We start from the raw sequence: 50,613 nt of genomic DNA on the forward strand, positions 1-50,613 counted from the left end.
ACTCCGAAGAAAACAATTCAAACTTTTTTCCCTCTCAAGTTTGAAAACATAAAGTAACTATGAAGTCTGTCTCTCTGTCTCCCCCCCCCCTCCTCCCCTTACTTCTTCCTCTCTTCCCTGTAGGCGAATCATTCAATATTTATACTCATCCCTCCTTTCGATGTGTCACTTTCACTTTTAACAAGCTTTGAAGTCTGAGAGTCTGACACTACGCCATGTTTTAAAAAGTGGTATAGAGCACAACAACCTGCCTGCCCTTCCACTGAATGACTGAATGAGCTGATAGTGTCTAGGCCTGGTCAGATGGAGGGGTAGACAGGAGTCATTACAGAGGGATCAGCTGACAGGCTGAGCAACATGAAACACACTGACCACAGCAGACCCAGAGCTACACAGACAACAAACTGGGACTTATCTACTTTCAAGACTAGTTTAATACCAAAAAATATGTAAAATCAATTCTACACAGGAAACCAGTCTTGGTTGTTACAATTGAGAACTGAACAATCCATATTTCACAGATATAACTAGGATTCACTACTGGACAAAGTCTTGTTCTCTCACTCACCTCTAAAACACAGTTTGAACTTTGTACTTTGCACTTTAATTGTGTGCTATACTTCCTATATGCACTGTTGTATGATCTTCCATTTGTAAAATGAATCAAATGTTATGTAATATACCATTAAATTATCTCAAACATGTTACTATATTTTTTACACAGGACATATGGTATTGATGACAAAGGTACAATAAAAACCCTTCAAGTCTATCAGGTGAGGCAAGAGAATCTCATCATATTTTCTGTCTCCCTGACGCCTTTGGTGAGCGATTGAGCAAACGGTTTTTGAAGGTGTGTCAATTTCGCTGACTGTCAGACTCTTATATTTACTGCCACTGTCAGACAAACGGACAGACAGTCAGACGGCGTGTTTGTGAAAGCAGGGTGAGGCGGTCTTTGCTTGTTCGGCACGTGTCCACTCGTCTGTCCATTTGCCTGTCAGCTCGTCTGTCTGATAATCCATTAACTTTCATGCCATAGAGAGAAGACTGACAAATGATAAAGGTTCCAGTTGTTTGAGAGGCATGGAAACTTGCAAAGTTGGCAGTAGGTCACTTGTACGTCCGTCTCACACACTCCTTGCCCCACTCTTAATCCTTTCTGGTGGCGCCGGATTTTTAGATCTGTTTTCCTTTTACTGGAAAAGTGTAAGTGTTGGCCTTCCCTCGGGAAGGAGTCATTCCTTTTGTGTCATTTTGTGTCATTCTATAGTCGGAGAGTATTAGCAACACAGTTCTACAAAGTTTTAGTTAGGCTGCCACTTCAGTACAAGTAAAGTTAACGCCAGAATTCTTTTTTGGGGGGGTTCCATGTTAAAATGAGGGGGCCACTAAAAAGAATATACATACATTTACCAACAATTCCTTAATTCTTGTCATTGAAAGCAATCAGAAATCTGGACATGAGGGGGCCTGAGCCCACCTGGGGCCCCCCGTGGATACGCTACTGGTGTGTGTCAGATCGTGGTAGAAATACAGAACAAGCTGAAATCATTTATCTATCATATCTTACTCATATGTACTTGATCGTTCTTGTCTGGCACAATGGGATCAATGGACTGCTCCTAATTCAAACCACCCCTGACAGACAGTCAGTAAAATGATTTTAAACTGTATTTCGACCCAATTCTATTATGCGCAGGAGTGTGAGGGGGGAAGGGGGGTGTCTTTGAATGGATGGAGTGTGTCTGAGTTGTGAGTGCAACAACTTTGGAAGAATGTCAGCAGCCAATTTTCACCAGTCCAAGTGTTGCACTGTATCATTTGTCCTTTTCCACGTAGAAAATAATTTTCTACCTCCACTACTCAGGTAAAGTCTCACAGGAGAGCTGTGCCATGATACGAGTCAGGATACCACTCATTAATCAGTGTGCACTAAGACCTATTGCACCTTGTCATGTTAAGTGGTAGGACAATAGAAGTACAGATGCTCTTGACCTTTCCTGGCAGCGTATCAGCGGAGCTGTCAAATAGATTAGGAATAAGAGTTGTTTTAAAATCAATAACACCTCCTTATTTTCAAATACCTTTAAATACTGTTTCTTACTTCTTCTAATATTTATTTCACCTCCTCTCTCCTCTCCCTCTGCACTATAATCACTGTCTTCGTTGTTTGGCTCCATCTCCATGCCCAGCATCATTGCCAGCGCCGTTTTAATGACTACATCTGGAGGCGCTGCAAATTAATTCCCGCCTCTCTGGCAAAAGCAGTTCTCCACCTGATTATGCAAAGTAGGCCTACATTCTCCCTCTTTGAAGTGGCGGAGGGCTACTGCGTGACAGAGCGCAAGAGATGGGGAGACCCCCAGGACACTCAGTAATCTGGGAATGAGAAAGACTCAGAGTTCACATGGGGGTCAACAACATGGACGACCTCAGCATAGCCCCCATTCCAACCCCCCTCTCAAAGTTGCTTTGTGCGAAAATGGTGGTCCGTTTGTTCGAGCACGGCGATACGTTTGACATATTTTTTGCGAAGGGAGTCGGAGCATTGCAAGTAAACTAGGGCAGCCAATAAAAATAGCAATATCAGAATAACAGCCAATAATCTGCGAGTACGAGTGTCTGACTGGTGTAGGTGTTTGACACAGGCACAAGGCCATTTGAAGCCATCATTCTCTAGACAGCAATTACATTTATATCCGTGGGCTCTCTACTGAACCAACAGCCTCTTTAACTCATAGAATGCACATGTTCACACATCATTAACCTTACAAGAGCTCTTGTGGATATGACATATTTGAAGAGAGTGGGATTTTCTCGACACTTTCTATCCAAAGCAGTCCTGGGTGTCAAGACTATTCAAATTTGGGGCAACACTTTACATTAAGGTTACATTATGCTACCATGATGTAACTACATAGCAATACCAAGCCTATAGAAAAAGACATTGCAGGTACATAGGAATTGCTATGTAATTAAATGGTATCAAGTGTTTTCAGTTTCACTTGTGTAACAGGTAAATGTACTGTCATGCTAGCCATAATACCTTTTACACAGATAACATAGGCTACAGACTGTCTGCTGGATAGAGTAATCTCAGGGCAAAGCAGAGCCAAACTCCTTCCCCTTATTCACTCATCTACTTTGTTTCCTGCTTTCTCTTTTTTCTGCAGTCCTCTCTTCTCTCGTTTCTCCCCTGCTCCTCCCTCATCCTGTAATGGGCCATCAGGGTCATCCAAAGTGCCTTTCTCCGCCAATGTTGCTCACCTGCCTGTTTGACGGATGAGGCCATTAGGGATGTTCTGTGACATCCAGAAGAATCTGATGTTTGTGGGTGGGACATGGATGCTCTCCAAATCTCAAATCAAGTCCCTGCTTCTCCTCCTCTATATGTAAATCTGACTACGGTGCTATTTGGCTAATGTGGGGGCAAGCTGGAGTGGTTGCCAATCACTTGCACCAGCAAAACTAGAAGACAGACTCAGTAGGACTATCATATGGAGGGCTAGCCTGAGAGGATGGCACTCAGTAAGGTCCAAAAGTCTGAGACCACCTTGATCATTTAATGGGAGAACTGAAGATTGAGAAAGCCAAGCCTTCTGTGACGTCACAAGAAGCTCATTGGAACATCATTCTGGGATAGAATGATGGGGGACCTACCAAATAGTCATGTAAGATATTCTGAAATTCATGTATTTTTTTCATGTAAGTTTCAACTTTTCACTCAATAATAAATAGAAGCATAGCCTGTAGTTCAGTGGAGGTGTTCTTAACCAACGTCAATTAGCCTTTCTGAGGTCATGACACAGTATACATATTGTATAATGCCCACAAACTGCCCAAGGACTAGAAAAAGCTCTCTCTCCCCCAGAAGGCATCGCTGGTAACAGGCTTTGACATTATTAAGCGGCAGAGATGAGAGGGAGGTTCTAAATGTCAACTGTGATGCGAGCGCCGAAGCTGCCAAGGCCATTTCCCAGTCCAGCAGTCATCTAACTCGCGCAGCAATCACTTGAAAAAACCTGTTTTCACATTTGATTCACAATGGTGAAAGAGTCATCCTGCAAGTGGTCTGAATATGACTATTCATTTCCTGGGTGAATGAACTGGGCAGTGATTAAAAAGGGTGTCGTGCATGACTTGACAATTCAACATCCCTTCATTTTCCTTTACAGTGTTTATGGCCTGGTCTAGACTGGTCTGCCTGCTTTAGTTTTGTTTAGTCTCGTCTGGTATACTCATGTATAGTTTAATATGAACCGGTCTGCCTGCTTAGTGCTTTAGCTTAGTTTGGTGAGGTCAGGTAAATCTGCTCTACTTTACTCAGGTGTGATGTGCTGGCACAGACTTTTCTAGACATCCCGAACCCCTCAAATTGTATCATGGTTGCTTTCCACAACTCTTTAATACACACATATTTCCCCCAAATAACCTTGGAGATTGTCTTAACCTTTAAAATAAATGCTTTCACAGATGCATAGAACAATTACAATCGTTGTACATCATGAATAAATATGTATTATGTGTTGGCTGGCTGACACCATTTTCTACCTAGGTTCAGTGTGTCCTCTTGATGCGTGACACAAACATGGGCCCCCAGGTCTTGCCCGGATGAGGGACCACTAGAATCCCACTGGGGGCGTGGCCAGGCGGAGCAAAGGTGAAGTGGTCTGAGAGTGGGAGTACCAGCTCCTCCTCCAGATCATCAAGCTCCGCCCCCGGAACCGACGATAGGACGGCCTCCACCACTTCCTGATTCTCAGCACGGGACAGAGTACAGGTGGAGTACACAACCACACCCCCTGGACGCACTGCTTGAAGAGCTGACCTAAAGTGGTAGGGGCAGGAAGTGAAGTCAATGGGGCTGTTTTTCTGCTGCGCCTCTGCTGTAAACCATCAAGAGGAAACAAGTGAAAGCATGTTCTCCCCTAGCTACAGAAAATCCAGTCCTTTCAGAACAATGGCAAAGGAGAGGGTTTGGGAAAATCCAAAGGTATCTGATTTGGATATCTACCTGAGCAGAGCAGTTTGAAGGTTGGGTAGGTTCCTCCTCTCTCTCAGCCTGGGCGCCCCCTGCTGGCTCAGGGTGGAAAACAGCCAGCTACGGTCATTAGAACACGGAACGTCCACCAACACCTGGGGAGAGGGGAGGGAAAGACAGAGGGAGGGATGACGATAGAAAGATAGCATAGAATCATTATAGGGGTGTTAACCAAGACCGAGGGAGGAACAAAGCGAGAGAGCAGCGTGTGATGGTGGAGGTTTGGGGGAGACACAGACCCCCTTGGAGAGATGAAATGGTGAGAAATCTGGCAACAAAAAGTAATCCTACACCTTTCTTTGTCCTCCCCGCCTTCATTCCTTTATCTCACTCTAGCTACCATTTTCCTCTCTCTCTCTAATCTGCTCTTAGAAAGAGATTTGTTGGGGTTATTCCTGATTTTCTGCTAGTCTCATTATCCATTGGATAATGCTCACTTACTAACAGCCTCTTAGCAGTTTTCTAGTTTCCTCAGATACACACAGCCCCCAACTGCTCAGCAGTTATCTCACTTAGCACCACAGCCCTGACTGCTGTAACTAATGGAAGTTAGCTTTTAGCATTTAATGCATCTGATAAAAACGTCTGTTAAATTAATAAATGTAAATGTAAGGCACACCTGCTTATTGGAAAAATTCATTTGGGGGGGAAGTTTTCTGGCTTCTGTGTAAACTGAGCAAAAGTGATTAATTAAGTAAAATAATCTTAGGTTAATGGCTTGATTCATTTAGGTACAGGAAAGCAAACCGAGTGTGGGTTTGCTACAAATTGATTCAAGGTTGACTTTGTCGTCCCACAAGTGGCTTGGGCTTTTACCACATGCTGCAGCTGTAAAAGACAACCTTTCCACATACAAACGTGAAAACATACAGCAAGGTTCCTAAAAGAACATTTTTACAAACACGTCACCAAGAGCAGAGATCTGCACCAATCCCTTTACATTTAGTCATTTAGCAGACGCTCTTATACAGTGCAACTTACAGGTTAAGTACAGGGACATTCTCCCCGAGGCAAGTACGGGTAAAGTGCCTTGCCCAAGGACACAACGTCATTTTGCACGGCCGGGAATCGAACCAACAACCTTCTGATTAATAGCCCGACTCCCTAACCGCTCAGCCATCTGACCCCCCCTTTAACAAAAACAAAGATCCTCCTGTGTCCATCCTGTCCTCCTCCTTTTCTTATCTACAGATATATAACTGCTTTATTGACACAGGGACAAATACGTTTTTAAATCTATTTTATCTGCAACAGAGGACACTGAATCTCCTCCCGGAGGGCAGTGGCTCATGCTCCGCATGTAGAACATGGGCTTGGTCAGTAACCATACTATTGGCTGGCCTTAGGGTAGCCTTTTCTTAAAGTCAAAGTAGACTACAAGGTTGGACAAAACCAATATGAAAGAGTGCATGTCAAGGTCAAACATTACTTGATGTCTTCATGCACTGTTTAAAATCCCACATCTTTACCTTGATTAAGGATCAACATCACCCCCGTCTGGTCATCTGAATGAACTACAGATGAGGATTTTGGATTAAATGTGGGGTTTGTGTTGTGGAATCTAGCAAAGGACGTACATTTTTTTTAAGTAGCAAAAAGATAGGAAATACTGGTTTGATTAGATTTGTATGTTTGTGTTCATCACCTTGTCATACATTCCAGGCTGACTTTCCCCAAATGTGCGACCATCTAGGTTGCAGACAGTGACTGTGTCGCTTAGCGAGTGAGGAAGAAATGACTCCAGGGTTTTAACAAGCCAATCCCTCCTGTTAGGATCCACCTCATTACAACATAAAAGAGCTGAAACAACACAGGGAAACAGTACTTAGTCTCAGCAGATTAGTACAAGGCAAAAACTAAAGCAAGAGCAAAGTAGCATTTAATTGTTGCCTTAACACTGTGTTGTATTAGGCTGTATTGTACTGCTACTATGATGGGTATAATTAAATCAAGTCTAGAGCCTTGTCGACTTAAACAGGCCTTAAAAAGACATTTAGGCGAAAGAAAAAGAAAAGGTCAAATGTGTAAGCCTATTTTTTTATAGGTATTGTAAGTCAAATAAACAGTAAAAAAAAACCTGGGTGAGCAGTCTGCAGGATGGCCAGTGCTTTTCCTCCAGGGGCTGAGCAAAGATCCAGGACTCTGTCCCCATCTCTCACCTCCAGAGCCAGCACTGGGAGGAGGGAAGCTGCATTTAGAAGGTAGTACTGCTTCAACTGGCCCGGCCTGTGACTCTGGGAGGGGAACCGTACTGGGGAGGTGTGGATCAGGCACTGCAGGGAGGGGACAGGAGGGGGATGGGGAGATGGAGAGGGACGAGGAAAAGGGCCTGGGTCCGCAGAAGGCATAGGGGGAGGATTGTGGTGAGAGCTGGGCTCTGAGTTATGTTTTGGAATGGGGACAGGCAAATTCTGAAAGGGAAGAGACTGATTGGTTGAGAGTATGGATGGAGGGTGGGTGTCTGGTTGTGGTGTGTGGGTATCAACAGGGTCCAGGGTGTAGATAACTGAGCTGGGTAGTATGCTGGTGAAGCCTTGCAACTTGAGGATCCGTGTGATGTCTGCCACTGAAGTAAATCGGTTGAGCATGACGCCGTACTGCCAGCACTGTGGGTTCAGCAACACAACCCTATAGAGAGAGTAATACATGAAACAGGACTTGCCAAGGTACCATGACTGCATAGGCCTTACACCATACACCAAATCTTCAAGCTAATGACAATTCAAGACACAATTCAAATACTTTACTTTGCAGAGAGCCATAATGGGCCCAGTTCCTTGCTGTACTGTTGCTCAAACTGGTCCAATATGAGCTGGCACACCTGTCTCCTTTTTGCAGATTTTGTAATAACCTTTAATCAAATCAAATTTTTTAATTAAAAACGCTGTATTGAACGTGGGTATCCTCAGTTAACAACACGCAAAGTTAATCTCTTACCGGTTGGACTGGGACCGTTGCCTGCTTTTTTGACAGTCTCGCCTTCGAACCGATGATAAATTTGCAAGATAATATTTGTAGATATGCAGTTGTTCGAACAGGAAATACTTTGAAGACCCTCTTACGAACATAGAATTCTCTTGAAATAAAAAATCTTTGCATTCTACATTCAATGAAACATCTTCTGGTCCGTCCTTTAAATATGCTCCAATTTTCTTTTACCGCTTAAACTCAGTTCCTGGTTCCGATGTTTCTTCAAATGCTATTAGGATTCGTTTTTTTTATGTTAAAGCATCACAACAAATATTTGTTTCTATGTCAGTCTTTTGGAATAGGCACAATATGAATTATATGTTTTAAGCAAGGGCTGCCCCAAAATACGTAACATTATACAGTACACGTGCTGGACAAATTATTGACACACGTCTCGACGTTTTCTTTTATTCTTGTAACAAAATTCAAACAAGGTATAAAATAAAACCATACAAATGCAAGAAAACTTGCTATTTAATCAGAGACGGCCTGCTGTAAGTAACTATGAAGCGAAGTAAGGCTAGACAGTAAAATGAGATATTGGTAGACTACATGTATTTGTAGTCTCAATTAAGAACTTGGAATTTATGTAAAAACCGATACAATATTTGACATTGAATGTATTTACTGATAGTAATACAGTAAAATAAAATTTAAATATTCTACAGCAAAATAATAAGAAACAGTTAACTGTGATGGGTTTGCTGGTTTAGTAATAAGCATAAAAATATTATTCAAAAAGTATTTTTCTTTTTTAAATATTCCATATTTTTTACACCTCAGATTTACCATTTACATTGTTTTGCAGCATTAAGGAGTAAATGTTAGAGTTTCTGCATGATCCTATCCCTTTCAGCATACAAGACGGTGTCTCTTTAAATGTAATATTCCTCAAAGAAAATGGGTGGTTGTAGCCCTTAGTGTCTGCAAACAATATTTGCTGCACAGCTTATGAACTGCTATAAGATAAAGCTGGTAATTCAATACTCACTTAGGTGAAGTACGACAGTCTGAACATTGGGGGCTATGAAACCACAGTAGAAAGCACAGTAACAAGCAAACAAGAGTTTAGTAAGAAAGGCCCTCATACTCAGCACAACTCCGTAGCTTTCGTATGATCCTCTTGATAATATATATTGTTTTACATGTATCTAATATTTATTATAGAAAATGTCTTATATGCCAGCAATATCCAGCTTCTGCAAAAATTGTGTGCAAAAAAAAGCACAATACAAAATATATTTAAAGTATCATTCAAAAGCATATATCGTTAGCTTAATAGTAAATGGATGATTTCGACAGTATACACATTTATGCAACAACATACCATTCAACATCTGATGTACACAAACAAAACAAATAAATGTACATTTATAATTGACATTAACATTCTGTGTCTTGGTGTAAACATATGTTATAAAGAGATGGGTTAGAGTTTAGTGTACAATAATACTGATATAAACAGTAAAAAATATTTGAGCAATTTCAGCATTGAAGTCCATGTTCTGAACTGCATTTATCAGTCTGGTAAACTATGTTGTTCGGTTCACATCCTTTGCTTCTCAACTGAACCATCAGCTCCACGTTGATTGGCCGTCGCATCTCAAGCCTTCTTCGGTTGGCGAGCCATTTTCTATACAGCACGCACTTTGAACAGAAACCAAAGAAGAGAGCTGTGATTCGGGGGATATGGGTAGGGTCAGTGAACTGTCAGGTATGGAGGGGGTGCAGGGTTAGGATATGACATCATGAGTGTCACTGTTCGGACGCTGCCTGATCGCGACAGGGGGGAGGGGCTTTCCATAGAAGTCTGCGGAAGGGAAAGAGAGGAGGAAAGGCTGTGACTACACTAGAAAAGCCCAGGGAAACCTGTCTTCTGTAATACAAACAGATGTTGTGTCGTCAATTCTCAACAAAGAGAACTGAAAATAAGATACGAAACCCAATGTTATGCAAGAACAATTTGAGCAGACGTCCAGTTCAAAAAACATGAACGTGTATGTGGATGATGTCCACTGTGTCAACTGTGCCACACACATACACAAACCAACCATGGCCTGGAGGAAGCAGAATGGAGAAGGTGTTACAAGAGGCAAACAGCGGATGTTAGTGAAAGGGACAAGGGCACAGTCATGGATGCAGACAGTGCTGAATGATGAGGAAGTCAGCCCACAAGCAGCCTGGATCAGTGAGGGAGGTAGAGGGGGTTAGATGAGTGGATGAACAGAACAAGTGGATGAACATGATCCACAGACAGCCAAGTTAGGTAGTTGAATGGGTGGGTGAGTGGCTAGGAAGGTAGGTAGTTGAAGTGAGTGAGTGAGTTCACACACTGCCAAGATACTGTATGGACATGCAGGGGAGACCATCAGGACCGCAGTGTGAGAACACATTCATTTACCAGAACGTCTTGTGTCCATCAGTGGCTCCAGTTTAGGCAGCCTAGAAACTTTGGGAGTAGCCCAGCCGACTAAGAGAGAAAACAGTGACAGTAAAAAGGTGTAAGATGTTGCATAATAAATAAGTCAAAAGGCATGATCATGGCACCAAAGATAGTCTGCCATATCGAGCCTAGTTGCCAAGGGATTGAAGGACAAAGATGCCTTTTTATTGACAGTATTGTAACCCTCAGCATTCTCTCCTCCACCCAATCTTCTCCTTGCTAACTTAATTTCCTCTCCCATCCCCATGAAGAGTGAAGCTCCCGGGCCCATACCTGGAGGTGGGGGTGGAGGGGTGGGGCTTTCGGGAGCCCCCTCATCTGCCCTCAGGGGGTCCACCCTGTGCTTCCTCTTCAGACGGAGCTTCCTGGTCTTCTTCTTGGTCTGGTCGCCTGAAGCTGCACGGGGAGGAGGTGGAGGAGAGGGATTGAAGTGGGATCTCAAACGAATCAGATTGTGGCTTCTTTGCTCGCCACCCTCTTTTTTCGAACAACCACACACACACACACACACACACACACACACACACACACAGAACACACCTGTACCAATGCTCTCTGGCGTTTGTCTCTCACTGTCAGGCTCCTCCTCCTCGTCTTCCTCCTCCTCCTCCTCGCCCCTTGGCCGGTTGACACCACCCTCCTGTGTCTCATGCAACCTCTTCTTCTCCATCTTCTGTTTGTCTTCATTCTACACAACATGGCAGAATACACAGGTCTATATCCTCGACTGGCTGACCTCATAACACAGTACCTATGTGTGCAGATTCATCTGACATATGTTTTCTAATACCTGACACTACAGTAAATGAAACAGACAGGTCACTGATTAACATGTATTTCATTGTACTTTGATAACTTAGCAGAATCAAACAGCCCATACACACCTCAGAGATCACGCTGATGATTGGCTGAAATGGGCTGGGCATGTTGCCATCATTAGGCTCCTCCACCTGGATGGGCCTGCCCTCTTGCTCCGCCTCCTCCTTTTCTAGCCTATCCCTGGGAAGGGAAAACAGGATGCCTTGTTTGCAGAGAAACGGAACAGGCACGCTCAGTTTCATCCTCTCTTTTTGTTCTCAGGTCTACTATACTTTCTATAGCTCTCTTTCTTCTAAGGTCCCTTTCTTCATTCCCTTCCTCCGTCACATTCTCCTCCTCACCTCTCCTCTCTTATACGCCGTACTCTCTCTGCCCTCTCTTTTTTCTCCTGTTCCTCCATGGCTCTCTGCTCTGCAGTGTCCTTCTGCACACGCTCAGTGATGGCCTCGTAGTCCTTGGCGATATTGTTGAGCAGCCAATTTAGGCCATTCTTGATGGACTTGTCCACCTTTTTGCCATAGCCTAATACGGCCGAGCAAGGCTCCTGAAACCAAAAACAAATACACAAAGGCTATCAGATTTCAATAAGAGTTCCTGTTAAGGAAAACAGATTTTTTAAATGTAATTTTCTTGCAAACCCAGCTAAAATGCATCATTGACAACATTGAAGTGTAAAGCTGTGGTCTATAATCAAAATTCACATGGGTTCTAACTTTGTTTTCACAAGATTGGTTTTGACTACAGCATGAACACAAAGCATGTAGCCCTTAACCTTAACATAACTTGCCTTGCAAATAACGTAAGACAAGAATGATTTATGGAATGAACAGTTTCCAAGAATTCTTTCAAAACACACAGGACACTCACAATCTGACAGAGACACTTGTTCTCGTTCACAAGCTTCTCCAGTGACAGGTTCTCAATAATGTCCGCCTCGGCCAATGCCCCTTCCCGATCCTGCTTGTTGGCCAGCCTGGGAGCCAATAGATAGAGGGAACGGAGAGATGTCAGAAGTGACTGTGTGGAAACCGGGTGAACTGACAACAACATGTGTTGTTTACAGAGACAGAGACACTTGAGTAATCACCAAATGCTGCCGTTGTAGTGGTTAGTGCTGCACTTTGGATTCTAGAAAAAAGACTTACACCAGGACAGGTTTGCCAGCGATGCGCGGGTGTCTGAGGACCTCAGCCATGGTGTCCCTGGTCTCCTGTATCCTCTGCACGTCGCTCGAGTCCACCACAAACACCACGCCGTACGACTCTGAGTAGTAGTTCTTCCAAATGCCCCGGATCCTCTTGCCTCCGCCCAGATCAAAGATGGTCACTTCGAACTTGCCCTGCTTCAGGTCCACCTTTGAGAAGCCCACAGTGGGAGCTACGTCCTCTGGACTCTCTGAAATAGAGAGCACGCACACACACACACACACACGCACATACACGGTTCTTTGTTTAGCACAGCATGCCTGTTGTCAATGGAGGTACAGACTGGTAAATGGTGAATTGACATTTCGGTCTAATAAGTAAAAAGTGGGACTCAATGACAACATTACAGAATTCTATGACTAAGCAATCTGGGAAAGTCCCTGTCCAGGAGAGGTCTTACCTCCTTGGATCCCTCGGACGGTGGCGGTTTTCCCTGCATTGTCGAGCCCCACCATGACCAGCGTCACTTTCCTGTGAATTCAAAGAGTGATGGAAATTCAACAGAAGTCTTGAATTGGTGAAGCTGGTCTCAATCGACTCAGTGTTTATGTTGTGTTGAAATCATCCATGTTAATTATATGGGGATGCCTGGCTTGCAGTCTGTCGCCAGACATGAACTTGTTGATGCGTTAGTCGGGATATTGTCAGTGACTGGTCTAGGCCTAAATACATGATATACTGATGGCAGAATATGCCATGTTGTAGGATTGCAGAGCAGAGTATGTAGGATTGCAGAGTAGAGAAGAATATCCGCAAGTTGAGTGAGTCAGCATTAAGCTCTTTAAATCTGTCCATCTACGTAACCTAGCCACAAACACACACACTCATAGTGTAATGCAGTCATGCAGCGTTGACAACAGAACATATCACCTCCCCCATTGACGCCACACAGCTTAGTTGAGGCAGTCACTGGGAAGGCTTTAACATATTTTTCCATTCCATTCCAACTCGCTGTGTAGTTTCAAACCTGACAGGTAAAAAAAATAAAAAATATTTGCAACGCAAAGCAGACGCTTTAAAAATGTTGGGCTAGTTTGTTGGCAATTCCAATGTCCTCTTCAATGTGTCTGATAGAAGGCCAATGGAGCCTCAATCGCTGAAGCCCATCTTTAACAATGAGCATGCACAAATGCAGGCACGCGTACAGCGTCTTTCACAAATCAACTCACAGAACAAAACAAGGCTAATCTTTACATTGCTAAATATTGAAAAAGTGACTCATGTCAAGTAAAATAGGCACACACACAAATAGTATGCAGACAAATGCACAGAATATATGGCAAGAGGGGACATACAATCGATGGAAACAAACACACATAGCCTGTAATCAACCTCCATCTTCAAGTACTTAACTACGGCACTTGCGCCGCAGGGACATCAAGCGCACTATCCAGTGGACGGTCCTCTGAAGCCAAGTGGCCTTCATTGGGAAGCCTGTCGACCAGACCTGCAGTGGACGGGCCTTTGAGTATCCCTGTCTGTCCCCTAGAGTCCGGCACCCACCCCTGGGCACACCACGACCCGCACGCCCCACACTACCCGCACGACCCACATACATACAGGCAGAGACAGTCAAACACAACCTCCCCCACGCCTCTTAGGCCAGGTCTTGGATTAGCAGAGGATTACTCCCTGAGCATATGGTTCCTGAAGTGAACCATGTGGTACCACCAGCTTCCAGATACTGGCTCTTAGTATCATACTGTCTCAATGGATCACCCTGTGGTCTGGCTATCAAGGTCTAAGTGGGAGAAGAGTGATGCAATAACAATTTCTTTGGCCCCAAGTGACACGCACCATGAGTGATGTGATTAAGCAAACAGTAGGCTGGTTAGTCCCTGATTGGGGAAACCCCACAGCAAAAGAGCCAGGAAAAGCCCCTCTCTCACCTCACGGCCCCAGTCTCAGCCAAACATTGCAGATAGGCTACTATAAATAAATAACCATATAACGAGTTCCACTATTTTAGCATAATGGTGTATATCTTAAAGTCAGTAAAAAATAAATAACTGTCACCATCTGGGCAGCTTGTAAGGACAGGTCATTGCATTAGACACACTAATAGGTGACACTAGTTGATTCAATACAAATGTAACTACGCTCATCATTAGTAGCTATATTCAATTCAAATTATAGACAAAATATTCACAACTCACCTTGCAGGCTCACGCCAGCGTTTCATCCAGTTGCAACAATTCGCCATCAGACTGAACATTGCAGTCAAAATCCAAATAGTTTGAGGAAACAGATCATATAGCTTTCTTTCCTACGTTGATTTACAATGAAACGCCATCTGTATTTCACCTAGCTAATACACTACTGTACCTAGCTCTAGTTAGTTAAAAACACGAATGCCAAAATATGTAACCAAAACCTTCGTTTGTAATATTGGTAAACTGCAGTAGATTAACTATCTACGTGGCTGTGTTAAACCTAGCCATAATCATCGCCCCATTTTGGTATTTTCTGCAAATAATGGGTTCATGTTAAGCCTATAGCTAGCTAGTACAGTACTGTTACAACTATAGTATGGTAGCTACAGTAACGGCAACGTCAGATAAAGCGAGTTAGCAACGTAGCTCGCTCGCTAGTATGGAACTTAAAGCTAGTGTTAGCTAGCTCAGATACAGTAACGGAGCAATAGCTTATCTGCGTTGCGTGTGCATTAACTAGCTCTAGCAAGCTACACTACTGTATACTAGTACAGCAGCTCTTTATCTGGCTCAAAGCTTGTCGGCTTTACACATATATAGACTAACCACACTACGCTGGAACCAGATTCAAATCAGAAGTGTCAAATAATTGCCAATCAAAAGATCCGTCCAATTAAACCATCCAAATTCGTAGAGAAATGCAGCAAGCTAGCACTCACACTAAACATTTTGCTAGCTTTGTTTATGCTATCGATTTTGCTGCTATGGCTGCAGACTTGCCTTCGTCACTTCCGGTGTTTCCTTCAGTGGTATGACCGAGCAAGTGTGATGAACGCAATTTCCGTATTTCTTCATAAAAAAAACATTGTATTTGAACTCAGACCAGAAAGCGACACATTCCGATTTCGAATGTTTTATTTGCTTACTTCTCCCCCCCAATATACGCCTGTTATATAAACCCGTTTCCAACACCCAAATATAATATGAATAATGATGCATTCAAACTGTTCAAATATTTACATGAGCTAAATATAAAACAAAGCTATAATAAATTAATCCTTGCCCCTGTTCATTGACGAAATAGTTCACAGTTTATTGTGCACTTTGTGACACCAAGATAAACTTGCTTTTCTCCAGCACTTTCCAGCAACCTCAATATTTTGTACATTTTTTTCTTTACATTAAGCCATTAGGCCGACAGAGCATATCACATTAAATTCCTGTGTGCTAAAAGCACTGACAACGCAATGGCAACTAATTGTAGTTGGTTGGAGAAGTAATGTTCACAATGTTTATCGATAATAAATGGAATGAAAAATACAAAGTTCACAGCAAACCATTTTAGGTTCACAAAACCTTGGAACATTATGATTTAAAAACAGAAGTAGACAGCTGATTTCTCAGAAATATCACAGCCATTTAACATTTGGGTCTTTAACTTAAATCTCACCATGTCATTGAGTACTGACATTAGCGTCAAGAAAAGTGTCAACAGAAAAGGCTCTCTGCAAAGTCAGCAAAACACTGAACAATATGGCCTTCAACTGTCACCTTCTCAGTGTGTAATACCATAGTAAAAATCTATATGTATATATCATGATTAAAGAAAATTACTGAAGTGCAAGTGGTTATAAACTGATGGAAATACAACGGAGTGCAAAAAGCAAACAAACCAAAAAGTATTGTCTATTTTGAAGAAAAAAAAAAGATTAATACGATTTATTTTTCTTTCTTTTTTTCCCCTACAGGTGCCTCCCTGCAGTATCAAAACTGTCACTTGAAATCAGCTCAAAGCAAGTCACAACCCCTCTAGGAACTCTGGACCACAAACAATGGAAGTAGCAGGCCAAACCCTGCAGGTTTACTCCAGGCACTTCTTCCGAACATATAATCCACATCAACTGTCCTCATGGCTGCCTAATAGTTATCAGACCTGGCTAATAGACATGCCCCGGGCATTTGTAAACTCTGGTTCTATGTTCTATCGTTGCACCAGGGCCCAGACTTGCCTGATCATCCATGGCCTCCTCCATAGGAATGTGTGTGTGTGTGTATGGGGGGTGTTTAAGTTGAGGAGTCCACAAGGAACCCCCTAGCAGCAAGTCTATAGATGCAGATCTTCTTTCTACATCTTAAGAGATCCATCCACCTTTCCAGAGTCACCTTTATTACCCGTTACCTGAAATACAGAAATACCAATTAGGACATGACTATAGTAGGCAAAAAAAGGGATTCCATGTAGAACATTCATATTAAACAAAAAATGTTTCACAATATCTTCAATTACAGTTAAAGGAAATGTTTGAATCTACTTCAAGAAATCCCAGTAGTAAAAATATACTGCATTCATCCAACATGTAGTTAAAGCAAAATCAAGGTCTTCCATTTGCATACATCTTTAAACTACTTCCCCGGTTTTATACTCACCCTCTTCATCCGAGTCAAAACCGAAGAGGGATGTGCACTTCTTTAGCTCCAAGTGAGCCTGTAATTCCTCTGGTCTGTTGAAAGAGGAGAAACACTTGGCACAGCGTTGTCTTTGGGCTGGTGTGGCTACAGCGACAGCCTCCTGCAAAGCACTACACTCTGGGGAGAAAGGCAATGACCAGGACATCTTCTTCCTGCGTTTGGTCATGGAGGTGTACTTTTCGTCTAAATAGGATGTCGGTGCGGGCCTGATGTATGGCTTCTTCCCTACATAGGGACCTGCAATCTTCCTTTTCATGGCTTCAGAATCGACCTCAGGTTGTGGCTTGTGTTGCTCTGCCTCTGTGCTTGATGTGTCACCTTTCGCCGAGTATTCATTAACTACATGGTAACCCCGACTTGTCACTGTAGAATCTAAAGCTTTAACCACTGGTTTACTCCCTGTACTTGAGCTTGCAACATCCATTACAACCTTGTCAGGCTGCTCATCTGATACTGGAGTCTTCACCTTTTCAGGCTTTGAGGCATCAGAAGGGTCCCCATCATTAGGCTGAACCAAGATATTCAAGAGGTCTTTTGTAGCAGGCTCCCTTGAGTCTTTGACAAGTTTCTTGATGATTTCTTTTTTATTCAATGGATCATTCACCTTTAACTTTATCAAATGTGTGGTTGTGCTAGAAGAAGCAGATGGAGTAGCTTTGTCCAGAGTGGCAAACAGTGGGTCAGTCTGCAGCTTGATCACTTCATCAGTCACCTCCACTGTCTTACTGGGACAAACAGTTGAGGCATCTTTAGTATCATGTAACAGCCCATCTAAAATATCTGATTTCAGTCTAGCACTCATATTTAATTTGTTCGTTTCTTCTGCACTGGCGGGAGTGGGGTCAGTAGTGGTTGAGGTTTCCAGATTAGTAGACTGTGGATTTACAATTTCCTTTGTCTTCAATTCATCACAGTCTTCACGAGAGATCACAGTAGTAATCTGACTACTTCGATTTTTCATCTGTTTCTTTTTCTTAGCAGAAGTTCTCTTTAATCCTTTAGTTAGTGCTCTATTAGTTGTAGACAGTTTGGTGGTGGTAGTTAAGATAGTATTTCTATCCTTCACTGAAAGAGCCTGCATATCCTGCAGTCTGTTTGCCGCTACACCTGTGGTAGATGAGGTGGGTAAAGAAACCGAAGAATCCTTCTCATCTGCCTGAACACTCTTCTTTATAGCCTTTGTTTTCTTGAAGTTGTTTCTAATCTTATGCCTCCGAGTCGATTTAGCTGTGGTTTTGTGAGGACCTTTCGGTTTAGAGTTAGCTTTTGCCCTTTTCAACTTATTATTGACCTTTGAAGTGGGCAACACATCTGTGAGGGAATCCTTTGGTTTACAACCAGATCGTTTCTTAACATCTTTAGTGTTCTTCCGTGTCTGTTTTATTTTCAACCGCTTGGTCTTTTCCACTGTCGAGGTGGGAGAGGTATTTCCGTAATGCTCTCGTTCATGTAGGTTGAGCGCCCAGAGGCAAGCGAACAGTTTGGTACATCCTGAAAAACAGCAGCCTGCCCGAAGGGGGCTATGCCTTCTTGTATGGCGTCTCATTTCTCTTCCGGTTTTAAACCTGGCCCCACAGCCTTGGTGCAGACAGGGGTGCCTGGGGTTAGCTCTGTGCCTCTCAATGTGGTCTTGATAATGCTGAAAGCTCCAGCAGACCCTTAAGCAGGTACTGCAGCACCTGTTTCCCAGGCTAAAGGCTAACTCCAGAGGTTTGGTGTACCCATAGTGAGCCTCCAGAGCATGGTTGAGGAGAGATTGGCGGTTTTTAGGCTGGTTTGATGGCCAAAGACAACCCTCCACAGGGCAACATACATTTTTCTGAGCACCTGCTGTGTTGACTATAGCAGCTGGCTCCCTTTCTTTATCAATGCTCTTCGAGGTAGAAAGACGCCTCGTCTTTGCCTCTACTCCACTGTCCACTGCTAAGGAAGATGAGCTGGCCGTTTCCTTGTCAACAGTCTGTTTAAGAGTAGAATCTCGCCGTAGTTCTCTGGTTACCCTCACTGAAGTTGATAGCTCTTCTGCCTCGTCCCTTGAATCAGAATAATGGTTATTTCTTCCACTACTAGTTTTCCGCTCCCTTTCCTCTGGTGGCGAAACAGCCCTAATCTTCTCCACTTTTCCCCTCAAATGTCCATTTACCCTCTGAACTGCTTGCTTACGAGGCTTTCTATTTCGATCTACTAATTTTGTGTCTGTCTGCTTATGGCTTGACCTTAACCTCCTACTGTCAGAACAGGTTAGCTCGGCAACATTCCTAGTAGACCTCTTATGATTGCCTCTCCTTGGGCTAGACTGTGTAGGGTGTTCAGAAACAACCTTCTTATGGGAAATGTTCTCCTGGAGGTCTCCTTCCAATGGCACTTTGCCCTTCAGTTTCTCTATGTGCTCAGACAAATGCATCATGGCCAGGATGTTATTTTTAAACAACATGCCACAGAACATGCACTGGTCCTGGCTGTAGTGGTACATGGAGTGGGCCACCACCACACGCTTCCCTTTGATCACCTTGTTGCATAGATTGCAGTGGTGCATGAGGTGGGAGTCCTCAGGGTCCTGTGTGGGGCCATTAGAAGGGTTTCCCAGGGTTTCCACCTCCTGGGTGTCCTGTGGTCCACTTCCTGTGGGTGGTTCTGGCTCTTGCTGTGGCTTGTTCTTAGAGACCAGAGAACTATTCGGTTCCACAATTTGGTCATTGGAGTTGCTGGACATTGCACAGTGAGGCACAAAGGTTGTGTGGTCAGGGATTCTGCCTGTATCCACATCTCCTGTTGTGGGTTGTTTGCGAGCATCACAGTCTGTATCAATTGACTCTACCGGATCAATTTGAGCTTCCTCTGTGAGAAGGACTGATGCCTGATCATGTGTGTCTTCAGCAGTCACTGACTTGTTAAAAGCCTGCTCCTCTGAGTCTGTTGACTCTTTTAGAGTAGTGGTGTTCCCGAAAGGAAGTGTCTGGTGAGAAACAACTGTATTCACATCTATGGCTTGTTCCTCTACAACTGTTGCATTAGTTGGTATTGTCTCTAGAACAACTTCATAAGTACTTTCCCTAACCGGTGGTCCTTTAAGAACAGCTAATGTGTCAGTAAGATTGGTCACATTTGGAACACTGGTTATGTCCCTAGTCAACATCTCCACAGTGTATTTATACTCATTATGAACAATTACATTTTGAGGGGGAGAAAAGATTGCCGTGTCATTTGATTGATCATTTCTGTTTGTGGAAGTTTCATCAGTCCAGGGAACACATACAGGAACAACAGTACCCTCATGCAGTTTGGAGGGAACCTCAACCTCAGCTGAGATTTGGGTTTGTGAGGCCACGAGTAAGGGTTTGTCCTTCGGAACCACAGATGCCAGTGGTCTTCTGTGATCTGAAGTGCAAGTTACAGTTGTTGCTAAGTCTGAGGCCGGGTTATCCTTTACTGGTGTACCACATTTCACCTTGGAGCGTCGTGCATAGCTGTGCATCTTCTGTATAAAGGTACATGCATCGTGGGCTCTTATGATCACCTCATTGTTGGGTAGATCCTTTGTCTGCATGGCACTGACGGGAAGCTTTTTACAAGGTGGTTCTGGAGACTTCTGCGTATTGTCCACATCTTCAATAAAAGAGGCTGAAAGGTCATTATCAGGCTGGGAGACCTCCAAAGATTGGTCTGGAGATGAGGTCAAACTTTTTTCCATGATAAACTCCTTCTGGTGCTCTTTTTCTGCTAAACATAAAGGCATCTCTGCAGTCTTTTGTTTGGTATTGTTCCTGACCAGCCCAGGCATGGACTTCCTGGTCACCCCTGCGGTGCGGAGCTGCTTCTGCTGCTGAGGCTTCCTCCCTGGTTTCTTGCCCTTCCGTGGGGCACTGTTCTCAGCCTGAGTGGACTCCCCCTCCAGGAGCCAGCGAGGTTTTCTGATCTTACGTTTGGGGGGTTTCTTTTCTGAGAGGCGGGTCATGTGTTGATGCTGTCGGTCAACAAATGGCCGTGCAAGGTTCTCTGGTGAGGAGTCCAGTTGTCTGAACGATCGTCTCAGGGAGGAGACGCAGGTTACGTCCCTGACAGGCGGCAAACCAGGCTTCTTTCCTCTCCTTTTCACAGCGTGGTTTACCGACAACTCTGTGTCTTCTTTCTTTTCATGACGCGTTTTTACCCGTTTGTTCACATGATTCTTGTCTCCTTTGTGAAGCCGTTTCTTGGACGTCGTCTGGTGATTTGTCGGTGGCTTGGTAGGCAGCTGGTTGGAGGTGGAGGAACTGACCCCGCAGCAGACAGACTCTTTGGTGCAGTAGCTGGGCAACCACTTCTCTTCCTCCATTATCTCCACCAGGGCAGCATTCCCCACTTTCTCACTCATCAGCTTCAGGCAGTTGGTCCGCAGGGCCATGAGGTTCCAGAACTCCGGGTCAAAGTACAGACCCCTTTTCAAGACCTGAGGACAGAAGTAAAGAAAAATAAAAGGGGATATCAGCAACCAAACAGGAAAAATAAATGAGCTAAAAAGGCAAGTCTACTTGTGCAACATTTCTACAACGAATAGCCATGTGTTACGATAATAACAGCATTGAAAACCAAAGTAATATTTTAGAAGCAACTACTATAGCAGGCGCCATATTGCCACTGGATTTCCATTGTATATATGTATAATGACCTGCAGGATCTCAAAGCGCACATGGTTGCCCACTGGGCCGGCCTCTGCATGGTACTCCTGGTCTGGGTGTGTGTAGAGCAGGAAGACAGTCTTGTAGGCATCCAGGCTGCGCTCCAGAAAGAAGACCAGTAGGGCACATGCCCGGCACACCTCCAAGTCGGAGGGTAGAAGGTAGGCGATGGTCTTGTAAATCAGAGACTTTGTGGAAGCGTCAAAGGGGAGTTCAGACTGGAGGACATGGGTGCAGAGCTCCACACAGAACTGCAGGGCCTCCTTGCCCATCTGGGCAAGAAACACAAAAGATTACAACAGTCGTCTCAAAATTAAACATCCAGTGAGTCAATACAACAAGTTAGGCTCTGCCCTCACCTCAGCGACGATCACACCCATGAAAGGGAAAATTGATTTGACATTGGTGGATGACAGCATCAGCTGACGGCTTTGGTCCAGGAGTGCTTGTTTGGACGGGTTAACACGCAGCTGAAGCTTACTCCATATGAACACAAGTTGCCTGTGGGGAGGAGATTAGGAAGAGTGTTCATTACAAATAAACTGTTTTGAAAGGAGTTAGGGTGGTAAATCTATTATTCCTTAGGATGTCCATCAGTATAGTAAAATGTTCTATTCATTGTTCAAGTATGATGAACTCTGGGGTAACCTAGTACTGCGTGTGAGCATGGATACTTTACGTACCACATGTAGTACATGTCTCCTCTCCGTAGCTGTTGGGAGAGGAAGGCTCTGCAGAGGGACAGCACCAGTTCATCATCATCATGCTCAGTTTCCATATAACAGATGATATCCACAGCATCCTTCGCATCAGCTTCAGCTATCTGAGGGGAAACAAGAGCGGTCAGTGTACACTCAAAAAGCGTTGCGTCATTAATGAGAAGCCCCATAAGATCCTACTAGGATGTTTACAGCTAAAGGCAACATTTTCTAAAAAATAGCTTACACAGTCCACTTACCACTTTGTGTAGGTGGTCGTGGTGAGAAGCCTTCCATAGGAAGGTGAGGTAGACCTGAAGGAAAAACAGGTGTCGCCCCAGACTGGAGTGATGAGCACAAGTCTTAGCCAGGGACGTGGCCTCACAGACTTTCTGATTGGCCATCAGGTACCGTATCCTCAATTCCAGAAATACTGGCATCTCAGAGCCAAGGTATCTGTCCACTGTGGTGAGAAAAGGAGGGGCAATGCTGAGTCTAAAACATACATGAATTTAGACCCTGAGGTCTAAACTCTTGTTGTCTATAGACTTAACTCACAACAAAAACAAATCTGAAAACAAGCTCACATTTCCCATGAATCTTCCCAATCACAATGGACTCTACTAAATCCATACAATTCAGTAACACAAAGTACATGCAACGGAACTTTACCCACCTTCATCCCGAGGCAGTTCTTTTTCAGTCAGGATGGCGTGAAGGGTGGGGCTTGCCCAGGATCCACCCTCTCTGATGACCCGCATCACCTGCAGAAGGTGGACATTCTGGTGCCTTACAAACGATGAACAGCATTCCTGAAAGCAAAGTGGAGAGAAGTCCCTCAGTTCCATTGCTAGCATCAAGTGGTGCCATGTTATTATCATGTTAGTCATGTTGTAACACGCGTGCATCCATGTCTACAAGGCTTTTTTCTGATTTCAGAGCTACAGTGTATGCGTAAGAGGGGCTCTACAACTTGGATCGTCAAAATCCTCTTCTCATATCAAGTACAGTGTTTATCAGTGGTCAGCAAATAAACAAGAACTTACCTGAAGAGAGTCCAGAATGTCTTTCAACGGATTCCTCAGGAAGTCACTCTGACCAAAAAACAGCAACAGCTCAAAGGCACTCCTGCAAAAGAACGTGACTGGCAGTTGAAACTATGCATTGACGGAACTGCAGTGCAATGCAACATAACCTACTTGCCATTTACAAACACCAACTATACAAATGCAATCCTAAAGCCTTTCAGCATTAAAACTTACAGTGCCAGGCTACTCAGGGTGCATTGCACATGCTCACAATCTGAGGGGAAGCAGACGGAGGCTTGGACAAGCGAGCAGAGCGCACTCTGAAGGAACCTGAGCTGAGGCAGCGGCTCCTGCCACCGACCAGTACACTCCTCCACCAGCTGAAATAAAGAGGACGAAAGAGGAAGGCGTTGGAAATAGATAAGGAGTGGGGGGAGATCAGGAGGGTCAATGAAAAAGTGGAAGGAGCTGAGTGGTGTGGAAGGCACACAACAGTTTATATCTGAGACTGGGTAACTTTTCAGTAGGGAGAGTTACATTTGGTTACCAGTGGTTGACTTAGTGTGGTTAGTTCTTCAAAAGCTGACTGGTCCATGAGCTTTGAAATGAATTTGACGAAATTATCTGGCTAGTAATACATCTTACACTTTTGCTGGCTCTCGAACCAAGCTAGTAAAACTCAACATGCTAGCCAGTTAGCAGCTTGTCTAGATCTGCAAATGGCTAAAACTACATTTCGCTGACAATACGTTGAGGACTGCCTGCCAGCAGCTGTACTGGCATCTACAGAAAATCAACATACATTGCTATAGCATAACTGGTTATAGTTGCAATTGTGTGTTCAGCAAGAGACAACTGGTTGTTAGCTTCCAAGCTAAATCCAGCCAGGCAATTCTGGGGGAGGGGAATTTGGTTGGCAAGCTCCGACAACTAACGTTAGCTAGCCAACGAAGTGGGCTTAATTTCAGTTCCTATATTCTGATCCAAATACCTCTCAAGTCTTACCTCGCAAAACCTTGCACAATATATGTCGCTTTCGGGTCCGAGTTCCTCTCGTAAAAAACTGTCAAACAAACTCCTCAATTGTTTTTTAAATCCCTCTAACTCAAATTCACTGTCTTCTTCCGCCATACTGCTTGTCCAGCCTAGCGCGTACAACAGCAACTACAACTCGACGGCAGGCGACAATGAAAAAAGCGTGTTGCGTTTAAAAATGTGATTGGATGATATGTACGTCGATATTTATAATAGGCAAAAGAGTTGACTTGTGATTGGTCATTGCCACTGCAAAAGCTTCGTACCCTCCCTAAACTGATGAGAGCTTCTGTTTACAGTGCTACATTGCATTACCTAAACGTTCGCATCCGTTCATGGCCACATTGTCACAATCAAATGACCAATTAATAGAATGGCCAGGCAGTCTCTTATTAAAGCTGCATACACCTGCATATTCTAATGGAATGATAATTGTATTATTAGTCGTCCATTTACTGTAGACTTTGTTCATTTTAAATATATTAATAACAATGTGGGTTAAATAATGCATATCGCCAATATATATATTATATATATATAAATATATATATATATATTATATATATTACTACTATATATATTACTACTGACTAGTTGTGAAGAGTGTAATTCTAGTTACAATATTTAAGCTCCAATGCCAACGTGTGCGTTGCCTTTGAACGATTGGTCATTCTAATTGATCGCTGATTACCAAATTTGTAACACCTGTTGTAGATTGTTCATTTGCTGCTTTCCTAAAATTCCAACCAATATAACATCAGCCAACATGAACATAATGTATACGTTCTTGTCAGGAAAACACACGTTTGAAAACGTAGGGGTTACTCAGTTGCTGGCAACGGGATAATATAAACTGTGATCACGGTGGAATAAAAATTCCGCTGGTGTTTTAGTACACACGTAATGCGTGCAGCTCGAGTTCTGATCAGAGACCACTGGCTGCGGAGGCACGTGTAAATCAGCCAATTTGAAAAGGTAACAAAGCCATTTAAATTAACATTTTTGAAACAAGGGATCCAAAATGACGATGCTGCACTTATCATGTGAATGTTAACTACTGTGTTTACGTATGCGTCACCTTCTAGGCCACTTAAAAATCGTAGTCTCTGCATTTCCAAATCCAGGTTTGATTCTCCATCACCCACACTTCCGGACTTTGAGCATGTCTTTCGGGATCCAGGTTTTGGGCTTGGCCCTGGGGATCCTGGGTTGGCTGGGATCAATTGTGGCCTGTGCCTTGCCACAGTGGAAAGTCACAGCCTTTATTGGCAACAACATTGTTACAGCCCAGATCTACTGGGAAGGCCTGTGGATGACCTGTGTGGTTCAGAGCACGGGACAGATGCAGTGCAAGGTGGGGTTGTCATCATTTGAAAGACTTGATATTGATGTTTTGGTGTCCTTGTGTTGCATCTTACAAATCAGGTGTTGGAATAGCATTGTTACATGACTGTGACTACTGTAATGCTGTTGAACTAGATAAAAAAAATGTTTTTAGTGTAATGTCCAATGATGTAATGTCCAATGATATGCAGTATCACTTTATTGGTCACCTGCAGGACAATTTTGCAATTCCCATCAAACTACAGTAATTTAAATATCCATCACAAAATGCTTCCATAAATTATGTACATGAATAACATTTGTTTGTTCTTTTTGATTCTAAGGTGTATGATTCCATGCTGGCCTTGTCTGTGGACCTTAAGGCATCCAGGGCCATTCTGGTTATTTCTTTATTGGTCGCTATAGTTGCCGGTCTGGCAGGCATCGCTGGGGGGAAGTGCACCAACTGCCTGGAGGAAGGTTCGGGCAAGGCCAGAGTTGCTATCACAGCAGGGGTTCTATTCCTCACTGCAGGTGTTCTGGGGTTGATTCCACCTAGCTGGACCGCCCATCAAGTCATTACCGATTTCTACAACCCTTTTGTACACGAAGCCATGAAGAGGGAGTTGGGGGCAGGAGTCTTCATTGGCTGGGCTTCAGCTGTGTTCATGGTGATTGGAGGGGGGCTCCTTTGTAGCTCCTGTCAACAAAACAAAGCTGAAGAAACCACCAGATACAAAATCGCTCCTGATCACAGAAAGGACGGAACGTCATATCTTTGAGCTATTAAGCTGCAGCCCTGGTTTTAAAAAAAAAGACAAGTTTTACTATTTACATTTGTGCCACTTATTTGTATAAACAATAAACGTATTTACATGATGCAGGCTCTTGGAATGATTTTGTATGTATAATCGAGTTGACTTCAGATTTTGAACTGAGGTCTACCAGTAGCAGTTGCTAGTTTAGCCTCTAAGGGGCACTGTCGATTTGGTCAAGTGCAAAATCAAGATTTTTTTTTTTCATGACATCTCAACAATGGCATGTCTAATTCTACAATACAATTGTATAAAAGATTTATTGAACCCACATGCATAATTAAAATGTAAGATGAATAGCTCAGTTATAGTACTTTCATTACAACAACATTGAATGAATCTGAACTTTTGTTTTAATGCAAGATACATAAGATTATATCAGGGCAAATTGGTCTCAATAGTGAACACATCGCAGAAGTTTCTGGAAAGCCCTTTTGAAGTCCTAGTTAAAAATTGTGTATATAAGGGGGTTGACGAAAGAGTTTAGGTAGCCCAGCCAGGTGAGGAAGTCTGCCAGCGCAGCAGAGGTGCTACAAGACTCGCAGGTGTTAACTACCACCTCTTTGAGAAAGAAAGGCAGCCAGCACACAACAAAGGCCCCCAGGATGAGGCCGAGGGTGGTGGCTGCTCTATGCTCCCTTCCCCAAGGCTGAGCCCTCCTTTGCCTGGCCTTTAGTGGATGGAAGGTGTTGGTGGTGATACGGGCATGGTCCCCCTCTACAGACGACTCGGAGAAGGACTTCTCAGTGGGACTGAGGGTGTCAGGACTAAGGGGCAGCTCTCGGTCTGAATTTTCCGCAGGAAGGATGTGACTGGTGACGGTGTGCTGGCAGGGGGTGCGGCCAGCTTCGCGGCGGTGGCTTAGTGTTGTGGCGGCACGATAGATCTTGTAGTAGAGAATCAAGATGAGAACCAGTGGGACGTAGAACGCCCCGAAGGTAGAGTAGAGAGTAAAGACCACGTGATCATGCTCAATGAGGCATGAGTCGTCCACCATCATCCCTCCATCCTCTACCTCTTGTCCATTTCCCACCTGCTCTATCAACTCAGGCCAGTCAGTGCCCCTCTTCCTCCACACCAGATGGGGCAGTGACACAAACACAGAGATGACCCATACTGCAGCAATGGTAACCAGAGCCCTGTGACTGGTGCGTTTGCGGGCGTACTCCACTGCATCGGTGATGGCCCGGTAGCGGTCAAGAGCAATGGCTGCTAGGTGGAGGATTGAGCAAGTGCAGCAGGTGACGTCTATGCCCAGCCACAGGTGACACACGGCTGGACCAAGGACCCAGGTCTCCTCCACAAAGTAGACGATACTAACAGGCATGACCAAAACAGCCACCAGCAGGTCTGTCACAGCCAGGGAGCAGATGAGGTAGTTGGCTGGCTGGCGGAGTTTGCGGGTCACAGCAATGGCTGTAATGACCAAAGAGTTGATGCAGGTAGTGGCCACCGCTAGTAGTGAAAGGGCCAGGGTGAGCAGGATCTTCCACAGGTTGCTTCTGGAAGCCTGGGGCTCAGTATAAGGTAGGGATAGGCTGGAGAAGTTGGAAAGGTCCATGTTGAGTCTGAACATGGAAAGGGGCTTCATGTGAGATCTAACAAAGGAACATTAAACAGAAAGTCAGTATAAAATGTTCCATTGTTGCATGTAGAATAGTGGAACATGTAGTGACGGTCCACATCATATTGTTCCATAAGAACCCTCTCTACCACATCTTGAATGATCTGCTGTCAACATAGATATCAGTATGGATATCAGAACTAGCTGAACAGACTAGCTATCCCTGGATAATGAGGCAGGTGGCAGGTGTGACGGCAGCAGAGTACACTTGCATCAGTCACAGGTGTCTGCACGAGTTTGACACCTGTGCCATCAAAGCCAAGGTGTGTCTGGTGAGCAGTAGATCCCCCTGACTCACCGTCACTGCCTGCAAAAATCTCTGTTTATGCAAAGGGTAGGATTTCAACATGCCAGCCGAAAATAACACTGGCAGCTACCTGAAGCCAGAATCTAATTGCAGGGGATTCTCTGTGGATATCGGCCTGTTGGTTTTGAAATATACACAGAAATACACTAAAATGGCCGGTGAACGAAATGTTCTGGAAACTTTCTGTAGTTCATGTGGACACCCATCAATGGAATTCTCTGGTTTGTCAGTATTCTCTTCACTTAGTGGCCTGGCAGGAGAGTTTATGGTGTCATCTAGTGTGACATGTTAGCTAGTTTCCCTGGTGTAATTGACGCCTTCCATCACAGAAGCAGGTGGCCTTGTGGCAATCATAGGGCAAGGCCTGCAGGCATATAAACCAGCCTGGTACAACCAGATGGCTTGCCACCGTCACTGCTCTCACAGGTTTTACTGATGGGTGTCAATCGTGCACATCAAGACAAAGAGAGAAATGTCTAAACTCCATGTTTGTCTAATTAATGTGTGTGCATGATTATGCTTTCTGAACTCTGATTATGTAACCAAGGTAGATTTTTGGTACAGAAAATCTCCCAAAGACCTCAAAATGGAATCAGGAAGGGTTGTTTAGGTGATGTTTGATTTAGAAAGTACTCTGACTATCATTGTTATTTATTGAGCCCCAGGAATAGAATTTGAACTAATTACACCATAACAGCTATACACTTTATTATTGAACTAACCTACAAGAGTAGTTATATAAAATATAAAATATATAGTACAAGGACATGTACATTTAGTATGAAGGTGAAACATTTCACACCAATATTTCACTTTAATTGCACCACTGTGTCTGGTTTGCTGCAATTTCTGAGCAGTCAAAACCCAATAATAGTAGACTCTCACTGTAGCTGTATGTTTTACAGTTTTTTGCCATCTCTTTAGGCCTGACCTCCTTAGGGAATTCTGCCTTTCATCACAATGTGATCAAATATGTCTTGTTCAATCTGTCCATAACCTATACACATTTACAATTTATGAGGGTGAGTACATTTCAGCAAGTCTCAGTCACTCAGTTAACCCAGTACGTATGTATGTAGCCTCAAAAAGGGAATGATGTACTGCAGATTCTCCTGTGACATGATGACACAGATGTGTTATTTAAAGTAACTTTATTGATGGGACAAATCCCGACAAGAGACACAACCTTATGTATCTAAAAGTGCATGTGTGTGTCTGACCCCATTATGAGTGAACCGGCAGTCCATCAAGTCCTCTCTTTAGAGGCCACAGAGGGTGAATGGCATAAAAGAACAACTTCAAAGCTCCATCTACTCCCCTCAGAGAAAACCTAGCGAGTCACTACCCATGGACCTCCGAGAGTTGGTCCAGTACAATTTTGAGCTTTCAGATAGACAAGATGAAGATTTTTCCAAACATCTTGTGCACATGGATACAGTATAATGGTCTCGATTCGAGACTTAACATTCAAACTTAACTAGATGCAGGCCACACATGCTAAGTGGTAAGATCATCTGTGGCTGCAACACCCCAGGGGTGAAGAGAACACACTGTGTCCGTTTGACTCATACATTTTCCCTAAGTGTTAAACAAGTATGAATTGGAGCTGGGTTTGATAAACAGTGGCGGTCTGGTCTCACCACTAAGGTTATAGGAGAAGGGTGTCAGAGGGTAATATGCATAAAAGACCTCAATTGTTTTAACAGTTAGCTATAAAGTGAAGTACTGAGGCTCTTCTTATGCGTTCTTAAATTCAAATCTAAACAATTTTAGGGTTGGATGTGGTCTTGGGCTAGACGGGTGATGCGGCACACCTCCCCACAAATGTAAAGGTTGGCTCAAAGTATGCTTATCGTAGTGGCTTATAGGGTAGATTAGCTTCCGTATCGAGAGTGACATTCACCCTGGTAGATATGGAAAATGAGGTGTATCATCACATCACAATGTATCACTTGCATTAGTTTTCTTTTTCTCTCTCTTTCTCTCTCACCCCTTCTGTTAGCTTAATGTAGTGTGAAGCAGATCCCATCATGGTACCATAAGAGACCTTTAATCACCATTGGATCCTCATCCAAAACCCACTGATGAGCTCAAGATCCTGTGGCAGTCTGTTGCGAGCTGTGCTGCGTAGCATGATATGAGCTCACATGGGATTCCTGTTAAGGGACGTTAGCTGCTCCCACGTGAAATTATGGATGCTCCCTGCAAAGACAGTTTAAGATGATCATGATGCATACTTTACAATGGAACTAGTTGCTGTAGCTTGCATACTCTTAAAGAGGGGGCGGTAAGAGGAAATTAAGGAGGATGAGAGATGTCATCTGTAATGCCCTCTTGCCACATGGAAGACATTTCTCTATCACTCAGACCTCAAAAGCCAGAGTCTGTGGGGAGTGAAATAGCAGTTGATTACCAAATAAGGAATTAGCATAGTTATACTTCCACTACTCTACCGGGAAACCGTTTTATCCTACAATTTGCTAAAGATCAAGCTAAAACTATACAACTGCTTGAAGTGCATTTGATCTGCTTAAGGTCTGTCATTAAAACATATGAGTATAGACAAACGGTCTCACAAGGACTAAAACAGGACGTGCGGTATCGTCAATGTAACACAGATTATTCTAGATTATTCTAGTAAAGAATAAAGTCCCCGACGATTTTATTATTCGGTCTATAGATTTTGTCAGCATGTCCAATTAAAGCATTGAGTTCGAACATAGCACGATGATACATCATTAGTTGTGTGATAGCATAAACCACTTGTGGAAGTTGTAACGTCTTTTCCCACACCATGCCGTTCTATTGAAGTGCATAAGAAATGGGCTACTGTCTTCATTGTTATTAGAAGTGCCAACACCTCCAACATCCCAATTACTCTCACACACAAAAAAAGAAAAATATGCAGAATGCAGCAGAAAGTTAATGTCTGGTCAGCCTATGTTATTATTATATTATTCTTTCACAATAAGTAAGGAATTTAGGAACTTACCAAAGAATCGTCTTCTTTCTTGGTCGCTGGAGATTGCGTTGGTGTGCTCTACAGAGATACTTGATCAGATCGAATATTTATTGACGTCAAGCGCTGTGTGTGAAGACAAACTGGCTCAAGATGCTCGGTCCACCCCCCTCCACCTCTCCCCAGGACACTCAACATTCCGATGGGATGCGCACATGCGCACTTGAAGATTTGCATTTATTTGATATTTAGGCTGCTTATATATTTGGGAAGATTTTACTTCAAAACATACACATATTTGCAGCCCTTTTTGCAACAAGGATTTCGAACACCTTCCTTCCCAAATGTCGTTCCTTACCTGCGCCTGAAAGGATAACTTGTTTTCATTCCAAACTAACGTTAACCCCCGAGAACAGTCTGTATTCAATATCGATTCAATCACCTTGCGTGTTGTACACGTGTTATCATGAGCATTATCTTTGGGTAAGGCAATCGAGCCTGAATGCAATCGAACCATCTCACTTCTCCGAGATGGCTCCAATTGCAGACCTCTCTCTCAGGCCCCTCTCATGCAGGTGTAGCTGCAGGCAGTCAGTCATACATTGATACATGCAGATCAGTCATACAATCACAGCCTGGGGTCTGAGGAGAGACGTCCGGTCTGAGGCCAGCAGTTGAAAATGAAAAGTCAAGTCGACATGAAAATCTGGATATCTTATCATCCCGCAAGGTCACTTCATTTACTGTTAGGGAGTATAAGTCACACAAAGAAACAAATAAAATCTTTATTTTTGGTAGATTATAAAAGTCATGATATAGAATCCCATTGCCTACCGCTATGTTTTCCTTATTCACACCAGCAATTTTTACAAAACGAAATGAATATGAAAGGAAAACTTTGAAGGAAAAAAATTTAGATTTGTCATTCAATTAAATAAAACATGAAAATAAGTGCTTTTTAAAAGTCTTTGCCTATGTTACACATATTTCTGTCAACCTGTTGTTACATAAAACATACTTAATATATCAGATAAACAGTACTTATGATTCTCAATAGGTTGTTAGCAATCTTAAGTCTTCCTTCCATTACATGCTGTCTCTCTAACTTCTTGGACCTCGTAACTTCTCCAGTGAGTTTTTAGTTTGAGGACATGTATTCCAGGAATTTTGGAATGACTTGAGATTCTGGCTGCAACAATATACAGATGACAAACTGAAGTGCTTGATATTATTTCCTCAAAACAAAAAACCAAGGATATGGTAGTTAGCTATAAAGTGTCTGCATATTTCAATCTGCATTTTAACTATATACACATTAGGCAAAACAAGCATGTTTCTCATTTTCTCACGTATTGCATGCACCCCCCGCACATAACTACTTGCTATATTTCATGAGCGTGTTGCACACTCCTCTTAGGTGTTGACAGTGCAGAATACAGACTAAGCTGACTGGGCATAATTGTCCTTGGAGGCAATCTTCTACCAATTCCCAAATCAACCCCTAACCCCTTATCCCTAGATACTAGTGTGTTAGAACATATAATGACGTGTGTTAGAATGAATGCTAAATAATTAGGCCTGTAACTTGCTTTTCGGTCAAGTGAAGTTTATCATGCCAAAGTATTGATTGTATTGGAGTATTGACCGCAAAATGGCAGCTTGTATAACAGACACCATATTGCTTACAGCGTACCTTCTCATATTTCCACAGGGGTTAGCCTGGGACAGGGATGGGTTTGATTTACTGGGTACATGTGCCAGCTCAAAGTTATACAGGGCTTCAGAACACAGAGCAGCAACTCTATGAGGTTCAACAACCAGTGTGTTGCACACACATGCAAAATTCTTCCTTTAAAATCGCAACACCAGCGTGGCAGAAAATTACGCATCTCTACACAAGAGTATACACCAACACCAGTAGGCCTATACCATCTAATTGCATTCCTACTTTGGACTAACCCCACCATTTCCAAAATTCCACCTGAACCACTCCAATGCATCCAGCCCACATATTATTCCTCAAGTGACCAATGTGAAGGACAGGAGTCTTACTTGTGAAGGTAGCATTGTGATAAATAGCCGAAAAAAGACCCCACCCCTACCTAAATGAAAAGGTTCATGCTGGACCTGTTTTCTTAACAGTGATTACATTGGTACTGGATTTAAAAGCCTTTTTAGTGAAGTATTTTCACTGAACCTGATATTAGCTTTACTTTAAACAAAAAAACGAATGAATAAACCGGTTCTCTCTTCCATAGCATGAAGATTAAAACAAAATGAAATGGTACGTGCCTTTATTGGCACTACTGTTATCCCAGAGAAGGCAAGTCAGAGTGAGAAACTCAACAAGGGGAACATTGTGTGTGTGCTTGAAGTGTTGGTGGTTACATGCTGAACATGAGACTTGCTGTTTGTGTAGTGCATGTATCCAGGCACTGAGTGTGTGTATGTATAGCATGAAGGTATGTGTCTGTGACTGTATGTGTGTGTGTAACTAAGCGTGTGTTTTTTAGTCCACTCCAAGCGCTTTGAGCTGCCTTTCAATCTCTTCATCAGAGATGCCGGCTGATTTTGAGGTAGAAGCACTTGGGAGATTTCTGCTGGCCGAGGGTGCGCTCACCATCTAGGAAATTTAACAAACCATTAGGTTCACCAAGCATGTACAACTAGAACAGGACTGGAATATTTCCTGTTTAACCGCAGTGACTGTCAGTGGAGATGTTTTACAGCAGAGTGACAACTGTTTATGTTGAGGACAGTGTGGTGAAGACCACACTGTCCTCAACGTTCACATGGTTCTCACCTTTCCTGAAATTTCAATGCCAATCTCATCCAGGACCTGACTGACTATTCCCTCAGACTCCTCCTCATCCCCAGACTCGTCAAATAGATCGTCCAAAGTGTCGTTCACTAGAATGCAAAACATGCACAACATACTATTGAACAGTGTTGAAAAGTGTATTTTGTAAGAAAGCAACATTGCTTCTAGCAGAACTTTAAACCCAGCATGAAGTCTAGGAACAAAGCAATGTAATTTGTGTATGGTAATGTGAGGTCTGTGTATTTGCACTATATTGTTATGTGACTCTGGATGAAAGCTAAATAAAAAAATGTCAAATGTAATGTCTTACTCATTTCCTCTGTCATCTCCATCTTCATGTTTTCCTTCTGGAAGTTCTGCATCGTCTGTAGTGTTTTCTGAGGGTCCATCTTCTTATTCACTGCCTGCATAGTCTGAAAAGGAGGGAAAGCCTATTAAAGCACACACACCCTCTGACCTACAGACAACAAGTGCTCACCACTTCTCATACACACCATGCCAGCTAGTTACACTCTTTTAGACAGATAGAAAATCCATAATAATGGTTGGTGATATTTAAAGTTGACTTTAACCCTTGTCGTTCTGACCCATCAGTCATTGTGACCCACCGTCGTATTGCGACAACTTTACCGCATACAAAAACAAAGTGAAGCATTTTCTTTTAACCGTTGGGCTGTCTCAGACCCCCCACATTGCGAAGGTTAAAAGAAAATTATTTTTATTTGTTTTTGTATTGGGTAAAATTGGGTAAACACAACGATGGTTCGTTATGAACCTTTGGGTCATGTGACCCGAAGGCAGCACAAGGGTTAACCAAGTCAATAATCAATTGAGGCATGAATACACACACGGTCTTACTTTGGTGGTGGTAGCCATAGCTCCTGCCATTTTCATCTGGGAGTGCATCAACTTGGTCTGAGTGGACATGGAAGTGACCTTTGAACTGACAGCGTACGTCCTGTTCTTCTGCTTCCTCAGCTGGATCAGCTGCTTGGCCAGGATGGTGCATGCTTCCTTGTTTCCTGTTCGAGCCATCTTCTTGATCTCCATCTCCTGTGCCGGCATAACAAGAGTAACCAAATACTCATTCAGCATTCTTACTCAACATTTATTTGACAACCCACAGATGTACTACATTCTAGAATTTGGAATGACTAATAACTGATTTGCACTGACTCACCAGTTGTTTTTCTTGTTTCTCCAGGGCAGATCTGTCTCTGGTGATCTGTCTTTGAGTTCCTTTCAGCTCTTTGGTCTGTTCTTTGATGACGTCTATGATATAGATTCCATGATGTTAAGCCATAATCTGCCATTTTCAGTATCACACAAACACAGAACTATATATATATAACTTCAGTTCGCTGTCTAACAGACGAAAGCTTGAATGATTGCAGAGTACTCGTAGCCTACTTGCTATAGCCTTTAGCTAGCTAACATTAGCTACCATTTTAATTTCCGTAGACTTGGGCTCACTTACCATCAACAGTTTTTTTCTTAAAAAAAGCCATTATTACTGCTTGGCGACTATTTCTTTTTGTGTAGATGTACGACGTGTCAATGCGCTTCACAGTAAAAGCTGATAACTAGTGCCACGAAAATATGTCGGAGAACCGAGTTGTTATTTACTTCCTGGTTTCCTACCAACCAGGAAGAGCTAGAGAAGCTCCGTGTGTTACGGAGTCTGATTCGTCGTTTGCGACGTAAAGCACGAGCAGCTTGAATGAAAAGAGTGCAAGCCAATCAGAATCGAGTATTAATCAATCTCATGTCCATACTGACCTTTTTGAGCATAACTGGAACAGTTGTCTTAGTTTGTTGTCATTTCATATGTATTAAAGAGTGGGGAAATGTGTGTGCTTGTTCAGATAAAGTGGTTTCCTTCTGAATATAATCCATTCAAACAAGTTAGGAAAGAATGTTGACACTTTCCGCTAGGCGGCGACGGTGTGTACTAAGGATGACGTCAACTTCCCCGTGGTCTTTAAGTTGGCAAATTCTCTGTGATCGGTCTTTTTCACTGAGTCCTTCGACGAGTAGGGAGCTTGAAACATCTTCCCTTAAACGTCACGCCAGTTTTCCAGCAAAATGATCATCTACAAGTGTATCATCACCGGTAATTATACTTGTACATATTGGTGTGCTTTTTGTAGCCATTCCATCGATACAAGGTGTTTATAAATAAGCGTTGTATTTGAGGCCTACCGGTACCGGAAGTGCCTTTGTGGGGCGAGAAGAGTTATGTTTGTTAACAAAAGTCCCAAAAAACAGTATTTGGGGGTCTTTTTTAAAAGTTAACATTCAGTTGATGCTTTTAATGGTTTGGTGAACATTTTGAAATCTTTGTACAGTTGCTAACTACCGCTAACCGGTATATGGACTGGTCGTCAGAACTAGCGGCAAAAACTGCAGGCTTATCATGACGAAGCATAGGATAGGCATGGCCTAGACCGGCTCAGATCGAGTAACAAACCATGAATAAAAGTATGCTACGGCTGGAGTTTCTCTTGCTACACGCGATTTAGGTTACCAGCTAACCAGCCAACGACCACGTCTCACAAATGTCTGTGCTGAAATTACGAGATTATGCTTTAAGGCTGGTTGACTAGTTAGCAAGTCAGCTGCAGTTTTACTTGTGCCGAGTCCTAATACTTCAATGCTTTCAATGGATATGTATGACTCACCAGTTTAAAAAAAAATCTTCAACAGGAGACGAGATGTTTTCAGACTCGCTCAAAGTCAAAGAAACACCCGATGGTATGATGTATGAAGTCACAGGAAAGGTGAGTTGACAATTTGCGTGCTTTCAGATTATCTATTCAGTCAAGTATTTTCCAGCCCAAGCCTCACCAAGTAAAGGGCAGACCCGTGACAGTTATTTTAATCTTATTTTAAAATGTATATTTGTATCTCTAGGCTGAACATCAGTTGATGAGTTATTGCCTTATTTTAATGACGTGCCTTGTTTTCTGTGACTTATCAGCTAACCAGTAGAACAGACAACATTGACGATTCCTTGATCGGGGGCAATGCGTCAGCAGAGGGGGGCGACGAAGGCTGCGCTGGCAGCACAGTCAGTGGTGTTGACATCGTCCTAAACAGCAACCTCCAGGAAACCACACCTTACGACAAGAAAGCATACAGCGGCTACATTAAGAAGTACCTCAAGGAGTAAGTGTGTTTCACATCCACTATGTTTGGATTTTTCAAGCTTTATAACTTAAGGTCATTGGTGACTGTCCACTGCATCCTTGACAGCCTGAACCTCCCACTTCAGTGGAGAGCCTTGGGTTTTAATGATAGTGATGCAACATTGATGTCCCTGCGCTTTCTGCTTGCCTTAAAACATGGCTTCTCGGATTGAATATGGGACGACAGAACAAACCGGTTTATGATTCAACAGGGCAGGGCTGTTCTATGATCAGGGCATGGCATACTAGGATGAAGGCAAATGGTGGCATAAGATGCTGATTTACAAAAGGAATCAAATAGAAAATGACCCAGGAAACCAGATCTTTTCCCCTTATGTGCGACAGCTTAATAAGTATTTGTATCATATCATCCACAGCGTCAAGGCCAAGCTGGAGGAGACCAACCCAGACAGAGTTAAAGATTTCATGGCTAAGGCCCCAGCTTGTGTCAAGATGATCCTGGAGAACATCGACAAATACCAGGTATGAATCACCTTCATTGACTTTCATATCCAGATGTTGTGCACCGATGGTGTGTAATTCTGCACCAACTACTTTAAATGGAACGTACAGTGATGACAATCTTAGGACACCTTTGGAGGTATTGACCCATGAAAATAACATGTTAAATCTGAGTACGTTCTTCCCTACCTTTTTTATTATAGGCCCCCCATATGAAAAGGATCATGCTGCAGGCCTCCTTTTGAAGGGGGGGGGCTTTAAAATAATGCTTTAAAATAATTTGTAAGGGATTTCCTCGTGGTAATCTTTATTTGGCATTTTCCTCTTTTAGTTCTTCATGGGTGAGGGCCAAAACCCCGACGGTATGATCGGCCTGCTGGACTACCGTGAGGATGGCGTCACACCCTACATGCTCTTCTTCAAGGATGGACTGGAAGCGGAGAAAGTTGTAAGTTAGCTTATTCAGTTTCCCCTGTGGTGCTGCTTAACGCCAGCCTGTAGATCAGGCGTTGGTGTTGCCATTCTATACTGAGGGGCTGGCTGGATATATTTGATGGGTACATGTGTATTGCTTTGTTACTCAGGGCATTGTTTATTAGTCCTCTAAGATGCATGTTTACAGCTAGGGTTAGTTACTACACACATTTTGAATAGTTTTAACACGGTAGTTGTATAATGGCCAGCATCCACTGATAGACCTGAAGCTGCAATCACCATAGCTTCTGTGTTTGCACTCGGATGCCAAATCAACCTTCCTTATACTTTCTCTTGACTGCCTTGTGGCAGTCTGGATAGATGAAAGGAGAACACCATCTGTCTGATCTGGCTTATCAAGGACCAGAGTCTTCTTGATGAACTTATATATTTGATGGCATTCCTGTAAGATTGTAAAAAGGCATAGGTATTCTGTGTTTAGCAGGTTAGTCCATACTTAATTCTAGTGTGTGACGCTCTCCCTTCTGACCTCGTCTACCCACAGTAAATCATCAAAACTCCCTTTTGGAAGTGCCTTGATCGGATGTGACCTGTTTGTTACCGCCAACCGAATCATGGACGCATTCCCAGGCTGCCCGGAAAAAGCTGTTGATTTTATTTTGGTACCCCACCACGCTCCTCAATTCCCTGCCGGTCTCCCTGGCTTGGCCCTTGGAGGCTGGCGTGACGTTGTGTCCAGTTGGTAAACTGATGGCTGCAGCATCAGTGTAAACTGGGCCCCCTCCCACCCTTCCCTGCTGGATGGACTCTTAACCACGCAAGCTTGTGGGGGGGGTGTATGTCAGATGTACAGTCACATATACCCCTCATCGCAAAAGGACTCATTGACACTAGTTGTGGATTAAATAAACGGGCCTAAGGCTGAAACACCATCTGGTTGTGCTTGCTTTTACTATAAATTATTGTGGATTACACCAATACAATAGTTTAAAAGCAATACATATATACTTAATGTTTTGTTCTATGCTCATACCCATGTCCTGTCCCTTCCTCTGGAGTTTTGAGGTTGATATGCTGAACTGGTCAGTGTCAATGGCTGTCGTGTTTTGCATATTTATAGTTGTATGTCTTCAGCTTGAGAAACAATTTTTCCTTTTGAAATGTACATTAGATACACAATACAGATTATGGATTGTTAAATCTAGTTTTGCTTCAGGAGTAAATTGACAGGTGGTAATTTCACCACTGCTGAACAAAGTAAACTTGATAAAACCACTTAAAAAATTTGGATTTTATTCCAGTAGTCATTACATAAAACGTTGACTTTAATCCAGGAGCTTCATTATCCCTTAAGGGTGTGGTAAAAAAAAAAGTTTCATGTGTGCAGAGCCACCAGAACAAACCCTTCTGTTAATTTCTAAAATGTATTGTAGCCAAATCTATTTCAAATATTGGGATTCATTTTTTAAAATGTTTTATCCACACCTAATCCAACTGGTCAGCAATACAATCCCTACTTTGCAACGATGAATGCATTGGGATCTGACTGGTCCATGGACCCTGAACACATAGCTCTGTATGTGTAGCTTGGTTGTTAGCTTTTACATAAAAATATACCCAGTGGGGTAAGTGTTTACATTTCCAACACTACATAAAAACAGTAAAACACACATGCGTTTTACTATGCTAAAAGCACCCCTTCAACATTAAAAACATTGTCCCCCTTTTCATAGGCTTGTGGAGGGGCATCCGCTGTTGTCCCCTGGTGGTTGGAGTAGGTCAACCAGAAGCAAGCTCCAGTTCCACCCATGGTGGGTGAGCTACTCGTCCGTCTTCTCCTCCCCCTGGTAGTGGCGGTACTCTGGCCTCAGCTCCCAAGTGTTCTTGTGAGTTCCCTTGACGTTGTAGATGCCAATGTCACGCAGGATCTCCTTCAGGTAAATCTGGAAGGGGAACGGATGAATGGGATCTCTAGGCCAAACGTTTGTGATTGAAAGTATTTTCTGCGAAGTGAAATCGTACTAAAATGCCTCGTTGCATCCAAACCCTCGCGAAGGGTTTAAAAATCCGGACAAAGCAATGTGATAACACACAATAAGTAGTGAAGAGAAGTTTGGGACAAAGCTATGATGTCATAACTCATTTGGGACTAGGCTATCATGTAATAATGCAATGGAGGTTGTAGCACCAAAAGCTGCTTTACCACAGGCTGTTTGGTGATGTCCACCAGGTCTTTGATGTTGTAGTATTGGTGCTTCTCAAAAGCGGAGAACAGTATATCCAACACCTGCTGTTTATCAGCACGTGCTCGCTTGCCCTCCTCCTTTTTCTTCCTGTCATACTCCAGCTGTGAAAAAACACACACACACACAATTGACTCACTTCACTGGAAGGTAGGTGCAGAAGTAGCAAGAAAGTGGACGTGTGGATAGGAGCGCTTACGTTGTAGGAATGATTGGCCACCGGTTTGTAGTTGTTGGTGACAGCTTTGTCCAACTGTTGGGACAGCCTAACAGGCTTGGAGGACTCCTCGATCTGCATTCTGAAAAAGACACACACAATCAGTTCTTCTAACCAAGCCCTTGCTCTGTATGTGCGTGTCTGCATCGTACACCCACCTCTTCAGCCTCATGTAGTTCTCACTGACAGCAGGCCGGCACTCTGCCCTCTGGACCACCACCCCCTCCAGGGCTATCTTGTCTGTGGAGAGGAGACGTGGTCAACGCTGGTGACATCATTGTTACCTCCTCTGGCAAAAGGGACTTTTCTCTGCTTGTGTGCATTGTGTGTGTGTGTGTGTGTGTGTGTGATAAGGGCACAATTCTTCCTTTTCACTGGCAGCTAGATGTGTGTTGACAGTCACGTCCACAGAACAAGAGTGTCCCGTGGTCTTGGACGGTGAACAGAGACAACAAACGGTTCTCCTGTGAACCCGTCAGCCTAGCGGTAGTGAGAGCAGGGGCTGTAACTGAGGGGTGGGGGGCGGCTGTCAGAGGCCCTTCAGGGAAGGACCCCTGCCCCCCCCACCCGGCAAGGTACTCCCAGCCGCTCAGTGAGGGCGGGGTAGAGAGAGACAGTTGGACTGGACACTCACCTGGACCTGCCCCCGCCCCTGCAACTGAGCTGCTGCCATCAGATCTCTCTTCTAACTGGCCTACAGGGAAGGAGGGAGTGTGGGGGAGGGAGGGGAGGAAGAGGGAGGGGGGGATGGGGGGGTCGGATAGTAAGAACCATCACACCAGGATTTAGTGACTGCTCCCCTCCAGTGCTGAGACAGTGGCCCATGCATACCAGAGCATCCATCTTCCACCCGTGAAATGTCTGAAGGCCACGCTCTCTCACACACACGTTTAGCCAAACCACACATAGACAAATGCCAGCAGATGCCAAAGAGAACTCTTGACACGCGAAAGAAAGGCGTTCCGCCCCCACCAGCTCACAGTCTGTGCTGAACTGGCCTGCAGGAGAGGGTGTAGGCACATTCAAAAAGTAACAGGCCCATGCATAAAAATCAAGACCACCACACCAGATCAATAAAGATGAAAGGATAGGATCCATGAGGATTCAATGGTTGGTTTGTTTGCTTGCTTTTGTGCATGAAGTAGCAGCACAGCCAGCTCTACTGGTCTGGTAGATAGGAATAGGTCAGATGATTCACTGAGGAGAGTCCTCTGGTGGCACTGGCAACAGCAAGCATCAAACCTGAATGGAATTAGCTCAAACAAGCTTGATTTCTGATTGGTGCAAATCCAACAAATATCAGAGGGAAAGGGGGGGGGGGGGTGAAAAAAAGATAAAGAGATGGAGAGTGAAGGAGTGATGAGGAATAAGATTAGAGACTTGAGGCAGGAGAGAGACAGGTCAGATCAGGTGAAGAGGCTAGATATGAGGGAGTATTTAGGAGAGGCCAAACAAGGCAAGCAGCACAGCACATGTGGTACTGGGGAGGCCACCTCCACCAGCACACACAGGACTTACCCCTGGGCTGCTCTATAAGACACAATTACACCAAAACAAAGCACAAGAAATAATCAACCTGAAATTCATGACAACTTCGTAGACTGAGTGTGGACACTTTAAAACAAGGGTCTCCAAGGAACACTCTATTATAGATCCTTTATGACCACCGTACATTAGTGACACACACAATCCATAATTTGCTGAATGTGACGGTGTGACTAGGTGATGCTCCTCACCTGACGAGGATTCTGTGAAAACGGCGAGCGTCTGACCCCCTACACTTTGCATGGTGAAGGGGTGGTCACGAGGTGCCCGCACCGTCTTGTCGATACCATCAATCACAGTTAGCTCTTCGTTCAATGTGAAAGACACCTATATGGGAACAATCATTTTGTTCAGTAATGCTGTGTCGTGCTAGCAACTTAGAGGCAATTTGACATAGCTTTGATGTGTTTACCTCTGCTTTCCCTTGGTTCCTGATAAAATACAAGAAGAAAATGATTAGATTATTATGTGTTAATAGACATGTATATGTCAGCTTTCACATAATGCTTTAGCACTAAATCGATAAATAGGCGGGATAACATACTTGCCAATTCGGAGCTTGCCAACCTCGCCCCTGCCTGACGCTTTCGCCCACTGTTGAGACAGGTACTTGGGCACCTGTAAGTAAAAACAAACATTGTGATTTAAGGTAGGTGGTTTAATAAATGTAACTGTTAATTTGTAATGTCTATTTACTACAGGGAGATAGAACGCATCCAAGTTAATTAACAGGGATGCATTAATGTGCCAATTATCATAATGTGAGTTTAATGTAGCTTTATATTCCAGAAAACATAATGACAACAGAGCAAAACCACAGACATTAAAGCTAAGATTTAAAAAAAAAAGTTGGACAGTTGTTAATTCATTATACTCTTCTTGTTATATTACTACAATATTAAAGTAGCTTAGAACTAGCTACATTTAGGTCATATACTCAAGACTTTTACTCGTGCAAAATTATATAGGCGGTTTATCACTTTCACATGATACATTACCAGTTATCTCTAGTTTAATAGGCAAATGCTGAAGTATGATTATCGCCGTACTTTTCCACCTCTGCTAGGCCACTGTTGTGCTAACCATCATCACCGATCATAGAGCTAATGCAAGGTTAACGTTATTACTCTAGCTAGCTAACTTGTTTTGCTTAGTCTCCTCCTAGAATTGAATAAGTTAACTAAGGCTCGGTTACTGGGCTGGTATCACAATGAAATGTTACATGCATGCTGTATTTGTACCGGGTAGCATGAGTAGAATAACTGTAATTCAGTAGCCTACACTCTACACTAGGCTACTACTAGTGATCATAACTGTGTAGCAAAGTTAGCTATCTCTAGCTAGCTTAGTAGCGTAGCTAGAAGCTATTTGTTGCAATATACAAGCTAACTTAAGCTTTGGAACCAAACCTACCTTTACCAGCCATACACCAGTATTCTGTTTAGCACCAGTTAAATCCACTTCTGATTTCTCTGACATGTTAAAAAAGTGGCCGTGACGTTTTCCCGGTTACCATTAAAATACGTTCTTCTCTGAAGAACAGTGAGGTGCAACATAGAAGAGAATTGCCGGATGTAGTGCGGATGTAGATACGGAGGCTTGAATGAATGAAACATTTTAGCGCTAGCTAGGTGAAAGGGACTGCGTTGCATAAAATAGTAAACCAAGGATGTTCCACGTAAATTGTAAAACATCATGCCAGAACGATATAATATCATCTATTTACATATGTACACTAAGCTTGTCTGAGAAGTATACAATGAGGGAGATTGTATACAGAGTAGCGTTAATCACAGAAAGCCTCTGCTGTGATGTCCTCTAGAGGGCACCAATGATCCATGCATCTATTGCTGCTCGTTAGGTCAGGAATACACTGTACGATTGGGGAAACTGGACAATGGCACTTGAATCTGTTGTGCTTTCTTCAACGGTTGTGTGCTTTCTTCAATTGTTCAGAGAATATTTCTATAGGTCTAAACACCTCCCAGCATTTATGGTTTTGATGTGTTGACAGGGCATCTATCTTTAGGCTGACCTCAAAGGGCTCCATTTCTCATGTAGGCTATGTCTGTGAGTGCGTATCTCTGTCTACCCTGGTAACGCTGGAAACAAGTGAGAGTGTTTGCACACACGTACACCAGTCCCAAGAGGACACACACTAACAGGGGTAGCACTAGGGGTCTCCGACCGCTGCTGTGTGTGTGTGTGTGTGTGTATGTACGTGCGTACATGCATGTGTGTCTGTCCCCTCATTCTTTCCTTTCTTTTATTTACAGAGCTTTGGTAAAGAGAGGAAAAGGATGGAGGGAACGAGTAGGAGAGCAGAATAATGACAGGAAGCTGGTTTAATAAGATGAGAGAGAAGATGACTCACGTGTAAATATGTACATGAGTAGAGAAGAAGAGGAGAGAAACCCCACTTTGGATCAGTGACCTTTGAGCCTTTGACCACGTCCCCCCCTGCCTCGCCACATACTTTGCCACCCAATGGGCCAACAGGCCCCAAAGCCTGCTGAGAGAAACAACAGGGGAATCTGGGAAAGGCAGAAGGAGGGCCTTGCAAGAACAACAACATCTGTGTCTGTGTCTTCATGGTGCTCGGACTGGGGCAAGGAGAGACGGGTTATTTGTCCTGGGGAGGTATGGACGGCAGCAGGATTGGAATGGGTTTGTTTTCTGAGCAGAGTATTCCTCCCTTGAGAGGACACAAGCACATCTGATGGAATGAGGACCCGCAAAAACACACGCATACAGGTAGAAGACACTGAACTTGCTTAAACTCCTGCCACCACAAACATAGACAGTATACCGGTACATTTAGTTTCACAAAATGGTAGTCCCATTTGTTAAAGTGACTTGCTTTCACCAGCCTGTAGTCTCCAAACATTCACATTTACTTGGTATATTGAGGCAGGTGTTTGCACACTCACTCCAAAAAGTACATACAGAACCAAAGCATCACCTCACCTGATGCCCTAAGCTAGCATCTGCAGCCTATAAGGCCCTGTCCTATACCACTTCACGCTTACCTGCTTAACCAGGCCAACACAGATGTATGAACACACATGCACTCACATATATTAAATTGTTCTATATCTACACATGCTCAAATACACATACAAACACACACACACACACACACACACACAGGGAAGTGCAGAGATGTATGTCCTCACACTTTTTTCATGGCAAAAACCTGAATTTACCCCGCGGCCTAACAGCTGTCACTAAAACCACACAAAGCTCAGAACATGTATTATTACAAACATCATTAGCCTCACTCGCTTTTATGAATGAAGCCAAGATGTGTGTGTGTGTGCAAACACATTTTGCCCCCAGCAAGTCAAACTCTGTGTCGAATGCATTTGACATCATAGATTCATGTATGTTTATCTTTACCAACCCCATGGCAGTCACATGCTGACATACTCATGAGCACACATGCAGCTGCTCTCTCTCTGAACCCCTGGTGGCCGGATGGCCTTAATTACCTCACTCTTTAATTAGTAACTTGTTATCTATTCTACCTCTCAACATGCCAAACCCGTACCTATATACAATGTTCAGTGACTTTTTTGTGTCTGTGTGAGTGATTCACTTGCAGGACGGAAGTGAATTCCACTGTGGAGTGTTCTGTAAGCAGAGGTATGCATGAGTGACTTGAACATTCTCATCTTTCACAGTAACAATCTACCTGAAATATGAAGAGAGTGCTTCTAAAACTTGGATGAAATTAGTTGTGATCATAGCTGCCAGATGTTACTGCCAATTAATGTAAAGCTGATCTGCTTTCGACAATCTATAAATGCAATGATAACTATTTGCCCTATCAGTTTTTATTATTCTTTATTTCACAGTTCTGCGGATCAGAGCCACAAAGGTTTATTTATTTTTCAAGAGTGATACTGAAGTAGCAGGTCTGTAGTGTCAACCTGCATTTTTGTGTTTCTTCCATTAACAACCCTCATAAATTAAATATCATATTCTATAAATAATATTTGTAAAATGATTTTGATATTGTTGCCTTTGTATTAAATAATGTATACTTTATCAGAATCAGAGTCAGAATCAGAATTCGGTTTATTCGCCATGTATGTTATACAAACACGGAATTTACTGTGGCAGGGAGGTGCAAAACACTAAACATATACAGATCTTAAATTAAGTAAAAGTACAAAAGTTTAACTATTTCTAAGAACTAAACAATCTAAGAATACAACAATTTAAATATAAAATAAAATATATATAAAAATAATATATTATAGCAATTATAGCAAATAATACATTATAGCAATGTGTATAAATATGGTCATTTAAATTTGGCAGTAAGAGCTGATTCCTATAGTAAATATATACTAAATAGTCATGATAGACCTACACTTGTAGATGTGATATCTCTCTGAAGAAAAAATTACATAGATAAAAGCAAAATGATCATGAATAAAACATGAATGAAAACACACACAAAAACACAGAGATAAAAGCCTCAATCTCTCCACCTCTAACCACTTCTCTGGTAGAGAGAACGGGAGCTGGGTTAGTTTTGGGAATTATTAACCAAAATATAAGACCTCATTATACAGGGATTGTCAGTGTTGCCAGTACAATATTATCTTAATTTCCTTCTCTTAGTTTTCTTGTTTGTTTGTGTGTGAGCTTGTATGTTAGTTTTCCTTTTTTTTTTTTTTTTTTTTTTTTTTTTTTTATATCTTTCTCGCTCTCAGACTTTGCACACATTTCCATAGAAATTTTTATTAAGCTGGCCTTGTTCTGTTTCCAACAGCCCAACACATGTGGCAGAGATCAAGATAAGGATGACCCACCCCCACCCTGTTTGCCCCCGTCTAATGCTAAGGCATCATAAATGTCATGGAAATACTACAGCCTGCATCGGGCTGGTGGAAAGCACACATGAGGTAAAATAATCCTCTCTTACTTGTGCGATCTATCACAAATTGTCTGCTAAGCACAAATCTATTGGAAAACTGGCCCTCTGAAGCTGTAGGAGACACTGTACGCATGCTTGTCTTCTGATTTACATTTTTGGATTACTAAAATATATAATTGATAATTAGATCATCCAAATTTTTCTAGATGGGTGTTTCTCATCTTTTCCTCTTTTTTTTGGGGGGGGGGGATCTACTCCTCTAACCAAACACAAACATTCCTGACATTTTGCTGGTGTGTAAATGTCAGAAGAGAAGATGTGTGTTATAAATAAAGGTGTCAGATCAAACCCTTTGTTCCTTGTTGAGATTTGGTTTTAGCATGGGTTGAGCTTAGCTTTAGCATTCATATAAAAATAATTTAAAACCATCATTAGCCTGCGAAATGTAGGCTCGATAGCTCATTCCATAGGCTTTAATTAGAATAAGGGTTATCTCTTGAGCAGCTGTGACAGAGTGGTGGGATGTGTGGCTAAGTGAGGGGGGGGGGGTGGTAGTCAAGTCTAAGGGTGTGTGTCTGTGAGAGGGAGGAAAAGCAGGATGAGAATTATTTTCTTGTTAATCAAATCGTACCCCAACACTTGTCTTTTTGCCTCCTCCATCTCCATGGAAACCACACCTGCCCAGTGGAAACGGAAGGAAATGGAGGTTAGGGAAGAGGAAAGGAAGTGTGACCCCAGTCCTTGTTAGAATTTCCAGCTGTTCTGACAGACAATGAAAGGTCAGCCTCACTGCTCAACCATCTTCCTCTTAAATAACTTCTCACACTCAGTTGACATGGTGTGTGTGTGTTTGGGGGTGGGGTGGGGGGGTAGACACAAACACACACACATGTATACATGAAAGAGAAAGAAAGAGAGAGTGACAGGAAACCAAAAACAACAGCAAATGAGAGACACGCTCCTTTGAATTCAATTTAATTCTGGCTGCTGGCATCTATGAATAGCTTCCAACACAAAAGTCTACCACAAACCTTGGATTAAAACCACAACACAATCTGTACAACATGAGATTAGTAGGTCCATATGATGTAGAGTTGAGTAGATCTGAATACTGAAGACACACAAGATGTCCTGTTGAGCAGAGGTTGTGTGTTTGTGTGTGTGCGCGTCAGGAGTGGGGGTTGATTCAACTATGGAATGTGTCCAGCCAAATGAGGTGAAGACTGTTGCTATGGAAACAGAGCTTTGAGGGTTAAAAATGAGAAGGGTCCAGAGGGTGTGTTTAGAGAGAACAAATGAGGGAGAGGGAGGAAGGAAGGGAGGGCGAGATAGATAGATAGATATATAGATAAAGAGAGAGAAAGAGACAGAAAATGCTGAAGTGAAATGCAGAGACCTCTGTTTGGTGTATGTATGATTGAAGACAAGTCGAAGCTGCCATTGTACAAACACAAACACACACATCAGATCCCAGTCATTACTCCCTCTTGCTCCTGAAGTTTAATTTAGCCTCTGTCTGAGACATGTTGGTAGACAATGTAATCCAGCTCTCTTCCAGCCCTGTTACTGCTCTGATGCCCGGTGTGTTGCGTTAGAATAACATTGACTCTTATGTAGCATGGCATTTTGACAGACACAGCTTAGGGAGACAGACATACAGACACAGCACAGGAAGACACACAGACACACAGCACGCCACACAACCATCAGCTGTCAACCTTCCACTTTACAGTCAGAACTAACCCCAGCTTCTCCAACCATGACTATCCATTGTTGCTAAGCAACATCTCGCCCAATTGACACTTGGAAACCACTGCCTTTAAGACTGGTCAGGCATACAGATTTTCTGTGTCAGTATTCGACGAAGAGGTAGATGACATTTGAAGAGTACCTCTTCAGATCACGCACTGCCCATCTGGGGAAGTGGCCTCATGGAGAGAGGAAAGTGTGGCCTCACTTAATAACACAGACACACATACATACACACACACAGTAGTAGTATATTCCTCCCCCTTGCCTAGACACATGCATGGTTAGGTTTATGCTGGTCTCATTAAATAATTATTTTTATTATTTTGAGATGTTTCCTTCTGAGTCAGTGAGAGGGAACTCACTTCCCCCTCTATTTATTCCTAACCTCTCTTTTCTCCTTCCTTTCTTCTGTCTCCCTCTGAAGTCCTATGCAACAAAGGTCAAATGTGTGTGTGTCTGCATGTGTGTGTATGTTGTGTGTGCGAGTCTGTGTGAATTTGAATGTGCGTAAGTTATGGGTTTCTGGTATTTTTCCATGAGGGAATGCTAAAATCTCAGGGGACCCTCTAGGTCAGTCATAAAGAGAGGGGTTCTGGTCTGGAATCTGGAGGAGGGGAGGGAGGGAGGGGGCGATAAGGGACAATGGGGAGGGAACATAAACCAAGGCAGTGTGTGTATGCGCAGCATTTTGCACAATACTTTTGTGAGGAAAAATACTGGAGTCCCTCCATTCAGTGGTGTCCAATATGCAGCAAAGGAGAGGAAGTTGAGAGAGAGGAAGAGGGAGAAGTGACCTGGGAGAAGTAAAAAGAGAGAGAGAGAGCAAGGGAGAGGGAAAGAGGGATTAGAAAGAAACAGAGAGAGAAGGCAAGAGAAACGCAAGAGATGAAGAAGAAAAGGGGAGCGGAGGGAGAGAGTGGTGAAAAGAAACAGTGGGGTAGAGGGGGGTAGAGACAAAGTCAAAGACAAAGAGAGTGTTTGTAAGGGACAGCAATGACCTCTTCAAGGACAGACACATCACATGACTTCAGACCAGCAAGAATTTGCTAACTTTTCCACTACTCCCTTTGTCCCTCTCTTGCATTTTTTCCTGCCTTTTACTTCCTCAAACTTTCCTCACATACCTATTTAAGACTGTTTCTATTTTTTCAACAACTGTCATGTAACTTTCTCATTCTCTCTGCCTCACTCTTTTTAGATTCTTCCTCTCTCTCTCTCTCTCTCTCTCTCTCTCTCTCTCTCTCTCTCTCTCTCTCTCTCTCTCTCTCTCTCTCTCTCTCTCTCTCTCTCTCTCTCTCTCTCTCACACACACATAATTGGCTTGTTATTTGAAACCACTACCATGTAATTCACATATCAATTTTGTACTTTTACAAGACAGCTTTTTTGACCTTAAAAGAACAGCCCAGTGCCAACTCCACTGTGCTTAAACAGATCTGTCAGCTATGTCTTGTCTCTAAGGTATTGTTAAAGTTAACGTATTTAAAGTACAATAGCCTAAGGTTGATTATC

The 50,613-nt window shown here is 43.2% G+C and overlaps 8 protein-coding genes and 2 non-coding genes across 20 annotated transcripts; 4 read left to right on the forward strand and 6 right to left on the reverse strand.

Moving 5' to 3' along the window:
* Positions 1-1,825: 1,825 nt before the first annotated feature.
* Positions 1,826-8,212, reverse strand: nsun3 (NOP2/Sun RNA methyltransferase 3). 2 transcript variants are annotated; one of them, XM_062447415.1, is made up of 6 exons: positions 7,982-8,212; positions 7,792-7,872; positions 7,122-7,672; positions 6,690-6,844; positions 5,018-5,139; positions 1,826-4,831 (listed from the first exon to the last, which is right to left on the reverse strand). In XM_062447415.1, the coding sequence occupies exons 1-6, from the start codon at positions 8,110-8,112 to the stop codon at positions 4,561-4,563; spliced, it is 1,311 nt and encodes a 436-aa protein (XP_062303399.1). In that variant the 5' UTR covers positions 8,113-8,212; the 3' UTR covers positions 1,826-4,560. The 2 variants fall into 2 exon arrangements, with proteins under 2 accessions (XP_062303399.1, XP_062303398.1); XM_062447414.1 differs by having other exon boundaries at positions 1,833-4,831; positions 7,792-7,895; positions 7,982-8,211.
* Positions 8,213-8,393: 181 nt separating this feature from the next.
* Positions 8,394-15,371, reverse strand: arl13b (ADP-ribosylation factor-like 13b). Of its 6 annotated transcripts, none has more exons than XM_062447048.1 (10): positions 14,638-15,371; positions 12,882-12,952; positions 12,422-12,671; positions 12,144-12,249; positions 11,618-11,820; positions 11,342-11,456; positions 10,998-11,145; positions 10,731-10,853; positions 10,416-10,484; positions 8,394-9,824 (listed from the first exon to the last, which is right to left on the reverse strand). In XM_062447048.1, exons 1-10 carry the CDS (start codon positions 14,694-14,696, stop codon positions 9,748-9,750), a joined length of 1,221 nt encoding a protein of 406 aa, XP_062303032.1. In that variant the 5' UTR covers positions 14,697-15,371; the 3' UTR covers positions 8,394-9,747. The 6 variants fall into 6 exon arrangements, with proteins under 6 accessions (XP_062303032.1, XP_062303028.1, XP_062303029.1 ...); XM_062447044.1 differs by lacking the exon at positions 14,638-15,371 and adding an exon at positions 13,834-14,098; XM_062447045.1 differs by lacking the exon at positions 14,638-15,371 and adding an exon at positions 13,834-14,097 and having other exon boundaries at positions 8,394-9,661.
* Positions 15,372-15,668: 297 nt separating this feature from the next.
* Positions 15,669-24,706, reverse strand: znf654 (zinc finger protein 654). The gene is made up of 10 exons (XM_062446314.1): positions 24,493-24,706; positions 23,722-23,867; positions 23,506-23,587; positions 23,136-23,271; positions 22,720-22,922; positions 22,445-22,584; positions 22,121-22,262; positions 21,752-22,033; positions 17,062-21,532; positions 15,669-16,813 (listed from the first exon to the last, which is right to left on the reverse strand). Exons 1-10 carry the CDS (start codon positions 24,616-24,618, stop codon positions 16,803-16,805), a joined length of 5,739 nt encoding a protein of 1,912 aa, XP_062302298.1. The 5' UTR covers positions 24,619-24,706; the 3' UTR covers positions 15,669-16,802.
* Positions 24,707-25,285: 579 nt separating this feature from the next.
* Positions 25,286-26,725, forward strand: cldng (claudin g). Of its 2 annotated transcripts, none has more exons than XM_062446316.1 (3): positions 25,286-25,497; positions 25,626-25,876; positions 26,190-26,725. In XM_062446316.1, the coding sequence occupies exons 2-3, from the start codon at positions 25,685-25,687 to the stop codon at positions 26,625-26,627; spliced, it is 630 nt and encodes a 209-aa protein (XP_062302300.1). In that variant the 5' UTR covers positions 25,286-25,497; positions 25,626-25,684; the 3' UTR covers positions 26,628-26,725. The 2 variants fall into 2 exon arrangements, with proteins under 2 accessions (XP_062302300.1, XP_062302299.1); XM_062446315.1 differs by having other exon boundaries at positions 25,288-25,497; positions 25,647-25,876.
* A 205-nt stretch (positions 26,726-26,930) lies between these two features.
* On the reverse strand, positions 26,931-28,221 carry htr1fb (5-hydroxytryptamine (serotonin) receptor 1Fb). The gene has a single exon (XM_062446970.1). The coding sequence runs from the start codon at positions 28,219-28,221 to the stop codon at positions 27,103-27,105; it is 1,119 nt and encodes a 372-aa protein (XP_062302954.1). The 3' UTR covers positions 26,931-27,102.
* Positions 28,222-32,321: 4,100 nt separating this feature from the next.
* Positions 32,322-36,021, reverse strand: chmp2bb (charged multivesicular body protein 2Bb). The gene is made up of 6 exons (XM_062447104.1): positions 35,849-36,021; positions 35,552-35,643; positions 35,230-35,424; positions 34,682-34,784; positions 34,354-34,460; positions 32,322-34,173 (listed from the first exon to the last, which is right to left on the reverse strand). The coding sequence occupies exons 1-6, from the start codon at positions 35,877-35,879 to the stop codon at positions 34,060-34,062; spliced, it is 642 nt and encodes a 213-aa protein (XP_062303088.1). The 5' UTR covers positions 35,880-36,021; the 3' UTR covers positions 32,322-34,059.
* A 305-nt stretch (positions 36,022-36,326) lies between these two features.
* LOC134007202 (translationally-controlled tumor protein homolog) lies at positions 36,327-39,388 on the forward strand. Its single transcript, XM_062446448.1, has 6 exons — positions 36,327-36,484; positions 37,078-37,151; positions 37,352-37,539; positions 37,937-38,042; positions 38,353-38,469; positions 39,001-39,388. Exons 1-6 carry the CDS (start codon positions 36,457-36,459, stop codon positions 39,001-39,003), a joined length of 516 nt encoding a protein of 171 aa, XP_062302432.1. The 5' UTR covers positions 36,327-36,456; the 3' UTR covers positions 39,004-39,388.
* LOC134007985 (small nucleolar RNA SNORD58) lies at positions 38,127-38,199 on the forward strand. Its single transcript, XR_009928096.1, has one exon. It is a non-coding gene; the product is annotated as a small nucleolar RNA SNORD58 (small nucleolar RNA).
* On the forward strand, positions 38,702-38,833 carry LOC134007986 (small nucleolar RNA SNORA31). The gene has a single exon (XR_009928097.1). It is a non-coding gene; the product is annotated as a small nucleolar RNA SNORA31 (small nucleolar RNA).
* gtf2f2a (general transcription factor IIF, polypeptide 2a) lies at positions 39,127-44,070 on the reverse strand. 4 transcript variants are annotated; one of them, XM_062446444.1, is made up of 10 exons: positions 43,875-44,070; positions 43,006-43,079; positions 42,874-42,892; positions 42,653-42,788; positions 42,435-42,446; positions 41,551-41,610; positions 41,075-41,156; positions 40,899-40,998; positions 40,660-40,803; positions 39,127-40,399 (listed from the first exon to the last, which is right to left on the reverse strand). In XM_062446444.1, exons 1-10 carry the CDS (start codon positions 43,938-43,940, stop codon positions 40,277-40,279), a joined length of 816 nt encoding a protein of 271 aa, XP_062302428.1. In that variant the 5' UTR covers positions 43,941-44,070; the 3' UTR covers positions 39,127-40,276. The 4 variants fall into 4 exon arrangements, with proteins under 4 accessions (XP_062302428.1, XP_062302430.1, XP_062302429.1 ...); XM_062446446.1 differs by lacking the exon at positions 42,435-42,446; XM_062446445.1 differs by lacking the exon at positions 42,435-42,446 and having other exon boundaries at positions 41,551-41,605; positions 42,636-42,788.
* Positions 44,071-50,613: the final 6,543 nt, after the last annotated feature.

The sequence above is a fragment of the Osmerus eperlanus genome, chromosome 21, assembly GCF_963692335.1.
Source record: "Osmerus eperlanus chromosome 21, fOsmEpe2.1, whole genome shotgun sequence".
Classification (NCBI taxonomy): Eukaryota; Metazoa; Chordata; class Actinopteri; order Osmeriformes; family Osmeridae; genus Osmerus; species Osmerus eperlanus.

Coding starts and splice junctions, on each gene's coding strand:
- nsun3 (XM_062447414.1), bottom strand. CDS start 8,143: ATGCAAAGATTTTTTATTTCAAGAGAATTCTATGTTCGTAAGAGGGTC. Junction 7,896..7,981: donor CAACGGTCCCAGTCCAACCG/GTAAGAGATTAA, acceptor ATTTGATTAAAG/GTTATTACAAAATCTGCAAA. Junction 6,845..7,121: donor CCTGCAGACTGCTCACCCAG/GTTTTTTTTTAC, acceptor GTGTTGTTTCAG/CTCTTTTATGTTGTAATGAG.
- arl13b (XM_062447044.1), bottom strand. CDS start 14,039: ATGTATGTGGGTCGTGCGGGTAGTGTGGGGCGTGCGGGTCGTGGTGTG. Junction 11,146..11,341: donor TCATCAGCGTGATCTCTGAG/GTGTGTATGGGC, acceptor CATGTTGTGTAG/AATGAAGACAAACAGAAGAT. Junction 10,854..10,997: donor GCCAGAGAGCATTGGTACAG/GTGTGTTCTGTG, acceptor CTCCCCGTGCAG/CTTCAGGCGACCAGACCAAG.
- znf654 (XM_062446314.1), bottom strand. CDS start 24,618: ATGGCGGAAGAAGACAGTGAATTTGAGTTAGAGGGATTTAAAAAACAA. Junction 23,588..23,721: donor ACCCTGAGTAGCCTGGCACT/GTAAGTTTTAAT, acceptor GTTCTTTTGCAG/GAGTGCCTTTGAGCTGTTGC. Junction 22,923..23,135: donor AGAACTGCCTCGGGATGAAG/GTGGGTAAAGTT, acceptor TTCTCACCACAG/TGGACAGATACCTTGGCTCT.
- cldng (XM_062446316.1), top strand. CDS start 25,685: ATGTCTTTCGGGATCCAGGTTTTGGGCTTGGCCCTGGGGATCCTGGGT. Junction 25,877..26,189: donor CGGGACAGATGCAGTGCAAG/GTGGGGTTGTCA, acceptor TTTGATTCTAAG/GTGTATGATTCCATGCTGGC.
- htr1fb (XM_062446970.1), bottom strand. CDS start 28,221: ATGGACCTTTCCAACTTCTCCAGCCTATCCCTACCTTATACTGAGCCC.
- chmp2bb (XM_062447104.1), bottom strand. CDS start 35,879: ATGGCTTTTTTTAAGAAAAAAACTGTTGATG. Junction 35,644..35,848: donor TAAGAAAAAAACTGTTGATG/GTAAGTGAGCCC, acceptor TCTATATCATAG/ACGTCATCAAAGAACAGACC. Junction 34,461..34,681: donor GGAGATGACAGAGGAAATGA/GTAAGACATTAC, acceptor TTTGCATTCTAG/TGAACGACACTTTGGACGAT.
- LOC134007202 (XM_062446448.1), top strand. CDS start 36,457: ATGATCATCTACAAGTGTATCATCACCG. Junction 36,485..37,077: donor CTACAAGTGTATCATCACCG/GTAATTATACTT, acceptor AATCTTCAACAG/GAGACGAGATGTTTTCAGAC. Junction 38,043..38,352: donor AGAACATCGACAAATACCAG/GTATGAATCACC, acceptor TTCCTCTTTTAG/TTCTTCATGGGTGAGGGCCA.
- gtf2f2a (XM_062446444.1), bottom strand. CDS start 43,940: ATGTCAGAGAAATCAGAAGTGGATTTAACTGGTGCTAAACAGAATACT. Junction 41,157..41,550: donor AGGGGCGGGGGCAGGTCCAG/GTGAGTGTCCAG, acceptor TCCTCTCCACAG/ACAAGATAGCCCTGGAGGGG. Junction 40,400..40,659: donor ACATCACCAAACAGCCTGTG/GTAAAGCAGCTT, acceptor TTCCCCTTCCAG/ATTTACCTGAAGGAGATCCT.